Raw genomic sequence first — 71,703 nt, forward strand, 5'->3', positions numbered from 1 at the left:
CCACACTTGAGTTGTTCCCCATTGTATTCTTCTGCTTCCTTTTGGAATACAACGGTATTCCATGAAGCTCGAACGTTCCTTTGTTATGTGTTTTGTGCACCTGAATAAACAATCCATAGAGGATTTACTTCAACAAGCATTGAAGTGCTTGTTACATAGCAAGATGAGGTATAACACAAAGTACATACCTCCTGCTCAGTGCAAGCATGAGAAAAGTGATCGGGCTTTTGAAATTGAAGCAAATCACATGCGATTTCTTTTTGCCGCCTCTGGTCCCCTTGAAACGCTTGGGGGCATTTTTGTTTCTGTTTCCACCCTTATTGCCTTGCCTGGAACGTTGAGGTTGAACATTGTCCTTCTTGTGCATAAATCTTGCACCCTTACTGGTGCTCTCTTCAACAACAAATACCTTAGTTGGATGGGCATCAACCATCATCCAGCTTAAGGTGCTTGGGAGCTTGACTGAATGTCTTGACATCATCAGCATGTGTTAAGAAGATATTCATGTGCTCCCAAGTCTTGTACAATGACCTAATGACTGCAGAGACTTGCTCCTCATCAGTCATTTGTTGCCCACATGCACTTAACTCACTTGTCATGTGGGACATGATGGTTATGTACTGCCTTATGGTATAACCCTAGTGCATCTTATAACCATCAAAAGTCAGTTCGAGCTAGCGGTCTCTGATGGTGAAAGTCCCCCCATACTGGAACTTCATTGCCTCCCACAAAGACTTTTCAGTCTGGTGCTCCTTGAATTAAAACATCAGATCATCCCTCATGGAGCTCAAGATGGTAATCCTAGCTACCCTGTCCTTCCTCTTCCAGGCATTGTAGGTCTCAAGGTCCCTATGATGTTGTGCAATGGTACCTTCCTTAGGTGGGGTCATGGTTTGGTTTATGGTTTCCAGCATGTCCTGCTCTTCAAGGAGATATTGCACCTTTCAATGCCAGAGGTCATAGTTCCTCTCATTCAACTTATCTCCCTTGTTGAGGTCAGCAACGATGCTTTTGGTTGTAGCCATATCAACTAGAGACAATACATGTAAGGATGAGTTCAAATTTTCTAGCATAAAACACAAGCAGCAGCAAATTCACACTAGTATGATCAACTTACGGGATAAACATTTGAACCAAAAGAAATGCTAACAAACATCCAATCAAATCCTCATGCAAATCCACATAGAATTTAATACTACTTTCATTTTGTGCTAGAAGCATGATTTCAACAAATAAAATTGCTTTACTACTCACAAAACTAAAACACAAAGTCATGCACATGTTATGAGGTGGTTCACACAAAACGCTTATACCCAATAGCTACCACTTAGCCCCATTATGCTCTTAATGCTCAAACATCACTTAGAGTGTTGAGCTACAGGTCCAGAAAGTCGAAACACCTTCTAAACCAGATGGACTGTCAAATGGATTATGAGAAGGATCGTCATCTGGCAATTTGTCTAAGGCAATCACCGTCTGAGATGGATCGCCGTCTAGGAGTCCGTCTGCCCTCTGTGACCAAACAGATTTTGAGATGGATCGCCGTCTGGGAGTCTATCTACCCTCTATGACCAAATGGATTCTGAGAGGGATCGCACCGTTTGGGAGTCCGTCTGCTCTCTATGACCAGACAAATCACCGTCTGGGAGTCCGTCTACTCTCTATGACCAGACAAATCACCATCTGGGAGTCCGTCTGCCCTCTGTGACTAGATGGATTTTGAGACAGATCGCATCGTCTGGGAGTCCGTCTGCTCTCTATTACCAAACAAATTCTGAGATGAATCACCATCTGGGAGTCCGTATGAGACAACACACTATTTGAACGAAAACAATTTTCCTCCCTCCAAAAATGAACCCTAACGCCCACACAGGACTGGATTCTTGGATCTCATCATCCCATTCATAAAAAAAAATGCACAAAAATCCAAGAAAATTTTAAAAAAATATATTATTTGAATTAACAGCGTTTACTATGATGGCAGTCCCATTTGGATAAAAAAAATAAAAAATAAAAATAAAAAACGAAAGGAAAATTATACAGGATTCTTCCATTTGGATCCCCCAAATTTTTATTTTTTTAAATCTAGTTCAATGATAATTTAGGGTTCTAATTAAACCTTGGATCCTCCCACTTGGATCCAATCCAAGAAATCAAATAACAAAATTCGAGAGGAACAAAGAAACGTTGGAACCTAACTCTGATGCCAATGTTGGTTCTATATATCTAACATGGGAGATAGCATGACATATTATTTTACAGAGGAGAGGGATAGAATCTTACCTGGATTTTCTATTCCCAAATAAAGAAAGAATGCAATAGAAGAAAAATAAAGATCCACGTACTTGTTCCTCCATAAAATTCATCATTGGCAAACCCTCCTCAATCTTGTGGAAAGAGAAGAAAATCCATAACCCAAATATTGTTGTGGATGAATGGTCGAAGAGTGAGATCGAAGCTAGGAAGAAGAAAAACACCATGAATTTTTCCTTCCATTCCTGCGTTTTCTTGGAGAGAAAGAGAGAACTCCAAAATAAAATCCCATATCTTACTTGTATTTTGAGTGGATCGGTAGTTACCAAAATATATCTTCATATTTTATAACTGCCTAATATCTGAATTTCCACAATAGCCCTTAGGCATATTCAAAATTCCCAACACCCAACTCTCTAGTTCTGTTAACAGTGATTTACAGGTTTGATTATACGGAAGTCAGTTCAGAGAATTCCTTCATTTACTATTTGTTGGTCTCACTGAAAAGCTGGTATGGAAAGCCCAAAATCGCTGGAGAGGGTAGTGTGCCCAAAATTGCTGGAGAAGAATTTACTAAAAGACAATCGTAAAAAGGCAATAAGGAGATTTCTCATGGTTCACATGTTAATGTGATGTGTTACGTTTACAAGTGAAGTTGAAAAGGGTTTACCATACAATATATAGAAGGAGAAAGAATGGAAAAGCCCTTACAAGCTCTACTCAGTGTTGAAAGTTAGAATCCCAAATCTCACAACAGTTTTACAAGAGAATACTAAAACTATAACTTTGACTTCCATCACATTCCTCACAACATTGGTCATTTAGAGACCACAAAATATGTTGGAGGATCAATCTTTGAATTGATTAGAAAATTTTCAGGCACACACAAAAACTCATAAAATATAGTTGGACCCTGTGCATTGGGTGCATGGATGTAATCCAACTTCACGTCTTTGCATGAGGTGCATATTATACATATCCCTCATCCGAACGTGGATTATTTTCATGGAAAAACAAACTAGAAACCTTTAAAAAAACAAAATTACAATTATCATTTGTATATATGTTTCTGTCATCATTAATGAAAGATTGGAGCTAAGGTTGCAACATAATTAGCTTGGCCAGCCAATCAAATGAATCTACTTAGTCCTTGGCCGTATCTACTCTTTAGTCTTGATTCAGGTCAGAAAGATCTAATCTTGACTTTGCCCTCAAGGTCACCAACCATCGTAGTTGGCCTTGACCAAGGTAGGAGAGGGAGATGCATGAGTTGGGTAAGCTGGGAAGAAGAAGGACCAAAAAATAGAAAAGACGGGTTGGGCTAGATCAACCTAGGCTTCGCACAAGTTTTCAATCCCGGGTTGGGCTAGGTCAGACTAGCTTAGCACAAGTTCTCATTCCTAACCTGAATCTGACGAAAGGTCTGAAACTCCAAGAGCCTTGAGCACTCTTAGGGTTAGAATAACTTAATTTCAGGTTCGTTTTGAACATAAATGATGGAAGGTGGGTTTGAGGGGGTTCAACTTCAGTATTGTGTATGGTTAAGATTTTCCCAAGCGGTTGAGGTCAAAATCTCGACCACTATTAAGTATGGTTGAAAAAGTAAAAAAGAAAAAACATGCAAATCGGGTGGTCGAGATTTCACCCTTGACTATCCATTCCATCCGAACCATATGCAACTCAGTGTTGAGCATTAATTGCATAGTACTAAAGCTCCATCAGTTTGAGGTGCCAACGACAAACTTGCATCCTAAAAATGGCACATCTTTTAAACATTTGTAGACTGATGGTTGATGCGTCTCAGTTATAGTTCTGGTTCCGACTAAGCCCCTTCCCACGATCGAGCGATGGTCCCGACCGCGGGCTGGCTCGTATCCGGACAGCCGCCTCCGAGGCTAAGTCGGGCGGTGGAGCGATTAAGATCTCGTGCGGTTACCAGATGATGTTCGATGTATTGATGCTTATCGGGGGCGAATCTTGTTTTCGTGTTTACCTTTTCTGGATTTGGTAAGTTTACCTGACGAGGGCTATTGTTTCTCTTGAAATTGTACTTCCTTGTCATTGGTCCCACTCAATCAACCTTTGAGTTGACCTTCCATCTTAAGTATTGTTGCCATATAAGTCCAACATAAATAATGCCCTGTCTTAGACGGTCGGTAACTGTCCCGACCGAGTGTTATGTTCAGCCCCAGCCCGGGCTTAAACCAGTCGGATAGAAACCTCCCATATCAATGGTGATTCTTCCTAAAGAGTCCATGATGATCCTCTAACACCGATTAAATCTAATAATTAAATCACAAACAGTCAGAAATTAAATTTATTTCTTAGACTTGTGTATTAAATTTGATTCAATGAGATTTTTCACTCAAATTTCTTTTATCAGAACTCTCTGACGCTTTTTATTCCCCTAGACTTTTATCAGAGCTCCCTTCAACACATCCTTCCCCAGCCATAGATAAAAAAAATTGACTACAAACCAAAACCTCAATAAATAAAAGAAGAAAGAGGTCAAGCACCTATGTCTTCTTAATTCTTCTCCTTTATTTTGTCTTATAATTTCATGGAAGAATATATGTGGCCACCATCTCACAGGACCTCTCATCACTAGAACCTTCATGATATTCACGTCACACTGTGGGACGTCTTGTCCTTAGCACTGGGTGTAGAGGCTTATTGGAGCTCATTTTGTGCTAGGTTAGTGCTTCATTATCTACATTTTTTTCCCCTTCTTTTCTTCGTGCTTGCTTATGTGCATGTTGGTGGTTGATCTCCGGATTAATTTTTTTCAGTGTTGGGGCCTTTTTAGTATTAATTCTTATTCTTATATTTTAATATTTTTATTTTATTTTATTTTATGTGTTTGTAAATCTTATTATTGTTTAAAAGAATAGAAAATTTCTAAAATTCATAAATAGACTTTTTGGCTCAACAACCCATTTTATTCTTCTTTGCACAAGTTATTTTAAATTTAAATGCAAATTGAAGGTATAAATAAACATTTATTCTTTTGTATAAAAACCCTATTGTTTTCTCTATTTTTTCACTCCCAAACCTTAACAATCCAATATTAATTTTCATTTTGACATACTAAACTTGTTTTTCATTACATAATTTATAATCGACAAAAGTTATCATGTCAAAAATGAATTTTTATATTTGTTTCTTTTAAAAATGTAAGATAGAGACCGAGAATTGATACCAAAAGGCTCTTAAGTGTCTCATTGTAATTTATGTACCCACAAACCCATTAGTATTTTAAATTAAATCTAAAATTTATTTTAAATTTAATACTAGGTAATCATCTTTAGTAATATTAAAAATTTTGAGGACATCCCAAGATATAATTAGCTAAAAAACATAAATACATTAAAACTGATTGCCACCCCCTAAAAATGTCTTCTTAATTTGCATAATAGTAAACTTCGTTAGCAAATTCTATTAAGTCATAGTTAGAATGAATGGAAAATGGTGGGACAAAAATCCAACATAAGGCATGGGTCCCATACATAGGGTGGTGGGTCATAGCACCATATACACCATTGCAATCCATGGTTCCATACATAGGGTGGGCCATAGCACCATGGGGTTGATATCTTGCACCATTGCAATCCTTAGTTGGAGAAAACTTCACAAGCTTGGAACAATAACAAAAAGAAAAACATATCCCAAAGAACAAGATTTTCCATATAAAATGTAGGAGGATGAGTATCCTCTAATGTGTTCTCTGTTGGGAAACAGTCCCTTCTATGTAAACACAAAGTCATACAGAATGCATGATCATTACATATTTCATAATTGATATCTACAAGTGCTTTTTTATTGACCCAATTATCCATCTTATGCCTTAATAAAGTATCCTCATATGCATTCTGAATAAGTAAAGTAGCTCACCTAATTGTCATCCCACCTTTAAATGCTACTGTTTATAACATTGACTGCTCCATTTCTGCTACTAAGATTAAGAAATCAAGGTGATGAATGTCGAAACTCTTATCCCCAACTTCTAAATCCAATTTGCTATGTGAAAGTGAGTTTGGATTTTGGAAGCATTATGTCCAGTGAGAGCAAACCTTACTGGTTAAAGTCACTTTATGTTTTAAAGTATAATTTTCTTTTTTATAAAGTATTTGAAAACGATCTTTTTGCTTTCACCTCTTTTAGAGGATCTGTTTAGGATAAACTTGTATGAATAACTAGTTGTTTGTAATAGATGATTCATATATTACGCTATCTTATCTCAATAATTTTTGCTAAAAAAACTGTTTTGATATCTTCAATTCATACTTCAATTGTGGTCAATCATGTTCCATGTATCGGACTTATTCTAATACTGCTCTTGGGTTTCTCTTGGGTCTTCATATATTTGAGTTTTTTTACTAAGAATTAGAGAAAGAACATATGGGTAAATTTTATTTTTTTTTGGGTAGATAGCTAGTGCGTTTCCTCCCGTCGGGCTCTCTTGCATGCGTCGGGGCGCCATCTTTGTCAGCCGCCGCTTATATCGTTCTTGGGGTCCCGGGGCCCGCGGGCATGCACCCCCGGTTTCAATACAAAGTTCTCTTCTCTCCTCTTCGGGCTCTCTTTTGCTGTCTTGTGTTCCTTGGGCCTTCTTTCCCTCTGCTCCTCTGCCGCGTCTACCCTTTTGCGGGCTCTTGTCTTGGGGGGCTGTCGGGTTGCGCTTTTGTCTTGTTCGATATCTAGTATGATCTCGAATAGATTGAACTAATTGGAAAGTAATTAATAATCCATGTTATTGGCTTCTTGTGGGGTTTGTTTCACTTTTTCTGTTGTTTTTTATATTTTCCTCCCCTTCGTTGGCTCGTTGGGTGGTGTTTTTGCTGGAAAGACTTTAATTGTTGTGCGTTGGTGGGTTTAAGTGTTATTGTTGAATAGCAATTGAGTCATTTTTATCAAGGGTTTCAATGGTTCAATTTGGGGCAATTTTGGTTTGGGTTTCACTATTTTGGATTGAAAACACCGAGCTTAAATATAGACCATTAGCAAAATTGAGGTTTTGGCATGGTTTCAATTTTGTGCAATTCGGATTCAGGCTAACTAATGCTTTGGATGTACGGTTTGAATTCGGGTTGGATTGGCTTTGGGTCTATAAACCAAACCATTATAATCCCTTTCAAATTAAAAATCATAAGTTTAATTATTCCTAATATATAAGGCTATTCCATTATACTAAAATGCCCTTTACTATTCAAAAATATGAGTCCTTGACTAAAATGTGTTATGACTAAATGTCCTTTAACTATTCACAATATATTTTTTTTTAAACTACAAATTAATTCTTGCTTAATGACAAAAGAAAATTGCTAATTAATATGTAGTTTTTACACACACACACACACACACACACACACATATATATATATATATATATATATATATATATATACACACACACATATTTAAAGGGCATTTTAGTCTAAAACATTTTATAAATAACCTAAAGGGTATTTTGGTCTCCTCCAAGTTTGAAATTTAAAACACTTAACGGCGGCTAATGGTGTTAATCTGGTTGGGATACACAAGTAATATATTACACTAAGGAAACCTAACATTAGTTTATATATGGTCCACTAAAGGAACCCACATGTAAAAATCTTCTCCAACAATTACAAAAACTAAAATTCTTTAAGTAATTATAATGGATTATAAAGCTTTGAGTTTGTGGCTCTTAACCACAAGGTCAGGGGTTCAAACCTCACTCCAGCAACAGTTTATACCTTTTGATGGAGGAGATAGAAGCTCTAGGAAATTCGGAGGTGCCTACGCAAGTCTTCCTGCATTTGAAGCCTTCTGAGGTGCCTGCCAATGGGGACAAGTCTTATGCGGGAGTAGTGGGGAGTTCGTTGTTGCCTGAGATCGATTCCCTCCCTTCTCCTATACAGGCGGGTAAGTTTCGTAGGATTGTAATCCCGCAACAGGAATACGAGCTGCAATGTAATCAATTTCGTTTTTCATTGATTGGGTGAACTAATTTTCACATAACAACCATGGATGAATTGCGAGAGCTAGCTAGGGGTGCTTGGAAATTGTCTCAAGGGGTGATCTTACATTCATTGGGGAAAGGGTTTATCATCGTTCAGTTTTATAGTGAGGTAGATATGATTGAGGTGTGGTGTAGAGGTTTTTGGAATGTTGGAAAGCAATACATCCGTTTCCAGCAATGGAGGCCGGATTTTAATATCCACTCTCCTCAACCAGCGGGTAAGTTGGTCTGGGTTCGTTTCCCTGATTTACCTATTGAGTATTGGCATGAGAAAGTGCTTCTTTCTATAGCAAAATCTGTCGGGAGACTTGTTTCTCTTGATAGACGAACTCGTCATGGCTCTATTGGTCATTATTCTCGAATTTTGGTGGAATTGAAAGTTGATGCTGTTTGAGTGAATGAGGTTCAGATTGAGCGCCTTGAACCAGGAACACTTCGAGTTTTTAGTTTTCTTCAAAAGTTAATTTTGAGGATGGTATTCAGCGGTGCTCACGGTGTAATCGAGAAGGCCACTTGAGTCTTCAGTGTAGGTTTGCTTCAAACGATTCTGTGGGTGGTTTGCAAGTTCAGCCCTCTATCGTTCTTGCAGAAAATCTCCCAACAGATCATCCTATTGTGGATGGGATTCTTACTGACGGTGTGAGAGTGCAAACTCCAAGCTCCCTCCAACATCAGATTCGTGTGGCTCTAAAGGAGGCGGGTTTGGAGGACTCTATTTCATCCAATGAGGGTGCGGCAAATTCATTTTCAAATTTCAATTCCACAAGGTTGGTTCCCTTTGATGTGGTGATCGTGTCTAGCGAGAACTCTTCTCTTGATCTTTTTCTCTCTCTAGAAAGTGATCATTTTCAACTTCAAAAAATTTTAGATAAGGGCAAGAGTTCGATGTTGGTTGGTAATCTTTCAAAGAATGTGGTTACCTCAGCTGGTCCCACGACTAACCAACTTCCACCCAATTCGGCCACTAAGGATATTGGCTCTTCTGAACGGTTTGAAAAGTTTCATGAGAGGCCCTATGGGGCCCTGCTGAATCAGGTTAGAGTGGAAGACTCTTCTACGCAACAAAATTCGGTTACAGTGGAAGACTCTTCTACACAACAAAATTCGATTATATTGGAAGAAGATGCATTGCACGTGAACTCTAGTTTAGAGTTTCAAGTGGGGTCATGCAGGGCCCAACAAAATTTGAATAATTTTGACGCAGCTTCTTTGGCCGTGGACTCTAGTTTTGAAATTCAAAACTCCTTAGATGCGGCAAAGTGTTTTAATTCAATTGGTAAACTTCCTTTGGGGAGTTCACTAGTGGGACCTACAGATAAGCTCGAAAGTGGTTCAGCCAGTCCATTTGAATTTCAAAAAGTTCTTGTTGCAGGTAAGAGTTCTAAGCAAATTGGAAACCCTTCTTTGGGGTGTTCATTGGTGGGACTTAAAGTTGCTAAAATTATTAGAAGTTCAGCCAATGAAGGAACTAGGGAGGATGATTTGGACTGTTGTGGGGCCCATCAGAATTCGGTCAGGCTAGAGAGTTCAGCCAATGATGGAAATTTGCAATTGAAAGTAGTTCTTCCACCTTCGTCTTTGTCTATATCAATGCGGGCTGAAAGTTGTCATCGTCGGAAGCTTGGTCATCCGAAGAGGGCTCACGCAATGAAGAAAATAGTAACAAGAAAAAAGGGTTCTATGGAAGAGGAATTCAAGAAGGTAGATGCAGCTTTAAAGAAAGTATCTACAGTGAATAAGAGTCTCATTGGGAGAGGATAGTGCTGCTATGTAACTATTGCTATGAAGCTTTTCTTTTGGAATATTTGTGGCATTGGTAATGCATCTGGAAGAAGGGCTTTTAAACTTTTGCTAATGATTCATCAACCAGACACTTTTTTTTTGTCTGCTGAACCAAAAGTGGAAGTCAACTAGAAGATTTCACATTGCTATCATGAATCTAATATAGTGGTAGATTTTTTGGCGACTTCAGCAGCTAGGACGGGAACTTCTGAAATTAACATTCCTTGGTCAGCTTCTATCCTTAAAAATCTTGATTTGGATGCATCTAGACGTCCTAGATATCATTTTTTTATGGGTTAGTTGTTGTCAATTATAAGTAGGAACCAGTGAAGAAGGGTGTATTGGGGGCAACTGTTGTTGCGGGTGAGCAAGGTAGGTACTAATTGCTGTATTTATTTTATTTTTCTTCTTTTCGTTATAAAACGACCCTTTTAGCGAAAAGGAAAAAAAAAGCTTTGGGTATTTTTAAGAATTTGGTCCATTCAGTTTGCATTAATAGACCACTAATAGGTTGGACCAAGCCAGCCCAAAACCAATCAATTTTTAAGGTTCTATCCATACCTTACCCAATTAGCTCTAGTTTGATTCAATTCAAACCTTAACATGGTCTGATTTTGTCTCACAATTGACACTTTACGTTCATCTAATGTTTTGCAGGGAATTTACAATTTTTATTTTTAATTTTAAATAATAAAATCATTTTCAACCAAATTCTCTAGTAGCACATTTCAGAGAACTTAATAGGGAAAATAAAAGAAATGAAGTACCAATAAAATAGCTAGTGAATCATTGAGAACTAACATAGCTATTTGAAAAGTGATGAGGGGTAAGAGAAGTGAAAGCATTGGCTCTCTTTGTTATCTATAAAAAGAACTTCCACCACTCCAACCCATTATTTTGTTTTAGAAAATTTGCTTTGTAAAGGAATAAAAAAATGTATGATGGATAAACTTTGGATAAATACAAGTTTAGTGTAAGAAATTGCTATAAAATGTATTAGTGTATTGTCAAATTGTACTTTACTAATGCTCTTTTGAATGGTCCTTGCTTTTTGTTTTAAATATAATTAAGTTAATGGAATTCATACTCACTAGAACTCCCTTTTAAAACCACATTGTCACCTAGACCCGAAGAGGGGAAATAAATTGACATTAACATATACCAAACATCATGCATGTAAAGTTATACATACCTTATGGCTGAGAATCCATCTAGTGTCTATATTAGCATGACCTAAGTGTCATAATTTGTGATCTTACATTTTTATCTTTAAGTAAAATTATATACATGTTTGTTTTTTTTTCTTGAACAAACAAAATATTATATAAAAGCTTCTCAAATAAAAGACTTGGAAGAAAAATGTGTTTCTAGCATAGCAGATGGCAACCTCTTTGTAGAGGCATAAAGTCCAAGGAGGCATGGGTTTGATCCTCCATCCCTACCACACCTTCCCCTTTCCCTCCTCCCCCTCTCCCTGGGCCTATAGACCTCTAGTCATTATGATTAGCTAACAATGGCAAAGCAGAATAACTCAATTGGTAATGACCAACATTTCTTAGTGAAAAGGTTAAAAAAATATTAAAAAAATTTTAAAAAAATCAAAGATCTATTTACAAACCTGAAGGTACAATAACACAAATTTTACATAGTCTTTTACGTGTAACTCACTTAAGTTGAAGTGAAACTCTTATTGCTTCCCTTAACTAGGTTATATTACCTGTAACTCACTTAAGTTGGAGTAAAACTCTCATTACCTCCCTTAAGTGGGTTATATTACATGTAACTCAATACAATATTACATGTAGCATACAACTAACAATTTAAGTTAGTTTCAGTTAAGTCTCAAAATGAAATTATCAAAATACTCTCCTAATATGAATTTACTAAACAATCCTCGTGTCTCATCTTAGCTCCAACTCTTAGGTGCCCTTTCATCCCATCTCCTTCTTACAACTTGCTGAAAATCACTGCCCAAAACATTATCAGATTTTCCAGAAATCACCCACCATGCACTGGTGGATCGTCAGTTCTTATATCTTGGCGAAAGTGTTAAAGATATATTAGTAAAACCCCCTAAGGGTACATCTGTAAAATCAAATGCAAGGTAATGAGTAGTGAAGTTATATATAGTAATTGTATCTTAGAAAATCAGTTAATGAAAAACGATTGTTCTTTACATGGTATCAGAGCCATCTAGGGTTGATTTCTCTCGATTCTTCTCAATCTTTCTTCTTTTTTTTTCCTGCTCGTTTCTTGGTGTTTTCATGGCAAATTTCTCTGCTGCTTCCGTTTTTCCCTATCCCTGTAACCTCAATGTTACTAATTTTGTAACTCTCCGTCTTTCTTCTAAAAATTTTCTGCTTTGGGAGACTCAGATCTTGTCTTTGATTGAAAGTTAAGATGTTCTTGGTTTTGTTAATGGTGAGACTCTTGCTCTAGTACAGTTCTTGAAGGATGCCTTCGATGAGGATGTTGTTAATCCCCTGTATCAAGCATGGCTGCGAACAGATCGACTTATCAAGGCTTGGATCACCAGCACTCTCTCTGAAGGGGTCTTGGGCCTTGCTGTTGTGGTGAAAACATCTGATGATTTGTGGAGGATTCTTTCTGATTCTTTTTCACAAAATTATGATGCTTGTGAGTTTGAGCTTTTGTCAAGGTTGCACTTCTTGAAGAAATCTAACAACACCTCCATGAGTGATTTTTTGCTTCAGTTCAAATCACTTTGTGATCAGTTAGCTTCCATCAACAAACCTGTACCTGATCAAAGAAAAGTTTTCTTGCTTTTGACAAATCTTGGAGCAGCATATGAGTCCTTTGCGACTGCGATGCTCAAGCCTCCAGTCCCCTCATATGCAGATCTCGTTCCCCTATTACGAAGCCATGAGTTGCGTAACAACAGAGGTAATTTTTCTGAAATTCCTGTTGCTCCAAATCCTACCATGGCTTTTGCTGCTCAGACTGTTCAGGGAGTTTTAGAGGAGATCGTTTTGGTACTTCAAGAGGCCATGTAGGTCGTTTCTTTTCTTCTCAAAACAGAGGTTTTGTGCCAACTACTAAGTTTGGCAAAGAAAATCAAGATCAAGGTTCTGCTAATAGTAATGGTTCTTCATCTTTCAAATCTACTGTACGCTGTCAAATTTGCAAAAAATTGGGACATACAGCTTTGAAGTGTTGGGGAAGATTCGATCATTCTTATCAAGCAGAGGATATTCCCAAAGCATTGGCTGTTGTGCAAATTGATTCATCTCAAGATTCTTGTTGGTTTCCTGATTCAAGTGCTATAGATCATGTAACTTCTGATCCAGGTAATCTCTCCTCTCTTAAGGAATTTCAAGGTTCTTCTTCGTTGATGGTTGGTAATGGACAGCGTCTACCAATTTCTTATACTGGTTAAGGGTTGCTACATAGTGGTAATTCTTCTTTGCAATTAAAGGATGTTTTAGTAGTCCCTGATATTAAGAAGAATCTTCTTTCTATTTCCAAGCTGACTACAGATCTTGGCTGCATTGTTGAGTTTACTGATTCTGCATTTTTTGTTAAGGATCCTCGAAATCAAAAGGTTTTGGCATCGGGGACTAAATGTGGTGGTCTATATGTGCTTGAGGGGTTTTCAAAGACAGATGGTGAGGTGTTTTTCTCATCTAGATTATGTGATGTTCCTGAATCTATTTGGCATCAAAGATTGGGTCATCCATATCCTAAGATCACTAGTTTTCTTAAAACCAAAGGGTTGATTCATGTTACTAGTGGATTTAAATATGTATGTGAAAGTTGTCAACATAGTAAGAGTGTTCAGTTGCCTTTTGTTAGCTCTTTTACTCATTCTTCTGCACCACTTGATAGAATACATTGTGATCTTTGGGGAAAATCACCTATCACTAGTGTGCAAAAGTATCAATATTATGTTCTCTTCATTGATGATTTTTCAAGATATTCTTGGTTATATCCCTTGAGACACAAGTCTGAATTCTTTCATTGTTTTTTGAAGTTTAAATCATTAGTTGAAAGACAATTTGATTCTAAAATTAAAGTCTTTCAATCTGATGGGGGAGGGGAATTTTCTCTTGGAGCTTTTGAGACACATCTTGTTGAGTGTGGCATAGTTCATCATCTGTCCTATCTAAAAACTTCAGCCCAAAATGGAATAGTAGAAAGAAAGCATAGACATATTGTTGAGTTAGGTTTGGCTATGTTACATCATGCTTCAGTTCCTCTTCGTTTTTGGGTTGAATCTTTCTTAACTGTTGTATTCTTGATAAACAGACTTCTCTCTTCTGTTCTTGACATGAAAACTCCTCTCAAATTGCTGTTTGGCCAAGATCCTAAGTATTCTGTTTTTCGGGTGTTTGGGAGTGCCTGTTTTCCTTATTTGAGGCCTTATGCAACACATAAGTTTGCCCCTAAGTCTTTACCATGTGTGTTCATGGGATACAGTGATAGACACAAGGGTAATTGGTGTTTTCACAAGCCTATTGGTTGGGTTTACATTTCAAGAAGTGTTGTTTTTGATGAACTTAAATTTCCTTTTAGAGATGTAGCAGCTTTTGTTGTTATGCTTTCTGTTGCTGATTTGGACAAGCTGAATGTGTGCACTTTTGAGGGGTGGGTCTCCTACAATGAATCTAAGAATGTGTCTTCAAGTTTATCAAATTAGGATGCGCAAGGCTGTGTTCTTCAACCGTGGTTTACAGAGGGTGTCTGTTCTGATCATGTTCAACATTTGGATAGTACAATTTTGGGTGTTGCAACTAGTAGTGTTCAGCATGGTTTGCACAAATCTGGAAACAATGATATAGATGCAGCTGGTAGTATTCAGCATGACTTGCAAAATTTTGAATATGGAAATAATGATATAGTTGGTCATGATCAGCATTTTGATAGTACAGCTTTGGGTATTGCAGCTGGTAGTGTTCAGCATGACTTGCAAAATTTTCAATTTGAAACTAATGATGTAATTGGTCATATTTCTGGTGGTTTGTTAAATAATGGACTGGACAATAGCTTGAATGTTTTGAGATTTAATTCTTCAACTTCTAGCCCACAATCATGTTCTCTAGAACTTGCTCAGAATGATGTTTCTCCATTATTTAATGGTTCTAATCTTCCATTGAGTACACTTCCTTCCAACCCATTATTGCAAACTACTGTTTTACCAACTGATAATCTAGTGGTGTCCAACATTGATATGGGTAGTGATGGTTTAAGATCAGCTCATCCTACAAGTACTTCTGGTTTGGTTAGCTCTGTACCTGCAATGAGTGGTTCATCTTATCTACATCCTATGGTCACACGGACTCGTGCTGGTATTAGAAAGCCTAACCCACGATATGTTTTAAGTGCCTCTCAAATACCTCTTGAGCCTTGTAGTGTTACAGTTGCTTTAAAAGATCCAAGTTAGCATGCTGCGATGCAAGAGGAAATGGATGCCCTTGCCCATAATAATACTTGGTCTCTTGTTCCACGGACCTTTGATATGAATATTGTGAGTTGTAAGTGGATTTTTAAAATCAAACCTAAAGCTGATGGTATTCTAGAGAGACTTAAGGCAAGGTTGGTAGCCTGTGGATTTACACAACAAGAAGGTGTGGATTTCTTTGAGACTTTTAGCCCGGTTATTAAACCTGGGTCTATACGGCTGGTTCTTAGTCTTGCAACAATGTTGAAGTGGCCATTACGACAACTTGATGTAAAAAATGCTTTCTTACATGGGTATTTGACTACACTCGTATACATGACCCAACCACCAGGCTTTATTGATGCAACACGTCCTAAAGATGTATGCCGGCTACATTGCTCTTTATATGGCTTACGACAAGCTCCGCGCGCTTGTTTTGACCGGTTCAGTTCTTTTTTATTGGAATTTGGGTTTGCTTGTAGTACATCTGATAGCTCTTTGTTCATCTATCGGGCTAATGGACGTGTGTTATTGCTCCTCCTCTATGTAGACGACATTGTCTTAACTAGCAACGATCATGCTTTTATGATGAGCTTCATCTCTACTTTACGCACTCCTTTTGCAATGAAGGATTTAGGGGAGTTACATTATTTTTTAGGGATTGAGGTTTCTCAGACCACTTCTGGATTGTTCTTATCTCAAAAGAAGTATGCTATGGATATTCTTCGTCGCGCTCATATGGATGACATCAAGCCCATGTCAACCCCAATGGTAAATCGGGCTTCTAGTGTTATTGATTCAACCTCCTTTTCAGATGTTACATTGTTTCGCCGTATTGTGGGTGGTTTACAATATTTGACTATGACACGTCCAGACTTATCTTATGCTGTTAATACGATATGTCAAGCCATGCATTCCCCGTCAGTTACTGATTTTGCTCTCATCAAGAGAAATTTGCGCTATGTTAAGGGTACACTTGATTATGGGCTACGGATACATAAGGAAAGCAGTTTTCAATTATATGGCTATTCAAATGCGGATTGGGCTGGTTGTCCCATCTCCCGTCGATCTACTACTGGATTATGTACTTTCTTGGGCTCTAATTGCATCTCATGGAGTGCAAAGAAACAACCTACTATATATTTCTCGTTCTAACACTGAGGCCGAATATCAGGCCATGGCCTCCACTACTGCAGAACTGACATGGCTTTGTTTTTTACTTCGGGATATTGGTATCCCTCAGCTTGCTCCTACAATTTTATTTTGTGACAATCTCAGCGCCTTACATATGACTGTGAATCCAGTCTTTCATGCTCGAACAAAGCACATTGAGTTGGATTATCATATTGTACGAGAGAAAGTGGCCCTTGGACATTTGATCACTCGTTTTGTCTCTTCTTAGCATCAGCTCGCTGATCTATTCACCAAACCCTTACCCCGTCGTGATCTTGAGGCTTTGTGTATCAAACTGGGCCTTGTCCCTCAATCTAGCTTGAGGGGGGATGTTAAGGATATATTAGTAAAACCCCCTAAGGGTACATTTGTAAAATCACCTACAGGGCAATGGGTAGTGAAGTTATATATAGTAATTGTATCTCAGAAAATCAGTTAATGAAAAACGATTGTTCTTTATAGAAAGTTTAACTAGAGAAGATTTCTAATTGTGACCTCTCTCTCTTTGAAGCTTTGTAAATCTTAATCCATGGTGTTTCAAAACCCTTCTTACTCACTGCGATATAATTCAGTTTTTACCGGAAAACTTGATATCTTTTGATCTTCTTCTGCTTTCTCCTGTGTTCGCCTCAAGTTCTTAGCTTCTACTTTAGTGATTATAGAACTTTAGTATCCAAGGTGAGATTAAAGGATTGTGAAACCCTAGAACTCTTCAAAGTTTCTCGATTTTCTCGCATTACTCTCGTTTTTGTTAATTTTGGGACAAACCATGCCATTCACTGTGTTTTACATTGAGGGACTCTAGAGTCTAGAGATCACAAATGATAATCATTTTATTGATTTAATTTATGAAGATTCATTGATTTACTAAGAGACAATTCATTCTCCAGGATTGAACTAGGTATCTCAAACTAGAACAAGATGCCCACTGTGAATAGCTTCAAGCTAGTTGATGCGGTCACGGAGCTTCAAAATATCAAGGAAGAGACACCCGTTACAAACCCATGATCAGAATCAGAAACAAACTAATTAAAGTCTAAGGCTCTTTTTGGTATCAATTATCATTCTATTATACATATTTAAAAGAAATAGTACAAGAATTTATTATTGGTCAAGAATGAAAAATGGCTTGGTGACACTTGTCGAGAATAAATTATGGGATGAAAATTAAGTTTGGTATGTCAAAATGAAAATTTGTTAGAAAATGATGATGAAAATTAATACAAAAAAATAAACCCTATTAATCTAAATATTAAAAATTAACTAATTATCAAAAAAATACATCAAGCAAAATATTAGCTTAACAATATTCATATAAACTATGAGTCTTGCATGAAAACAATCATATTCACTACAATATCAATATAATGTCTACTAAAATTAAAACTACACCAAAAACTTATAAGAAAATAAGTATCTATGTAATCATCATCTATCCTAATAGGCTTCCTTGATTTGTTTCGCAATTATCTTTCGATATGTTTCCCATCGTAATTTCTCTGTGCAGCCTACCGCATTGGCAATGTCTAAGAACTCATCATCATCACTACCACTACTTTCAAATTCATCATCAATGTCTCCCTTCTCATTTTTCTCAATGTAAAGAATAAGTCTCTAGATTCAAATTCAAATCCACCGTAACTAGCTCTATCCTCGATTGATCTTATCTCAAATCGATCAAGAAGAGTTTGAGTTATAGTTAAAGTATCAACAAGTTGTAGTTCAAATTCAAATATTTGAATTGTAATTCATATAATATTAATATACATCTCCCACTCACTAATCTAAGTGTGGAAGAATTCTCTCTCAAACGAAATTCTAACTTGGTATCAGTTTTTCAGCCTCTGACTGCCGTCTACACGATCCTCAAGACCAACTCCACCACTACCATGGCTTCTTCTCTGATTTCACCAACCAACATTGTTTCTCTCCTACCTGTAAAGCTTGATCGAAGCAACTATCTATGTCGATGGAACCAATCCAGCTCCTCAAACCATACCCAATCCCTCCACCACATCACCCACATCAACCTCCATTCCTAACCCTGCATATTCTCAATGGCACAAGCAAGACCAGATGATCTTATCTTGGATCATATCCTCCCTTTCTGAAAGTGCTCTTTCTCAAATCGTTGGTCTTTCCATTTCCCACATTGCTTGGAATTCCCTTGAACGGACTTATGCCTCCCCATCTCAAACACGCATAATGTAATTGAAATACCAAATTTTGCAAATTAGCAAAGGCCACTGTTCTATGGCCGAATATGTTCATAAGATCAAATCTATTGTTGATCATCTTGCCGCCGCTGCTCACTCAGTTTCTGATGCAGATATTATCCTCACAATGCTTTGTGGCCTAGGCCATGAATATGAATCCTTTGCCACCTCAATTACCTCCCGTCTTGACCCTCTTCCCCTTGATGATTTCATAGGCCTTTTATTGAATCAAGAAATCTCAAAGATCAAACAAGACAACAACTTGACTTGCCTTCATCAAAAGTTAATTTATCCACCAGATCAACACCCCCCCCCACCCACTAACCGAAATCGTGGCCCCTTTCACAACTATGGCAGAGGACGAGCTCGAGGTTATTCCAATCGTGGTCGACATGCATAACATCTTCCACCTCTCCTCTCTACCCCTATGGTTTCTTGTCAGATTTGCAACAAAACTAATCATACAGCGGTGCAATGTTATTTTCGCTATGCACCAGGTGACAATGCCTCCAAGCTGAATTCTTCTCCAAAAGCTTTCTTGGCAGGAACCATGGCTTCATTTGATCCTTCTTGGTACCTTGACTCAGGTGCCACTCATTATGTTATATCCAATGTAGCCCACATGGATACAACAATGCCTTACCGTGGTATTGATCAACTTCACATTGGTAATGGCTCAAGTTTGCATATAATAATATTGGAAATGCTTCTCTATCAATGCCTTCCGAAATTCTTACTTTATCTAAAGTTCTACATGTTCCTTCTATTATTAAAAATTTGCTCTATGTGAGTAAATTTACACGTGATAATGATGTTTATATGGAATTTCATCCAAGTTCGTGCTTTGTGAAGGATCCCAAAACGGAGACTGTTCTACCTCAAGGATCAATTGAAGTTGGCCTCTATCGCTTCCATCCACCATCCGCATCTCCCTCTATTCATCTCAGCGAACGTGTGTCTCAAGAAGTGTGGCATGATCGATTAGGGCATCCGTCAAAAAGAACTTTGGACTCTCTCTTTCACAGTTCTGGCCTGCACCAACCTTCATCTACTTCATCAGTTTTGTGTGTCCCATGCCAGATGGGAAAATCGCATAAATTGCCTTTCAAGTTGAATAAATCAAGGATAGTATCTCCATTCCAATTAATGCACTTTGATATTTGGGGCCCCTCTCCGTCACCATCTACGCAAGGTTATAATTATTATATTTCTTTCTTGGATGATTACAGTAGATTTACATGGATTTTTCCACTTGTGCGTCGTTTTGATGCAATTTTAGTATTCAAGCAATTCTATTATTATGCAGCCATTGTCTTTAATTCCAAGATTCAAGTTTTTCAATCTGATGGTGCCAAGGAATATGAATATTTTGATCATTTTTTTTAAAGAGAATGGTATGTCTCATCAGTATTCATGCCCACACACTTCTAAATAGAATGGGAGAGCGGAACGGAAGCATAAACATATAGTAGAAACATGTCTCGCTCTTATGGCTCGTGGTTCAGTCCCCCTTATTTTCTGGCCAGCCGCCTTTGAAATGGTCATCTTCTTAATTAACATAATGCCTACACCGGTACTTGGGAATAAATCTCCATTTCAAGTGTTATATCACAAAGATCCAGATCTTTTATTTCTCAGAATCTTCGGATGTGCATGTTTTCCTTAGTTACGGCCTTATAACAAAAACAAGCTGCAATATCGCTCCAGGAAATGTATCTTTCTTGGATACAACAACTCACACAAGGGGTATGTATGTTATGATCCAACTCTTGGCCGATCCTACATCTCTAGACATGTAGTTTTTGAGGAAACCAAGTTTCCCTTTGCAACTCAACCTCTTAACCACCCTTCCAGCTCTCACTCCACTCCCACCATAGTTACAGCTAATAATCTCTTTTCAAATTCAAATTTTGAAATCTCCCATCCCACCTGAAATTCCAATTCAAATTCAAATTTTGAATTTTCCCACCCCACCTGATCTTTGAATTCAAATTCAAATTTTGAACTCTCTTTTCCCAGTCGAAATTCAAATTCAAATTTTGAAATTTCAAAAACTCTATTCTCAACCTCTCCCTGCACCCGAAACCTTAGCCCAAAACCCTAGCTCATAACTCACCTGCACCATCCCAACCAACTCAACCTCAACCTTACCATGTGCAAACCTTATCCAAAACGGGTCATCCTAAACCCATCTCTAAACTGAACCTCCTAGTCACCTCTTTTGTTGATAATCCTGAAATAGAACCCACCTCATATACCATTGCCAGTAAAGACCCCAGGTGGAGGATTGCTATGAGTGATGAATTTGATGCTCTCTTACGTAATGGTACTTGGAGTCTAGTTCCTCATCAGCCCCACATGAATTTGATTGGAAATAAATGGGTTTACAGAATCAAATGAAACAGTGATGGCTCTATTTCACGTTATAAGGCTCGTTTGGTCGCCAAGGGATTTCATCAACATGAAGGAATTGATTATTTTGACACTTTTTAGTGTCGTTGTCAAACCTACTACCATACGCTTGATTCTATCGCTAGCAGTTGCCCAAGGATGGACTCTTCACCCATTGGATGTTCAAAATGCATTTTTAAATGGTGAATTATCTGAAGAGGTTTACATGGTTCAACCACAGGGTTTCATTGATCCAGAGAGGCCTACTTAAGTATGTCACTTTCAAAAAGCTTTATATGATTTAAAATAGGCCCCTAGGGCATGGTCTCATCAGCTTGGTAGTTATTTACTCACTTTAGGATTCTCATAGTCCTCATTTGATACGGCAATATATTTTCGTACTTCAGCACATCAAACAATCTATCTTCTTGTATATGTGGACGACATTGTCCTCACTGGATCTAGTTCTTCTGAGGTTAATTCTGTCATTATGGCCATTGGCAAGGAATTTGCCATCAAAGATCTTGGTGACTTAAACTACTTTTTAGGGGTCGAGATCACTCACTCATCTCACGATTTACATCTTTGCCAATCAAAATATTCTTCAGATCTTTTGCGAAGGACCAATATGCATGAAGCAAAATCAGTAGCAACCCCGACCTCCATGACCAAAGCAACCACTGAGGAACGTCCCCTCTATGATGATCCATCCCAATATAGAAGTAGAGTGGGTGCCCTTTAGTATTTGACTCTCACACGCCTTGATATAGCATTTGCTGTCAATAGGGTTTGTCAATATATGCATCGCCCTACAATTGATGATTAGGCGGCAGTTAAGCGAATTCTTCGTTATCTAAAAGAGACCCCATCCCATGGAATTCTATTTTAGCCAACGAATCTTTCTCTCACTACCTTAAGTGATGCAGACTGGGCTGATTCAACTATTGATCCATGATCTACAAGTGGCTATGGTGTCTACTTGGGCCCTAACTTGATCTCTTGGAGTTCCAAGAAACAACCCACTATGGCCTGCTCCTCTATAGAATCTGAGTACAAAGGGGTTGCTAATGCTACAGCTGAGCTGATATGGTTACGTCAGCTACTGCTTGAACTTGGGGTTGTCACTTATACACCAACTCTATACTACGATAATATTGGAGCTACTTACCTAGCTACTAATCCTATCTTTCATGCATGAATCAAACACATTGAAATTGACTATCATTTTTCTCATGAACAAATCGCCACCAAAAATCTTTCAATCCGATTCATTCCCATAGGAGACCAAATCACAGACATTCTCACCAAAGGTTTATCTGCTCCAAGATTCAAATTTTTAAAGTCTAAGCTCATTGTCTGTTGTCAACCAATGACCTTGCAAGGGAGTGTAAAGGATAAGTCTCTGAATTCAAATTCAAATTCAAATCCACCGTAACTAGCTCTATCCTCGATTGATCTTATCTCCAACCGTTCAAGAAGAGTTTTGAGTTATAGTTAAAGTATCAACAAGTTGTAGTTCAAATTCAAATATTTGAATTGTAATTCATATAATATTAATATACATCTCCCACTCACTAATCTGAGTGTGGAAGAATTCTCTCTCAAACGAAATTCTAACTATTAAAAAGCCAATCTGAAGCTACTTGTTCTCTAATAAATTTATTGTAAAGTAGCACAAGCAATAACGATCAAAACTTGGGTTTTGAACTTATATGGTGGCATTGTCTTTAAAATAGGAAAGTGTTTCTTCAATACCCCAAATGACCTCTCTATAATAGTTCTCAATGAAGAATGTGTAAATTAAATAGCTTATCTTGTCCTCGAGGTTAAGCGCCTAAAGTCTTGTTGATGATACCGTACATTCTTCAAAGGAGCCATATAATTGGGTGCATTTGTATATCCAAGATCAACAAGATAGAATTTTCCTACAAGAAAATCAATTAATAAAATGTTAACAAATCAAACAATATATATACCTACATCATAAAAAAATATGAAATGTTACCGGTGGGGAGGACCCACCAACATGTCAACAACCTTCCCAACCCCAATGACCTACAAACAATCACCACTTTTTCTTGCCTCTCGCTTGCCTGTTTGTTCTTTTTCCTCACGCCCTCTTATTATCTTCTTTGTTTTTGTTGTTATTTTTTTTTCTAATATCCCTGCTCCTCTTTGTCTTTCCTTTTTTTTCTTTTTTTTTTTTTTTTTTCTTTTTCCTCTTTTGGTGTTTTGTTTTTTTTCTTCCTCTTTTGTTTTCCCTTTGCTCTCTTTGTCTTCTTTTGTGTGTTTTGTTCTTTCGTTTTTTGTTGTTGTTTTTTGTTCCTCTTTTTTTTTTTTTTTTCCTGGTTTTTTTTTTTTGTGTGTTTTGTTTTTTTGTGTCTTTTTCCTTCTGTCTTCTTCTTGTTCTTTTTTTTTTTTTTTCCCCTTTTCTTTTTGTCTTTTTTGTTTCCTTCCCCCCCCTTTTTTTTTCCTTGTTCTTCGTCTTTTATCTCCTTTTCCCCCTTTTGTTTTGGTTCGCTTCTGTCCCCTTGTGTCTCTCTCTCTGCTCTCTTATTTTTCTCTTCTCTCGCGTGCTTTCCTTCTTTTGCTTGTCTCTTGTTTTCTTCCCCTCCAAGCACTTGTTGTTGCTCCACCTCATTCCAACTTGTGTTATCTGTACTTGTCTGTTGTGTCTATCTTTCTCCCTCTCCCCTTTTTCTCTCGGTGTTGTTTCCTTCTTTGCTCTTCTGGCTCGCTTTTCGTGCTTCCTCTGTGTTACTCTCCTGTCTCTTGGGTCCCCTTCTTTGTTGCTTCTTTTTCTTTTTCTTTGACCTCCTTGGTTCTCTCCTTGGTCATCGTTCGTTTCCCTATCGTAGTCCCATCTTTGATGGTGGTTCATTTTCACTTGTGAAAATGATACCACTCTCATCAACAACAAATCCTTGAAATAATTCTTTAAATTGTTCTTCATATTGTAAGGGTCCGTTCTTGAACTACTTTCCTTGGGCATATCTTTGCAATTTTATTGACATAAAATAATTATCTAAAAATATTTTACATTCTAAATTGAAAATCAAAATTGAATTTTTACCTTCAAATAATCATTCCAATGCTCTTTGCTAGGTGGCTCAACAGTTCCTAAATCGATGTTCCACCCCCACTCACTTGTCTTATTCTTCAAATACAATCACCCATTCCACAATGACTTCAAAACATTCCATTTGTTCTTGAGTTGCATCGAAGTCACTTTCTTCTAACATTTTTTGTTATATTATTGCAATATCCATTGCCAACCTTTGTAAAGTTTGTATTCAATGTTTGTCCATTTCGTGAACATTGAATACCAAGATCGATTAACAATTTTGTCTTTTCTTCTGTCCAACAATATGTTTCTCTTAACCCTTTGATCACTCACCATACCAACTTTAACCCTTCATCAAAACATAATAAAAAGTAACAATATGAAGCCAATATACCACAACTAATCAGCACAAATCAGCATATCATTCATAAAGCCAAAACAACAAGACTTGTGATTTTGGGGTAAACACTAAGACTAATGATAATGAGCTATATATAAAGTGAAAATGGTTATAGAGATTCACAAGAGCATATAAACAAAGGGAATGTCAATTGATAAAAGAAGTAGGGAATTTATTAAATTTGAATAGAGAATGAACGGTCCAAGCATGCTGGCACTTTAAGACTTATGTAGGTGGTTTTGACTTTAGAACAGAAGCCTAGGATCATCTTTGTATAGGCTAGAAGGATTACTAACATCAATGCATTTATATCTTAAACATAATTAATTACATATGCTTTGGACTAAAGCTATGGCGCCGCATACGTATGCTTCTGATGAATGCAAAACTATTACATAGGCTTCTCTTGGTTGCTCTATTATGGGGTTATACAATTCTAGGAAATCATAGTTAATTCTTCCTTCACCTGCATCTCAACCACAACATCCTTATATGAAGTTTGAATTTTAGTAAAGGAGAATCTAATGGGAAACATAAACCCATTAAAAAGGCCTAGTGTTGGGGGCTCATTTAATTTGTTGCAACTCATCAACTACCTACCTTACAATAAGACCAGCAGAGTCTTGGTAACTGGTAAAGCTAACTACACTGTTAAACTTAATTAGAGCGAAACCTCTTCAACAAGAACTAAGTTGGCTATCTCGGAAGTTGAAGGGATATGTGATCATAGACATGCGCAATAAAGAGAAGATTGGATGGAATGGGCTCACCTTGTATCATATGTGGTAAAGCAAGTTTGTAGGATCCAACAAGCAAATGCACCTATTGTGATAGTCTACCCAGATTAGGTCAATAAATCAAAATTTTACCTTCATGTATTAAGAGATCAACACACCTGAAGATTTCCCACGTGGGCTCACAAGACCCAATGAACACAACACAATATATTGTATGATTCTCTTGGTCATCATAATTGTGAAATCCCCCGGATTTCGACCCCTTTAACCCATGGCTTCAAGACCAAGAAAACCGGGCCTCGAATGGACAACAAATGTGGGCCATTCAAGTGGAGCCCGAAGGGTTGGAAATGGAACCAATGTTGGTGGATGACCCTTGTGATGACCCATCAATTATCCTAGAGTTTAAGAGAAGAGGGAAGATTAATCACAATGGTGTAAAAATGGTGATTTTGGAACGTCCGTAGATTGGTGATAGAGAATCCGATTGACATGAATAAGGTATCAAATCGAAGATCGTCGAAAGACCTTTTCAACAAGCCAAAAATCACCAAAATAGGAGTCCATTTGAGAGGTCAACATGGGGCCGGTTGAACGGCTGGTCGACCGCCCCAACCCCCCACCCATTTTCCAGCTTCGGGGCATAATCGGGTTTTTTCATGTTTAAAACCCTATTTTGAGTTTATATCCTCTCATACTTGCATTTTAGAAGGCTAATATGAGGCAAATGCTAAAGGTGTGAAATCCAGCCCTATCCTAACCCTGACCTTGACCCAGAAACCCGGTTGTTTGTAGGTCCGAAAACCCAGAGTAAAGGAAGATGCCAACTATGGGCCATCTCAGTGGAAGACATGGTGTTTGACCCAAAACCCATGGAAGTTGATGATGGAGTTCCATACTTGGAAGTATGTGCTGATTTGGAAAGAAAGCTGCAGTTTGTTGAAGATGAGTCTAGTTGATGGACTTAAAGTATAGTGAGACATGATTCGAATGCATTTTTTTATACTAGGTAAGTCATATGTTGTGTTGGGAGAAGCCCATGAGGTTTGGACTTGAGTTGGGCCTCCAATTCCCTGTCTGGGCCTTACTGACCAGCTTGGACGACTAGTTGGTCGATTGGGCCAATCGACCAAGCATCAACCAACAGGTCCATCAATCCGAGAAAATCCTCTGTTAGTTTAGGGTTTTTCACTTTCTATTAAAGTAAACTTTGTGTTTCTTAGCATCCTCTGCCTCCAAAACTCTCAGAGAACGTGGGAAGACTCTTTCAAAGCTCTCTTTGGTGATTTTGAAAGATCTTTGCAAGATCTGAAGCTTCTCATCTCTGATCTGTCAATCCAAGGTTAGTGATCTCTTTGGTGTTGTGATTTATTCTTCTATAATCTTATTCTTGATTAAGACTAGGAAGAAGATGTTGCATCCTTGCAACCATCTCTTCCATAATCTCCTTCCATTCTTAAGGGTTTATGATCATCATAGTGACCTTAACCCTAACCCTGGTAAATTCTTCTTGAAACCCTAATTCTCCTTTTTGATTCACTTTCTTAACATGATTGGATCTAATTTTCATGATGGAATTGTGAATGACTTCTAATTATTTTCTACTAGGATGAGATCTGATCATTTCTAGTTTTCCCATGGATTCATAGTATATTTTTCATCGAAAACTAGGGTTTTCACCAAATTGGGGAATCATGATTTCGAATTGGAAGGTAGTGTTTTTAATCATTGTTAATGCCTAAACTATACTCCTTTAGTGTTAGAATATTGTTCTAAAGGTTTCCTCCAAGTTTTGTAGAGTTTCGAATCTTGTAGATTGAGTTTCGAATCAAAATCCATGTTTTTGCTTCGTATTGACTCAGTTGGTCAACTGGGTCAGTAGACCAACCAATCGACCAAGCAAGTCAGTAGCTCTGTTTTTCGCTCGATTTGATTCGTTTGCTCTCCAATCTTTTAGGCTTCATTCCTAATGTTGTATCTATGATTGTCTAGAGTTTATTTGCTAGGTTTGGAACCTCTCTCTTTGATCTTTGGATAATCCTTAACGCTACTTGAGGTAAGGACAGTTATCTCCACAGTAACATAGATTGCGTGTATGTTAGTTTCTAATTTAGAAAACTCTTAGATTCGCTACTGATATTGTACTTTCTATTTATGATGTACTACTGTAAGTACAGTAGCACCTTACTTATGTTTTCTTTTTTATTATTCAAGTATATACGCATGCTTATTCATGTATGTTGTTTAATGAATTGATCATGCTTTTACATCGTCTTTTATATGATGATATGTCGGTTATGTATGATGTGACTAATCTGAGAATGTGTTTAAATAGATATGATTTGGGATTGGGAAGTGTCCTTTTGACATTTATGTCCTTGGACATTAGTGGAAATAGTATGGGATGTTTCCAATGATGCCCTCTGACGCTTTCCCGGATTATTGATTGTCATACCTAGGGATGTCTAGCGGTGTTTGGCTAGGATGTCCCCGTTGTGATCTAATTTTGAAGGGTATTGAGACCGAACAACCCGTGGTAGCAATGGGGATTCATGGGCGCTCAAGACTGGTAACCAACCCGTGAGGGGACATGAGAGCTTCCCGTCTATTATTTGTAGATGACCAATAGGGTTGATGAGTCCGTAGTCAGGGACTATGCTGACTCTAGTGTGAAGGATACCAGAAAGGATCGCCAGGGGCGAGGAATGGACGTATCTAGATCTGAGTTGATATGACTAAGTAGATGACATGCATTAGGCTAGGCTTAACCTTGACATGCGCCAGTACTTAGACCAATGGTGATGTGAGAGACCTATACCCCCAGCCATGGATTGTCCCGAGGGATGAAGGACCCACTACCAACCGGCGTTGTGTGATGAGACCCTTCTAAAGAAGTACGGTGCTATGACTTAAAGCATGTCTGCCTATAGAGACCAGCATACATAGAGTTAGATTCATACATTCATTGTCTATTTCATATCTCATTGCATCATGTTATGTTCTGAAATCATGTTATTTATGTTGTTGTGATTTAACTTGCCTTACTGAGTTCATTCGAACTCACTCCTTTTTGTGCAACCTCTTGTGTTAGATTACTCTACAGGTACTGACTACTATGAAGGCCAATATGAAGAAGCACCAGTTGAAGAAGCGTACTACACGCAAAGTGCTAGCTATAATGAAGATCACATTGATGATCCCACGTTTGGTCACGTTGCGTACTACGATTAGACCTAATGTGGAGTGGGAACGTCTGAGTTGGATTGATGAAGTTCATTATTATGAAGACGTTATCTATAAAGTAGAAGACTCTTAGTTTAGTTTGATTTCCATTTTTTTACTTTCCTTTGAGAACAGTTGTATTTCTTTTTAGACTTAAGTGCTACATTTTCGCTATAACTATGGAGTGAGATTCCACATCACTCTACTCCTTTTTTATGTTTACATTTGGTATCATTTTTTCCGCACTCTGTTTATACTGTCATTCATTTCCTTATTTGGATTTCTTATTTATAATATTATACTTTGATTATATTCGTTCATGATTATGTTATTGCTTATGTGGGAGGATGATTTCCTCGATACTTGATCTTCAAGGCTGTGGATCACACACTCGGGTATGCCAGATAGAGTACCGACTGGGTAGATGTGACATAGTGGTATCAGAGCCCAAAGTTCAAGGAAATCCTATCCACAGAAAACAATAACAGAACATTCCTGAGTCATAAATCCAAAAATGACTCAATTACTCTTAAAAGTGAATAATAGAACACTTAAACTAGAAACTTGATTAATGAAGCATAATTGGCGATTTGAATAATACAAAATTTAAATTAAATATCATACCTGATGCATCAAGCTTTAGCATCCTATGCTTGATGCATTGCTCAAATGCTAACTCATCGAATCTTTTTTTCTTTTCTTTTTCTTCCTAAAGGATAGGTTGTAGTTAAACAAGAAAAGAAACTTAAGAAGTAAACATCCATTGTCACAACTACACGTGCCCCCACCTCAACTGGTGGAGTGTCTACATCCAAAGCGGATATCGAATCTAATTAGTTAGTTCTTTCTATTGCACCATTTTCTAAATTTATTTTGATATACAAGGAAGCCATGCTTGCAACTAATTTGATCTTTAGTCATTTGCCATTGATTTTATCGAAAGCTATCAATTTAATCGAATAGTATGATCACGAATTCAAGTTCAAAAAATAGCCTCTCCGTAAACAACGATAAATCACGGCCGTTTTTTCTTTTCTTTTTTTTATCATTGCATACCTTTTGACACACTAGACTAGCTTGAAACATAATAAGAACAAAAAACTAAATATAAAATTCTGATTTCACCAAATATTTCCTCTAGTAGCCAACCTTCTAAGTAGCTAAACTCATTATTCTTTGAACCATTTCAAGAAAACAGGGTTTTCAATTTTTTTATAAATTAATAATGCAGCCCACTATGTTGTGAACTTAGTGGTGTGTCATAGTGGTTGATTATATAATGGAAAAATGTTCACAAACCATATGAAGCCTCCTTTTAGGGTATTAAACAAAGATAATAATGCTCTTTGCCTTGTACATGTTTTCATGCTTGGAGGACACAAAACTAATGGTCAATGTGATCATACTTCTTTATAGTGGGGTAGATTTTTTTTGTCCCCTTTTGCTAAGAAAAGTGAGTTCCTTTATGCACAATTTTTTTATTATGTGCACTAGTTTCATCGAACCAAGTGTTCAAATCTGACCCATTTGATATTCCAACTCTGAAATATTAACTTATTGTTTCAGTGGAACAACTATACAGATGGATATGCACTAGAAACTAATGGGTTTTTTTTTTTTTTCAATTCTCTCTCTTTCTCTTTCTCTTTATAAGTTCAAGGGTCAAGCCCTTTTGCAATGACCCTTTGCCCATCTGTCACTCTTGGGAACGCTTAAGAGCCGGGATCTTAAGCAGTGGCAACATGTGTATAATGGTTATTAACAAACATTTTTTTGTGCCTTCACTAAGAGGGAGACCCTTTTTGTGTTATCTGGTAGAAAGTATCAATTAGCTAGCAGCATCTGGGTAACTCCTGAGAATGATAAAGATTCATTAATTGTTTATGGAGCATTAAGATACATCAACTAGCTTGTATTTTTAAGCTTTCTCAAGCCAGGAGCATCAGATTGATAACTGTAGGAAATCGAGAACCTAAAAACAGTGCAGGAAAACAATAGAAAATTTGAGAATGAGTGAGTGGTACATGCTTAGAAAGTTTTCTTGTGATCCAGTAAGATTGCTTTCATACATGATAATTAAAATGAGTTATTTTTGCTACCAATGGAGAAAGAAAATGTAGATGTACATGTTTCTGGCACATTAGTGACAACTTCCTATGTAAAGACAGTAAGTCCAAAGAAGTTTTGAGTTCGAACTTCTGTCCTTCCACGCCTCCTCCCTTGTTGGGTCTCCGGGGAAGTCAATGGTATACCTTAGTGCTAACACCCTATGTTTATCTTTCAAAAAAGGAAGAAGAGAACGATTGATACATGGCATGGGTACTAGTTTAGTATTCCTTTCTCTACAAATATATTGCTGAGATGACAATATTATACCTATAAATCATCTGATGACAAGTGAAAAATGATCTATCCACAGATCTTAGATTTGCCCATTGCCCAAAACATGGTTCAGGAACAAAGCATGACACAAGTCGAAGAAAACATGTTCTCTATGATAGATAACTTTTCCCACAAAAAAGAAAGAATATAACAAGTATGGGAGCTTCAAAACTAAGGTAAGGACTATCAAAACTCAGCTGATCTCTCTAAGAGAAAGCAAGCGAAGAGATCTAACTCCTCGGATCACTCTCTTAGTTCCTGGAGCTCACATTCTTCTTCAGAGAGGCCTACTCTAGGAATACTCTCACCTTTGTCTTCTGGTGGTTCAATCTCTATGCATACAGTGATAGATATTATCAGGACCAAATGAAAGGTTCAAGCAACAACAGTAGCAGGAACCACTCATTTATAAACATTTTATTAAAATACCTACATTAGCCTGAAAATGAAGAAATATCGTAAGCTTTTATGGTCCTTGTGGCCTTTTATGAACCTTCAAAATCACAGAACTAATGCAAACAACAAAATACAAGACATTGTAATTAACTCTAAAGATATGTATGTATCATGCATTCATGCACTTTGTGTGAGACTACAGAGAAGACAGAAATAATAATTAACATAAATTCTTTTAAGGATGAGTTTCTACCCGTTTTTAGATATGAAATTTAAGAAAAACAAAATATTAAAATGAAAGAGAGAAAGAAATTATCACTTTACGAATGAATTACTTAAACTAGAATTAAAGAGAAGAATAATTTATAAAACAATATGAAAACCCACTTCTCTTGTGTGTTCATTCTCCACAATGTCTTTTTTTCTTCTTCTTCTTTTTCTTTTTGAAAAAGTAATCTAAGGGATTTATAGTGATCCACCTTGGACGGTTGTGCTCCACAAAGAATATACTTAGTTTCTTCCCTTTCTAACACTTTCTAATAGCTAAATGAAAAACTTATAAAAAACTGAGTTCTTTGTGAAACATCATTATGCCTAGAAATCTTGTTTGGATCAAGCATGAGTGCTTCCAATAATATTTGATTGTTGCTTTAGGGCCTGTTTGGTTACTTGAGTCTGTAGATTTCAGAAATTTAGAGATTTCAAATCTATAGATTTCAAATCTATAGAGTCATGGTTCGTAAAATTAACTGTTTGGTTAGTTTGAATTTTTTGAATGAATTTTCTAGATTTATCCTAAAAAAATATTTATTGAATTATGGTTCAAATCTTTAACGCTTTGATAGTATGGATGAAATCTCTGGATTTCACCTCATACCCATAAATCTACAGATTCACGTTTTTAGTGTAAAAATGTGAATCTCTAGATTTCATGAATCTAGAGATTCACACAACCAAACAGGTAAAAATCTCCCATTTGTGAATCCAGAGATTTCAAATCTCTAGATTCGCATAACCAAACAGGCCCTTATTCAATTCAAAGTAGATATTTGAAATCTACTAAGTTCTAATTATAGAACATAATTGAGTTTTAAGAAAAATATAATCACGTACGTACATAATTTGATGTACACAAATATTCGAAGCAACACGTGGGTTATATCAAAGAACGAATAAATCTCAAAAGGAAGTTAAGTTAGAAATTGTATCTGAACATAAATTTTTTATTTCAATGTGGATTCTTATGTCCATATGTGTGGGGATAGGAAGGAATAAGAAAAAGAAGGTGTGAAGCGATGGAAGTTTAAACTCGAGACTTCTTTAGTCTTCTTGTCTCTTCATAGAAAGCTCCCCCACTATAATAGAAGTAAGTTTACTGCTCCTCACACTTACCTTTGTACATGCAAAGATCAAAATTTGATATAGATAAACATATATAAAATTTGAACTATATGAGCTCTAAGGAATATAAGACACAAAACTTTTTCTAAGCATATTAATAAAAAAATTTAGGCTATGTGCTTCACGCATTATATACTTCTTTAAGCTTGTGAGTGGAATAGATAGGAATAAGTCACTTCATTGTCTCATTGATCAAATACTTTTTTGTAGAATATTTCTTTCTTCCTTAAGTAAAAAGCATTTTGGTGTAGTTGACTAAATCATTGGATCAAGATGTACCAAAAAGAGAACAGTGAAGTAGCACTCTTTAGCTACAAAATACTAAAATGACATTTATATTTTCTAAGAAAAACCAATAAGGATCATTGGCATCTCATTGATGCATGCTATTGTTGGGACATCAAATGCCATTGACAAATGAAAAATGAGCTCTCGAGAAATGATACTAAAAAGTGATATCAATTCCAATTTTCACTTTATGAACGTTGTTGTAGGGACAATCATTATTTATGTGTTAAGTATTTTAGGATAGAAGGCATAAAACCTTGAAAGCATATTCCTTAAAAAGGGCAAATTCGTTGTCAAAGATTTTCGTATAAGCAGAGTTCTTACCGCAACAATTTTGTCGGGATCCGAAGATGTCCCAATGCCTTGATCTTAGGCTTTAAATATAATTTAAATCAACCATTGTACCAAGATCGGCACCTATGATTCTTGCGATCAATTTGATGATTAAGTAATTTATCCAAAACACTATTTTTGGCTCAATTCACTGTCTCTCGAGCAAAACTCATGATCGTATAGAACTTCATATTAAAATCTAATAAATAATATTAAAGTATAAAACATATAAATAACTAGAAGGTCCATCTTACCTCAACATAATGAGATAAGCTACATGAATACAAGCAAATACAGTATGGAAAATTAACTAAAGATATGTGAAATGAAGAAGTTTAGACATAAAAGATGACAAGTGTTGGATTAGAAAATGGAATATGACATATTATGGAGTATTTTGTCATCAAGTGGTGCCACCACGCCTTGATTCAACAATAGATTAACACCTAAATTTTGGTGTTTAACTTTAAACACATTGGCCAAAATCACAATTTTTACTGTTAATAAGGAATACTTGACGGTATATTCCATGAATTATGTGGCTTAATGCATTCCAAATCATTGCATAGATCATCATCCATCTATAGGTAGTACTAAGAACAAAAATTTTACAAAAGATTTTCTCACCATATTAAATGAATGGCTTTAGCAAAGTATAATGTTTTACTATTTACAATTTGACAATATATCAATTAATTTGTGTAATAGAGGACCCATGAACAATCAAATTTAATTGAAAACAATATGTTATGAAAAAATGATATATTTTGTGTGACAAGTATATATCACAATACAACTCCTAAATCTTTACCATATGTACCACAATAGAATCCGTTTTTAAAAACGTATCATACCATTTTTTAAATGTCACAAAACAATATAATTTTTATATGTAATTTTAATTTCGATATTATATTTACAACCCTTAATATAATCCTTATAGTTCCATCACTTTCTTTCTCTTTCTCTCTAACATTTATTGAGGAAATGCATCATTTCATCCATGGAAAAGAAAACATAAACCCTAGAGTGGACTAACTTATAGCTGTCTTTTCTTACAGTAGAAGACTTTAACTTATAGCTGTCAAGACAGTTATTCATTTATCAGTTATAGAGTTATATATCAAACAGAATCTTGTTTTCATTTAGATGGATATGGTAGATCAAACAAAATCATTCCTTGATCTTTCAAGGTTATTTTGATAATTAGGTAATTGTAACTGTTCAATTTTATATTGCGCAATGGATTTCCCTACATAAATCTGGCTGGAAGCTTTAGGAAGATGTGAATTGTTTCTATATAAGAACAAAAGTATGCATTACATTATACATCAACCATCTGAGTGGAATCTTTCTACTTTCTCGTTTTGTATAATTTTCAAGATGAAAAGGGATTCCATTCCATCTGCAAAGAGAGATAGAGAGATAGTGCCACAAAACTGCCTCGTGTAAATCTCTGAATATTGCTAATAATCTGAAACTAGCATATTCTCCTGTAGTATCCGTTTCATGCTTTTTTGTATCTCATTGGGATGTGAAAGCACTTAAAGCTTTGGCATTTGAAAAATCAAACCCACAAAATAAAAACATCAAGAGGTTTAAGAAGAAGAGCAGAAGCAGAATAGAGAAGGGAGGAGGAAAGTAGCTTCTGAGGCTTGAGGAAGAGTTTTGACATGGTGGGTTGTTGTGAAAATGGTTTAATGAGTGGGATTTGGGGAGGGATTAAACCTCTCTGAATTCTCTCTTCGTCCCTGCTATTTGGCATAGAGTTCAGAAGTCCAGGAGTTTTCCAGAGAAGAACAAGGAAACACCATCTATTCTAGCTGTGGGTTGAGGAGTTCATATCAGCTCTCTAGGAATTCAAGAGAAGCTTTGTGGGTCTCCTCGACCCCATTGTTTGGTTCTAATTATCTTCGAGAGCGGATACAGGTAAAAGGTGTTTTATATTTTTGCGTTTGGCAATTTCTGTCCTCTATTCTTTAAATGTTCTGTAATTATGTTGATGCCAGAGTTGTAGATTCACTTTTTCCATTGAGTTTTGATAGACTGCCTTGCTTGCATGATTTTTTGGAATTTCCGAAGGAACAATTCTGAATTTCGACACTTGAAGAACTGTGAAGTCTTGCAGCTTAGAGTTAATTCTAGTTTATCGGTATAATACTGTTGGTAGTTGGTTCCAAGGACAGTAATTCATAGTTATCCAAAAAGTCTAAGCAAGTTTATCTTTAAGGTTTTTGCAAACTTCGAAAGAGGTTTTGGACTTCAGATTTCTTACACTGAACAAATTTTGAATTTACTTAGTGGGATGTATTGAACTTTCTTGTTTATGCTTAGCTCAAATTCTATCCAATTTAGTGCTTGGAAAATCATTGGATAATTTGTTGCTGTGTTTTCCTTTTCTTTGATAAGATTGTGGAAGGTTTGTGTAAGTTGGGAGAGCCCAGTTTCTGAGCAGCTTTTATTATATTGTTCTCCTGTATTTGCACACTTCGGTTTTGCTAACAATTTAATTAGCTTCCAAATTTGTGTAGTTTTCACATGTTACTATTATTAATCGAAAAACCATTCCAGATATTTAAGGAAAATAACAAGTGTATCTGACTGCAAGAAAATTTTCCATTAATCCCCTCATTTGGGACTGCAGATTTAAATAACTATCATCACTATTTCCTCTGGTTATGCTGTTTTCTCCTTATTGTCCGACAAACTATTTACTCGTTAACACTAAAAGAAATTTAATATCAATGCATTGAAATTGATTAGTTGTCTGTTGCAACAGGTACTTGGAAGCATTGAATGGATCACTGCAGCTCTTCCAATGTCAGCATGTGGGCTGCTTTTTAAGATGACCTTGTTAATCTCTATTTGTCCAATAGATTGAGTAGATTCTACTGTCAAGTTGCTAGAGGTTCTTCATCAACTGGGTATCTCTGTTTGTGACTTGCACATGTTACCTTCTTCATCTTTATTGTAGAAAGTGACAGTCTGAGAGTGTTCTTCACTAGTTTGAATGAATGCTTTCATAGGGCAAATCTCCTTTGGCATTAGATATATCTTGTAAGATAACTGTCTTTGTTGGGGCAAATCTCCTTTGGCAAGAAGCAGAACCAGATCACTGAGTTTTTGGTACAATCTTTAACAGGCTGGTGGATGGTTCAGATTTAATTCGAAATTGTCAATACCTTTGGGAAAATTTGATGAATATGTGAAAGAATCAGCTCTGCTGGGCAAATCTCCTTTGGCAATACTCACTGCAGGAAGACTTTTATTCAGACATATCCTTTTGTGATAGTAAAAAGATTGAATCAGATCTATCTTTTATTGGACAGATCTCCTTCGGCATCATTCTCTTGGGTGTGTTGCTCCAGTCTCAGGCAAATCTCTTTTGGCAGTTTCTTCACAGAAACTTAAACCCAGATCTTGGGCAAATCTCCTTTGGCAGTTTCTTCTCAGAAACTTAAACCCAGGTCTTGGGCAAATCTCCTTTGGCAGTTTCTTCTCAGAAACTTAAACCCAAATCTTGGGCAAATCTCCTTTGGCAGTTTCTTCTCAGAAACTTAAACCCAGCTCTTGGGCAAATCTCCTTTGGCAGTTACTATTTAGAATTATCTGTCCATCTATTGGGCAAATCTCCTTTGGCACTTCATCCTGGTGGAAATTACTCAACAGTCACAGGTCTTGGTGGATATCCCTTGCAGACATCTGAACACTGACTGTTTGGCATATCTCCCTGGGTAGTTCTGTGGAAACTTGACTCTGGCTGCTTCAAAATATCTCCACCAGCTTATACTCCCTCTACAACTTTCAATCAGATTGTTGGGGCAAATCTCCTTTGGCATTTAGGAAATCTGTAGGTACTTTCTCTGGTGTTACAGTGCTGGCCTCGTTCCTTGGCATCACCTTACATTCAGATCACTCTGAATATTTAGACTACTAAATTCATCTTTGAAAGCTTAAGCTGGAAATCTTGGTCTTGTTTCATTTCCAATTAAGTTCCGCCTACAAGTCATTATCACAGTCGTGGGAGAGAGAATATCTGAGCAACTGGGGTTCAGTTGCTGGCCATCAGAGTTTGTTATTAAGAAACAAGGTACTCTCTCTCTCTCTCTGTTCCCCCCCCCTTTTTTTTGCTTCCTTTAGTGTCTATTTTTATTACTCAGAGTTTTCTGTGGTGATACTTGAATTTGGATTCTGTTAAATTTTTTGAAGAGTTATCTAATTATGTTGTCCTGCTCATAATTGTAATTTTTATCAACTTTGCTCAGGGCCAGGTGTATCAGCTTGCTTATATTATCCCTTTCAGTTAAAACTCCACTGTACTTGAAGAGTCTGATCCTAATCAACTTTACTTTTAAGTCTGACTTGAATTCTATAGATGTGAATGAACTTGCATTGATATCAAACTGATGTTGGCCTTGTTCTATGTGATGTGTGTGTGTGTCTCCGGGTACCTTTGACATTTTTTCTATACTGAAATAAATTTTGTTTGTCTGTCAGGCATCTATAATGATGGATCTCTTCCATAGCGACACAGATTGTGAAAGTTTTGGTTTGAGCAGCGGTAGTGAGGATCAAGATGACATTGATTCTTACAGAGGACAGGCTCAGAGCATTTTCTCAAGCTTGGAGGATAGCATTGGGAAGATTGATGATTTCCTTGCATTTGAGAGAGGCTTTGTACATGGGGATATTGTTTGTTCCATGACAGATCCATCTGGACAGATGGGCCGGGTGGTTGATGTAGATGTTGTTGTGGATTTGGAAAATTTCTTTGGTGAAATTATAAAAGATGTAAACAGCAAGAAGCTTCTAAAGATCCGATCCTTTACTACTGGGGATTATGTAGTTCATGGGCCATGGCTTGGAAAAGTGGGGAGAGTGGTTGATCGTGTCACTGTCTTCTTTGATGATGGCGCAAAATGTGAGGTTACTACTGCAGATTCAGTAAACCTTATACCCATGACTTCCGAATTACTTGAAGATGCACAGTATCCTTACTATCCAGGTCAGCTTGTTCGAGTTAGGGATTCAAGTTCTTTTAAATCAGCAAGATGGTTATGTGGTGTCTGGAAGGAAAATCGAGTTGAAGGAACTGTGTGCCATGTGGAGGCAGGATTGGTATTTGCCAATTGGGTTGCCTATGCTCCCATTAGTAGTGACTCTAATTTGCTTGCTCCACCCTGTCAGCAGGATCCAAGAAACCTAACTTTATTGTCATGTTTTCCATATGCTAATTGGCAGCTGGGTGATTGGTGTTTACTTCCGGTTGAAGTTCAGATGATTGTTAATAAGCATGTCTCTCTTACTTTCTCCTTTCAAGGATGCAAGAAAATAGATGGACAGCAGCAAAGTGTTCCAGATTCTCATTTTGAGGAGACTTATGTAATTGTAAAAAGGAAGAATAAAGTAGATGTACTTTGGCAGGATGGTGGCCTCTCAAGTGGCTTGGATTCACAGTCATTATTCCCAGTGTACAATGTTGGTGATCAAGAGTTTTGGCCTGGACAGTTTGTCCAGGAAAAGGTGACTTATGATGAACAACATGTGTCTGGTTGCCAAAGAGTGGGTGTTGTGAAAAGTGTGGATGCCAAGGAACGAACTGTGAAGGTGAAATGGAGGACACCTGTGGTGAATCAAACTGCCAATCCAGACATGGATTACATGGAGGAGACTGTGAGTGCATATGAATTGATTGAACACCCTGACTACTCTTACTGCTTGGGGGATGTTGTGTTTAGATTGGATAATAACAGATGTGCTGTTCCAACTGATGAAAAGAGTGGAACCAATGACGATTACCTAGGAAGGGAAGCAGGCATGGGTCCTGGCCGGATATTTGGAGAGAGCGCTCCTAAATGTAAGGACAGTTGTCAAGGTCAGCAGGAGGACTCTCATACGTATTATTTATCTTGTATAGGAACTGTTATTGGCTCTAAAGATGGAGCCACAGAGGTGAAATGGGCTACTGGTCATATATCCCAGGTAACAAACTTTTTCTTGTTATCATCTTCTTAGAATTGTTTTTTGTGTATTCTAGAATATGTATGTTCTATTTACCAAAAAAAAAAAAAACAAGAATATGTATGTTCTATGCACAATGATTAGGTTCCTTGAGTTGAATTTGTACTGATAATGTACAATTGTAGGATACCCTTGTGAATTTTCTTGCTGTAGATTAGATCTGGAAAACTCAACTGTTAGGAAGCGCAGAATTAAAAGGATGGTTGCAATTGTTTATCTTTAAACAAAAAAAAAAAAAAAAAAAAAGAGAGTTACAAGCAATATAATAATCCCATCTCACAAAGGCATGTTCATGCCAATTTTTTTTAGAAACTGATTAATTGTTCTCTTGCAAACAATTTTCAGGTTGAGCCTCATGAAATTGTTGGCCTTGATAAATATGAAGAATCAGATGCAAACCCTGTGCACACTGAAGAGAATATTGAGGGTGATTTGAGCCAGGAAATGCCAGGGTATGGGAAGCAATCTTGGAAAGTGAAAGAAAAGGTAAAGGCAGTGCACTACACTCTTATCCCCCCAACCAACCCCCCCCCCCACACACACCCCCAAAAAGAAAAAAATCATGTACAAAACTTCAACATAATAAATTGGATGTAACTTTATTTGCAGGATGTGTTGGAGAATACCCCAGGTTTTGTTGACAAGGAATGCAAGAACGATGTTTGGGATACTGGTGCCTTCTTCCTTCCTCGAGCTGCTATTGGGTTTTTCACAAATGTTGTGGCAAATTTATTTGGTTCCCATGGATCCACTTCTGAGGGTGTGAATAAATATTTTCGTACTCATGAGACTCAGGTGGTTGAACATTGCAAAATGAACACAGAGGAACCACCATCAGTATACAGTATGGAGACATTCCGACTGACAAACCTGGAGCAGAAAGTAGAAGAACAAGAGAATACAAATTTAATTTCATCAGGCAGTGAGAAACAAGGGCTGTTTAAGCCTTTTGATATTGTTTTCGATTGCTCAGACCACCACTTTGCTAATGAATCTGGGGATGGATCATCTCAGGTAAGGAATTTCTTACTTTTTGTTGAACTATATTATATATTGCTACTAGTGGTTTTTGTATGGCGATCTTAAGACTCTTAACTGAAGCATGGATAAAGTAGGGTGGATGCATGAGGTCTGCATATTCTGTAGACAAGCTCTTTAAATATGGACCTGAAAATTCTCTGCTCCAAACAAGAGTACAATGGAAAAAAGCTACTCAGTATAATGCAACCAACCCCATAATCCCATATGATAGGATAGGATAGGATAAGATTTATTGAATATGATGATTTACTCGACAGAACTTGTTATTGTGTGAGATGATGATGTTAACTCTTTTCTTTTTTCTTACTTTTATGCTTTCACAGGCAAAAAGAAGTTGGTTGAAGAGAGTGCAACACGAGTGGACCATTCTGCAAAGAGACCTTCCTGGTATGGCTCTTTCTCCTCTCTGTTTCTTTTAGCATCTTTCTTTCATTAATAGTCTGGGTAGTCCTCCTCTGTACAGAAGGAGAGTTTTGAGTTATTGTACATTTCTGTAAAGTTGCTTCCCCTTTCTTTGTTAATACAAATGACCTTTTGTCCAAAAAAGGGGGGAAAATATAATTTAATTGCACCTAGTTCGGTCTGATAAATGGGGCTTTACCAAATGTAATCTATCCTGAATGAGGAAACACCAGAGTCCCTTTTTGCTGCCAAATGACGTGCTAGATGAGATTCATCTCGTGCATTAAATGGGGCTTTGCTAAAATAGACCTATGGATCCACTGCGATAGGTTGAGAATTACTATTAATTTGCTTTGCGCTAGATCATACTAGTTGATCCTTGTAGCTGACCCCATTTAGTTGGGAACAAGCCTTGTGTTGGTGGTGTAAATAATGTTAGTTATACATCTAGAAAATTTGATTTGTTAAGTGTCCGGATAAGCCAAAATATCTCCATTTCTACATGTTCTCTGCACTGCTAAGCAGCTCTAATGAGAAAGTTGGGAGATTGGATTGTTACACAGTGAGAACACCTAGTAGCAAATTAATCAGGGAAAAGAACACTAGGTTCAGATTTGCTAAATGCCCATCTTTGACTGGACAAAATTACCATCTCTTTCTTGAAATAGATTGCCTACATTTTCAGAATTACATCCTGGTTGGAATGCATCAAGGTATTGCAATTGCTAATGGCATCTGCAAAAGTAGATCACGGCTTGGTTCTTGTATCCACTTTCTTTCTCAACAATTATGCGATGTGAAGTATCTGGATGCAACTAGCCATGTAGGAGCCCTTTTTCTTTTGGCTTTTGCAATGTCTACATGGAAGATGCAACTAGCTATCTGATCAGAGTTCAAAGGATGGCTGCAGTGGCAATAAGACACACACCTTGTTTCATATACATGGTTAACTAATCTGTGATAAGTGGCCAATCATTTTGGTACAAATAAGTAACCAGCTACATAAACAGTGGTGTAACTAATAGTCAGAAGGTACGAAAGTGGTGAGATATATTAAATAGGAGAGAGAACGCTACTGGGTGCATGCCGTGGCTGCTTCCGCACCCTGACACAAGGGCACTTGAAATGACCTCCACAGCCTCATAGAAAGGTGGAAATTCCTGCATTGAGGTGGTCACTCCACATGCCCCTATTTCTAGTTGCATGTGCACAGTGCACACACAGAGGAAGCGTTCTTTTTCCTAATCAGTAAATACAGTTCTCAGCTACAATTATGTAATCTCAGTGTTAGGATATGGAAAAGAAAATTCACATTTGTGAAGACATTATATGTAACTGTTTAGCGTGTTCAGCTAGTAATATTAAGAAATTAAAAGCAGGGGATAAATTAGGAGTGGAACATAGAGATTAGGACTTAAACCCATCAATTCCACTGTTGAATCATTTTTGGATGGAGCATTCCTCATGATATGTTCAAAATGCCAATAGTAACTCAGCCATATCGCAACTAAACGGCGTTAGCTTCATGGATCCTTTTAAATTAAAGTAGGAAAAACAAGGAAAATGAAGAAATGAATAGAGGAAATAGGACATCCAGGAAATATGCTACTGAACTATGTAACGACGTTCTATATTAGCAAAAGTTGTGGGAGTTAGTTGATGGAGATGGAGGCCAACAAACTATGTAAACAAGCTATTTTATAATCTTCCATGTGTAGGAATTGCATGATATTGAACTGGAGTTTCCTAGAAGATGATTGAAATTTACCTTGTGAAGATACAACTAACATCTTTTTGTACCTCAATAGATACAATCTCTGTTCGTGTTTATGAGGAAAGGATTGATCTCTTGAGGGCAGCCATAGTTGGAGCACCTGGAACTCCTTATCATGACGGGCTTTTCTTCTTTGATTTTCTTCTTCCCCCAGACTATCCACATGAACCACCAGTAAGTATGTCAGTTAATATTTGCTGCTTACAGGTGGCATATCATATGAATGTATGTACATACATTCAGTTGACGCATGCTGTACACAATGTCATTTCGAATAATTAATCATGTTGTCTCTCCCAAAATCTTTATGCAGTTGGTGCACTACAATTCTGGTGGTCTTTGCCTCAACCCGAACCTATATGAATCAGGAAAGGTCTGTCTTAGCCTCCTCAATACATGGACAGGCACAGGAACGGAAGTATGGAACCCTGGAAGCTCCAGCATTCTTCAAGTCCTCCTTTCTCTTCAGGCACTTGTTCTCAACGATAAACCTTATTTTAATGAAGCTGGATACGATGAGCAGAAGGGCAAAGCAGAGGGTGAAAAGAATTCTATAACTTACAACGAGAATGCTTTTCTTCTGTCGTGCAAGTCCATGCTATACTTGCTACGAAACCCCCCAAAGGTATCGTAAACGCATCTTCCAGAATCTCCTTGTTGAAGTTTGATGTATCTCAGAGAATATCAGAAGTGACTAACATAAATTGGCTTTCTTGTTTTTATATTGAAGCAGAATTTTGAGGCTTTGGTGGAGGAGCACTTCCGCAAACATGCACACTTGATTCTTCTGGGCTGTAAGGCGTATATGGAAGGTGCTCCAGTTGGCTATGCTTTTGGATGTGGAACTAGTAAACAAGAAACTAAAAAGAGCAGTTCCACTGGTTTCAAAATAATGCTGGCTAAGCTCTTCCCTAAGCTTGTTCAGGGATTTTCTGCTAAGGGAATTGATTGCAGCCAATTCATCGAGATTATGAATGATTGTGTGATTAAGTAAGTAGCATTGATCTACTTAAAAAAACATGGACAAAGTTAATGACCATATATTCTATATATGCTTGAATGCTCAGCAAGGTTTGTATTCTATGACTATGATTGTGTTCTTTCTTGAAGTTTGTTGTATTTACTGAAGAAAAACAGCATAAGCGGATGTGATTGTAAGTGTGTTGTTTGATGGCTTGTTAATAACTTAACCGAAGAGTTAAGACTTCTGTTGAATTTCTGAGTAGCATTAGTTGTTTGAGTACTTGAGATATTGATTGCTGCATGAGTGCTTAGATTGCTAAACAACCAGTTGATAAAGTATATTTCATTGTTATTTTGACTCATGCAAGAGGTTCAGTACATATCATCTCCATGTAGTATGTCTTAGGGTAGGTGTCTGAATTATTTTTGTCTTCTTAGATCCTGTTTACATTGCTAAATCTTACTAGCAGCCCAACCTTACCGTTTTTCCTCATAGAGCCTGCTGGTTTTACCTGTTTCTATGTTCTCTGCATTGGATTCTATTCCGTGCTTAATTTCAGCTTAAACTCAGTAAAAGAAGTAGCTAAATTTCACAAAGATGAAAATTTTATATCTTAAAATTTTCTTTCTAGTTGTATTTTAGTATTTGGAGTTCCTTCAATTAGGGTTATCAATGGGCCGAGTTGGATTGGGTCAGTCTAAACCCAACCTTACCTTAGGGATCTAAACCCTAAACCCAAGCCCTACCCAATCTTACCAAGGTTTGAGAACTCCAAACCCAAACCCTACCCTATGGTTTTCCTGACCTAATTTACTCCGATTGGTTAAGTTAGCCTTGATGTACCCTTACCTGGTCCTAATTTTTAACCCTGAAAATAGAACAATAGGCATGGGTTAGTGGCACCAAGGAGATTTGAATTCTTGATCTCTTAGTTATGAAGTGTTTGATTTTGCAGATGGTGCTTATCCTTGGGGGTGATTAGTGGGATACATTGTTAAATAATATTCAAATTCAATTTAGAGTTTTTGGGTGATTAGTGGGATACGTTGTTAAATAATATTCAAATTCAATTTAGAGTTTTTGGTGCCCACTTAAGTTGGGTTGGGTTGAAATTCTTAACTGCCTACTTAAGTGGGAAACCTTTCAAACTGCCCACACTAAGCTTTTTGGAAAATATCAAGTTACCCACTACTAGATTTTGACCTTTTGACTGTTAAGTTCTCAAATTTTAATTGCTAAAGGACAAGAATAAAAATGATTTTAACACCCCTTCACTCTCACTCACCACCCAATCCTTAAGTGGGTGAAAGGATTGTCCCTTGGCCATCTTCTACCTAAACATTACCTGCTGGAAAACACCTGCTACTCACTCCTTGTTGGGAATCTCTATCTCTGGATGAGATTGGTGGATTTCCTTTCTTTAATAGGTGCAGATAAGGGACTCTGGGTAAGGAAGGGATGATGTTGTGCTTTAATCACTACTTACTAACTGGAGGAAGTTGATGATCGTATTGATGGGCATAATGACGATTTTGTGTTCCTAAGATACTAGAATTCCTTGATGACTCAATGCAAGCTAAAACAAGATTAACATTGATGATGTCAGTGTTGGGAAAAAACACTGAGACCTGACTCCCCTTTCCCACCTGTATATAAGGTCGACAGAAAAAAGTACAAGAACGTACTAGTGAGTTGTGATATGTGAATAGTGTCCATGAGGGAACCATGTGTGTATTGTGTGAAATTATGCCAAAGTAATTACCACAAAGAACATATACACAACAATTACATGGTTCGGCATAGCCTACATCCACGGGCGTAATGAGACTTCTTTACTATGAGAGTGGAAATACAAAACTTGTGCAGTACTAGGATTTAGAACCAAACCCAACCATGTATCCAAAATTGGATACCCCTGTACACCCTCTCTCTACTCAACCCTTGAAGATGTTACTAATCCACTACTCTAACCTTGACTCAACCACAACTCACACACTCTTGAGAGCACCTCTCTGTTTCTCTAGCAATATATTTCACTTGTGGTTGTGTGTTACAAGCAACCCCCCCCCCCACCCCACCCCACCCATTTATAGATGGGGAGAAGGGGGGGGAGGTTGTATCACATTTATTAGGCTAGTGGGTGGTTAAGACTCTCCCACATTTATTGGAGTGGTTGAAACTTTGACAAAGAATCTCATTTTTGTCAATGTTTGAGGCTACTAACAACCTTCCTCCTTAGAGGAGGATCCCAACAGTTATGAAACTTGAGAGAAGTATACTACTACTAGATATGAGGAAACCCCAGTAAAGCAACTTGATCGAATGAACCAAACGACCTTGCAAGAACATCCATCCCTTGCAAACAAGAGAGTTAGATTTGCTTTATGAATCCGGAAGGTAAGATAAGATTCGAAGGAGAAGCTCGTTGGATAAGACAGCGATAAAGTCAATTCTTAAGAAATCTAGGACAACTTTCTTCTCTGGCCTCGATGAAATTTATGGTCTGTGAATCATGTTCCTTTGAGAGAATTGAAAATAACATGCTTGAAACCTTTCTCTCTGAACCATATAATGGCTAGCTCGAAGGTTTGTTTAATAGCTTCTTAGGTTTTAATCCCTACGAATGTGGCATTTAGTGTTAGGGTTGATTTCTTCCTCCAAATGGGTCTGTCCAAAATCAAATGATTTGCTTCCTCTGCCACCTCTCTGCTTTCTCTCTCTCTCTCTCGCTAAATTAGCTAAAAACAATCGAAAACTAAATGCAATCGAGAAGGGAGCGAGGTCTCTGTTTTAATTGCGACGAGAAATTTTTGGCCATTGTTGCAAAAACCGGCAGTTAGTGCTGTTGGAATATGACTAGAAGGGTGGTATTGGCTCAAATGAGAGCATTGAAGTCAAATCACAGACAGTGGATGAGACCACTATAGAGGAAGGCGACACCGTGGCGGAGCTATTGTGCCATTCCATCAGTGGGGTTCAATCTCCTAAGACGATTCGGCTCACAGGGAGTATTAAGGGAAGACCGGTACATGTGTTGCTCGATGGTGGGAGTACGAACAATTTCATGAGATCGAAAATAGCACATCTATTGGGTTGATCATGGAGGTGACCGACAAGGTTAACGTTCTAGTAGGTGATGGCAATCGGTTGAGATGCAATGGTAGGGTTCGACAATTACCCTTGAACCTGCCGGGTGTATGATAATGGTTGAAGCCTACGCCCTACCCATGGTGGGAGCATATTGAGATTCTAGGGGAAGAATGGATGATTCCCTTTGCACCGATGATCTTTGATAGTGGGAAACTCACTGTGGCTTTCCAAGATCAAGGGCAGAATGTCCTCCTCACGAGGGAACCGAGCCAAGGTTCGGCTCAATTGCAATACCAGGAATTGAAGTGGGTTATTGAAGGAACCCATCAAGCGATATTATTTAGATTGGATTTGGAGGAAGTGGGTTTAGGCCCAAAGTCGAGCCCAAAGCAGAATTGAAGGAGCTATTGGATCATTTTGAAGATGCCTTTCAAAACCAATGGTCCTTCCGCCTGAAAGAGCCCAGAGCAGAATTGAAGGAGCTATTGGATCATTTTGAAGATGCCTTTCAAAACCAATGGTCCTTCCGCCTGAAAGAGCCCATGACCATGCTATTCACTTGCACATAGGAAGTCAGCTCTGAATGTGAGACCATATAGGTACCCACATTTTCAGAAAGAGAAATTGAAGAAGCAAGTTACAACTATGCTAGAAAGTGGTATTATCTAGCCCAATAATAGCCCATATTCCTCACCAGTGCTATTCGTGAAGAAGAAGGATAGCGCGTGGCACTTTTGTGTAGACTATTGGGCCCTCAATGAAATTACCGTGAAGTACTACTTTATGATACCTACGTTAGACAAGTTGTTTGATGAATTGCACGATGCATGTTATTTCTAGGATGGACCTTCGATCTGGATACCATCAGATTAAGGTGAGGTAGGAAGATGTTCCTAAGATGGCTTTTAGGACTCAAGCACTTTGAGTTTCTAGTGATGCAATTCTGCCTCACTAACACCCCAACGACATTCCAAACTATGATGAATAGTGAGTTCAAGCCCTTTTTGCGAAGGTATGTCTTAGTATAATTCGATGATTTGTTGATTTATAGCCCAAGTTGGGAAGCCCATATAGGCCATTTGGAGGTGGTCTTAAATACCCTCGGAGCCATAGAGTATATGTAAAACACTCTAAGTTTGTTTTTGGACAGCAAGAGATTGGGTAATCTAGGCCACGTAGTGGGCCATGTGTTGGCAGTAGATCAAGAAAAAATAAAAGCAATTAATGATTGGCCCATACCTAGAAATATAAGAGAGGTAAGAGGGTTCTTGGGCCTAACTAGGTATTATAGTATAGGCACTTTGTTAATAGCTATGCCTAATTAGCTACACCCCTTACCAATCTCTTGAGAAAAGGGGCATATGAATGGACCAAGTTAACTCAACAAGCTTTCAAGAAATTGCTACAGGTACTGACTCAGGCACCAGTAATGACATTATCAGATTTCTCACAATTTTTTTTGGTGGAGACTGACGCATCAGGAGGAGTAGGGGCGGTGTGGTGTTGTCACAGGCCAACCATCCTATAGCATTCTTCAGCCGAAAATTGTCACCTAAGATGCAATCTACCTCAGCGTATATTAGAGAAATGACCGCCATAGTTTTAGCAGTGGTGAAATGGCAACAATACCTCCCGGGAAGGCAGTTCATGATACAAACTGATCAACGTAGTCTCTACGAACTCACCTCGCATACGATCCGACACTTGAGCAACAACATTTCCTCAAGAAGCTGCTAGGGTACAATTTTGAGGAGGTGTGCAGGCCGGGAAGGGAGAATACAGCTATAGATGCCTTGTCACAGCGACAAGAAGGGGGAGGAGAGATGTTTGCTCTAACACGAGTTACACTTGACATTCTGGAAAATCTAAAACAAGAGGTGCTCAACTCGTCAGAGCTTCAAGAGATTTGCACTGGATTAGAAACCGAATCACAAAAATATCAGGGGTACACATGGAGGCAAGGTGTATTGTTGTATCAAAATCACCTGGTGATACCAAAGGCATCTGATATCCGGCGTATATTCTTGGAGGAGTATCATACAGCGCTGCAAGGAGGTCACTCGAGGTTGTGGCTCACCTACAAAAGGCTCTCAGAGAATGTATTCTGGAATGAAATCGGAGGTCAAAGCTTTGGTGGCAGCCTATGAGGTTTGCCAACAAATGAAACCGGAGAATTGAAGCCCCATTGGATTATATTGCAACCAATTCCCGTACCAGAGAGGTTGTGGGAGGAAATATCCATTGATTTTGTCACTGGACTACCACTTTCTAAAGGGCGTTCAGCTGTTTTGGTGATGGTGGATTGGTTATCGAAGTACTAACAATTCTCTACTTTGCCGCCCAACTATACAGGCTACCGAGTTGCAGAAATCTTCTTCAACGAAAGTATGCGCAATCAGTTGGGATTTTTTATTGGGAAAAAGTGATCCTCATGACAGAGAATTACAACGGTTTTAATTGGAATTATATATTCCAGTAGTAAGGTAATGAAAGTATGCGCAATTTCAAACTTCTTATTGTCTCTCATAGTTTCTCTTGTTGTGCTCAACCCTCTAGTGCCTTCTCTGCAACCAAGTGTTTTCAAGTCACGCATCATTTTCAGAGGTTTTCAATGTATTTCTTTGTCAAATATGAAATGAATCAGAGTTCACATCATATGCAGATTGCAGTAATGAAGACTACAATCTTCAGATTCATCCACAGAAGAAGAAAATGGTGATAGAAGAAACCAACAAAGGATATCTCTAGCTCGATCAAGACGATCAAAAGATTCACAACCATGAGGAAGACGACAACTGAGAGTTGAAAGCTAAGGAGAGAAAGGAACTGAATTCGGGTGTGAATGTTGGTAATCAGATTTTTTTTTTTTTTTTTTTTTTTTTCTCACAAGATTGGGTTTTAAGAATCTGGATCTTCACCCCGCCGGGGAGCACAGACGGGTTCTGACCAACACGTGGGCCCGGATTTAAAATTTTTTTTTCCAAGTGTTTTCCCGTGGGCCCCCTTGGGGGGGGGGGCCGCCGGGGGGGGTGGGGGGGGCCGGGTTTTGGGGGTAAAAGTGGGTGTTTAACCATCACCGTTGGATCAGCATCTTACACTTGGCAACCTCTCAACACTCACTGGGCATTCCCTCCATGGAGACGAGCCAAACCCATATACTTAGTGCCCAGTGAGCTTTAAGAAACTGTCACTATAATATTCTAATATTAATAATAAGAACAAATTGCACTGGCACTCCGAAATGGAGTCGTTAAAGCACATACACCCCACTTTATGTTTAAAAAACACAAAGACCTCAAATTTAGATTTTAGTTGAATATATTTATCAAATTTATCACTGAAAACAATTAACTCACTGTTTATTTTCAAAAATCTTCCTATAATAAACAATGTCTGAATGGTTTTCAGTGACAAATTGAATAAATATATCTAATGAAAATCTAATTTTAAGATCTATATGCTTTTTAAATATAAAGTGGAGTGTCAGTGCTTTTAGGCCTCCATTTTGGAATGTTAGTAATAATAATAGTAATAATTCCAAAAGACCAGTGAAAACCCGACTATCTTCATTCAAACCCAATATGGATCCAATCTTTCCACTCTTTTCAAGAACACTTGCAAGGTGTCGTCTTCATCGTTGCAATGACTGCAAGAGATGAGATTTATGTAGAATGGGTTCTTTCTCATTTCAGGGCTTTGTTTTCTTTATTACCTCTCAGTATTTAAAACTCAGACAGGGATGAATGAGTTTGAAAGAAATATTATGAACTTTCTTTGATATTTGGGAAAAAAAGAAGATAGAACAATATAGCAACTGTGAGCTAGACACTACTAGTTTGCATAAAAAGAAAAGATGAAAGAACTATTTTTCAGAAATACTCACTCCTCTGGTGAATCGGATCTATAATAGAAATTTTAATTTACAAGGTTACCTAACAGATAGAAGAAATTAATGAAACTTGGTTTGCGGATTTTATTTGTGATGCCATGGAAAGGAAGTCTTCCTTCACGGAGCAACCAAAAAAAAAGCTTCAAAATCTCCTCTGCGTGTGCTTTTTTCTCTCCCAGCCTCTCCCTCTCCCTCTCCCTCTCCCTTGTATTCTAAGGAGACTGCTTGACAACAGCATATCCACATTGGTTTTTAAAAGGAGGAATAGGGGCAAGGGGAAAGAGTTTTAGGGAGAGAAAAAATCGAAATGAAAAGAGAGAGAGAAAGGGTAACGTATTATTTGTAGCCAGGGAGAAGGAAATTGTACTGGCAGGTTTGATTTATTTTTTTGACAGCATCTATCAATTTCATGACCGACCCAATCACGGCACACAGCATCAGAGAAACATCAAATATTGATACATCATCAAGGTTGCCCCTTCCCGAATTTTCATTGCCGCAACAGTTACAAACGCGCCTCATGTACTAATCCGTATCCAACGGTTTAAATTAAAAGTGCAAGGTGTGTTGGTTAATATGATTTTAGTTTTTTTATAATTAAAGGTTTTCAAATTTCCAAAACGAAGCCCCTCACTCATACCGCATTTTTAAACCTTCTCCATCTTAGATCTAGATAAGGTAGTAGAAAGAGAAACCCAGGGACCATGGCGGCAATGAAGATGAAGGATCATCAACTTTTCTACTTCTTCTTCACTTTTGTCCTGCTCAATCTATAAGTAATGAAACTCCACCTCCATTCTTCATAAATCTATTCCATTCTAAACTTATCTTACCGCTATTGTTGATGGATGAATTGAAGTGATTTTAGTATGCAATTTGTAGGATGATTGCATCTAAACAGTGGACGAGAGCACTGGATTGATCTTCAAGGGAGGGTAGACTCGAACATCGATCTAGCCCTTGTACGATGCAGAAGAAAATTATGTGGAGATCCCCAATTTGGAGCTCTGTGGAGGTTTAATGGAAATTGACCACAACTTGCTTGAGAATTGACTTTACCTCTCAAGAACAATTTTGATAGTTTCTTCTTCATTTAAATTTCCATTTTTTTTGTTACGGGATAAGAGCACTCTTTTACAATCTTTGTTCACAGGAAAAAACACCTCTACAATCTTTATTCAATAGGGCAAGGAACATGCAAAATCAATTATAGTCTACTTGGACTTAGAATTGAAAACAATCAAATACAATAGATGGAAGAATATTACCTAATAAAGGGTGTTACATTTTACCCCTTTGTGTGAGTATTGATGCAATAAGTTGTATGCTCAAATAAAGATTATTTGCACCACCAATGACTTTCCAACAAAAACCTTTAATCACCTCAAGCTTTGCTCCAATGAGCTTACTTAAACACTTTTGTATGTTCTTCAAGGGTGGAGTAAGAGTGAGGCAAAACAAGTGATTTCTTGTAATTTGAAACTTGAAAATATTTGGGGAGTAGATGATCAATTGGCAAGGTTGTTGCTCTTAAATGGAGTGGATTGAACTTATATAGATGGCTTTTAAGTGCCTTAGCTCAACCCCTAATGGATAGAAAACAGGCAAATTTTAGCCTAGACAGATGTTCGTTTTAAAAAAATAGCCATTAAAAATTTAGCCGTTGGAGCATTTTTAACTAGACATAGGTCCATCTGAAAGTCCATCTAGTCAGACGGATCTTCACTTGGGCTTCCACAAATCTCCATCTGAAAATCCATTTGCACGATAGGACTTTAAGGGACTTCAAGGGTTTTCAAGGTCTTCTAACTAACCCTATGTCCTCATACACACTTTTAACATGTTCTAAGTCAATCTATTAATATGATACATTTGGTTTTAATGCAAATGAATGCAATTACTATAAATGTACACGGAGGTGTCCCAAGTCCTATTTGTTTAGTCATATTGCTTGAGATTGAGTTAATGTTTTGAATCTTTTTGTACTCCATTCTTCAAGCTCATCTTGATTTAGACTTCATGCCAATCTTGGATTGGTCTTGGCCTTGACTTGGGCTTGGGTTCCAGCAATGAGTTGGATCTAATCCACTTGTTTTGGACATACATAACTCAATATAGCCATTAGTAATTTATGTTTGTTATCATCAAAGCTAATGAAGGCTAATGTGACAATGCTAACATGATATTTCCCAACAATCTCCTCATTTTTGATGATAACAAACACATGAATGATGAAAAATATGAATAGTCATTAATAACAATTTACTTCTATGCATGTTATCACATGTTTTCCATGAATAACTCAATGAATTATCTAATTTTACACACTTTTTTTGCCGCTTTTGTTATCAACAAGCAATTTAGAGGATATGTTCCCCTCAAATAACTCTACCCCTTAACATACGCTTCCCATAAATGAATGCATAAAAAAATGACAACAACATGCTCTTCCTTAATAGCCTTTTTCAAGATCCTTAATTAATTTGAATAAGACCCAAAATGCACCAATTAAGTTGTCCTTATCCATGTCATTTGTTTCATTCATGCTTCAATTATCATCAATAATGGAATTAAGACTCTATGAAGAATTTACCTCAAAGTCTCTTCTTGTTCTTCCTTCAACTTTACCACTAGAGCCAAGTTGATTCTCTCTTCATCTAATTCCTCATTTTCTTCTTCTTCATCCCTAGGGATGTAGGATGTTTTAGCCATATAGACTCTCTTCTTTTCTTTATTAGGGCACTCGGATTTGATGTGACCTAGTTTCCTACACTTACAACAAGTGACATTTTTATTAGAAGCATAAGTTCTTTCCTTCAAAAGATTTGTTACCTTTGTGTTCCTTAGAGGACTCTCCTTTGTGAGGATGCTTTCCTCTTTTCTTTTTGAGGAGTCTCTTGAACTCTTTGGTAATTGAGTTTATTTCATTATCAATGTTCGAGTCCTCTCCTTCACTCTCACTTTTTTCTTTCACCTTGATGGCACTTTTTAATGCTATGAACTTTTTTCAATCCGTTTGCATATTCGCTTTGACTTTGTTGTCCTCTTCAAGCTCAACGTCATGGGCAAGCAAAGATCCCATGAGCTCATCAATGGTGATTTTTTATAAGTTTTTCACTTCTTGAATTGCAGTCCTGTTGGGTCTCCATGAAGGTGGAAGAGCTCTTAGGATTCTACTTGTCTTATCTTCATTTGTGAAGTCCTTTCCAAGGCTATGCAACTTATTAAAAATGTTAATAAATCTATTGAATAAATAACATTCTCATCATTTAACATTTTCAAGTCTTCATAGTGAAGCATATAAATATCTAAGTTTATCTTTTTTATATGGTCGGTCCCTTCATATGTGACAGCCAACTTATCAAAAATATCCTTAGTATTCTTGCAAATCCCACACTTATTGTAGATTCTTTCATTTAAAGCACATTGCAAAAATATTTTTGCTTTGTGGCTTAATTGAATTTTAGCCTTGTTGCTTGCAGTGTATTCAGCCTTGGGTTTGGGTATCATATTTCTATATTTATTTATCTTAAGAATTTCATTTGGTCCACAAGTGATATTGTGAAATCCCTAAAAATCCTATGTTGATAAACTTTTATCTCAAGTCCACGAACCCGGAGTATTAGTAGAAGGCAGCTATGGACCATTCAAGTTGAGCCTGGAAGTTCGAAAAATTGAGCCTATGTACTTGGATGGACTAGAAGAAGACCCGGCTACTTTAATTGATTTCAAGAGGAGAGAGAAAGTCAATCTAGAAGGCATAAAAGAGAGATTTTGGTATGCATGAAGACCAATGCTAGAGGACTTCAATGCTAAGGTAAAGTGTATCATTGATTAGGAAATGTTTAGAGCATCCTACCCTCCAAAGCCTGTCAAAAATGACTTTTGCATGTTAAAGATATAGGACCGGTTGATTGGGGCGGGTGATTGGTTTGACTAACCACGCCCTACTCAGAAAATGGGCGGTTTGGGTTTTCACTCTTTAAGTCCCTATTTATTTGCGTTCTAACCTAAAAAAACGATGGTTTGAGTTACTTGGAGGGTGAAAGCATGGGAGAGGAGAAGAAGGTGCATTTTGGGGAGGTTTTTGCGCAATTGGAGGTGCCAAAATACAACTCGCAACAGTAATTGCATGTTGAGGTAAGAAAACTCTAAAAACCCCTCTTTCAACCTTTCTTTTTTTGGTATTCTGATGGATTGGTTATTTTAATGATGTCGATGGTAGAATTAGTTTGAATGGAATGGGTATTCCTACTCCCTTTGAAGTCCTAAAACCCCCCCCCCATTTGATTCGGTTTCGAAACAGGCTCGAAATTGAGCATTTTCAGTTCAATGCCATGGGTGGTCTATTGGGGCAAGCTATCTATGACCAACTGGACCCTTTCTGGGCAAGGTGATTTTGGTTCGTTTGATGCGTGGTTTTGTCTCCAACTTAAACCTAATTTAATCTATATTTAACATCTTTGATTTGTGGATTGTTGGACCCTTGGAGATCATTCTTGTTATTGACAAGTGAGGAATACATGATCATGTTTTGCGTATTTGATTTAGTTTATAATTCTTCTTATTACAAATGTTGCATATCTTCTTTTGAATTGTGTGAGACTTTGTACGGATAAAAGGCAATTTGATGTTTATGTTTATTTTACTGTTCAATTCATTCAAATTATAATTGTGAATGTGATGTTCTGGGATTTGGATGATAATGCATTACACGTATATCAACCTGGGGTTGTGGGTTCACCCATTGCCCCTGATGCCTTTGCATTCATTTAGTCATTTACGTGGATTATATGTAGGTGTCTAAATGTATGGTTAGATTACCTTTTTGCGTGCTAATACCCATTCGGCATAGGTATTGAAGCCGAGTGACCCATGATAGCAGTGGTTGCGTCCTGTGGGCGTCTAACAAAAGTATCTAGTCTGCAAGGAGACATAGGCCCACTGCTATCATGCAATGGTAAGGTTGCATATGTGGAGGGTTTGAGCTTGTGGTTGTCCAACAAAGGTAGCCAATCCGTGAAGAGACACGAGAGCATCTGCCAAAGCATATGTATAATACCATAGGGTTACGGAATGTTAATCCAATAGAGGTAACCAGTCCATGAGGAATAACATTCCTAGGTGGAGAAGGATACGAGGACCAACAGGGCACTAGGCATGAGGAAAGGTATCCGGACCACATGTAGTATGAAACGTAATTGACATTGCCTTGGCTAAACTTATCCTTGACACGCGCCAGTACTCATACCAATGGTGTGGTGAGAGAGTGGTGACCTAATCCCCCAACCATGGTGTGATGTGACCGTACCCCTATACAGCAGGATCCCAATAGAGGCAGCCAATCCCTGAGGGATCAGAGTGACAAGACTTCCTAGAGGAGGCATGGTGTTATGCCTTAATGCATGTCCGCCATGGAGACTAGCACTTTTTAGAGTATAAAGGCATACTTGCATAGATACATTACTCCATTTCACTTACATTTATATTTCATAGTTGGTATATGTATTAAATGCACGATATGTGATCTTGTTGACCCCCCTAAGTTCTGTGGAACTCGTTCATAGATGATATATTTTTCTCTAGACTTTTTTACAGGTTATGAGGGCTTCATCATTCCAAAGTATACATCGTCGACTGAGCCGTATGACACCCTGACAGGCGGAGATGTGGAGACCCATGGACACGTGTCCATGTTGGACTACTCATATGGTGTTCAGCCTTTTTATTGCTTTCTTATTATTTTAGAGACGGGGCAGAGTTTGACTAGGATTGTTTAACATTTATTTGTGAAATTGAAGGATTAAACTAAATTCTCTTTGGGCCTGTTTGGTTACATGAATCCAGAGATTTGAAATCTCTGGATTCATGAATCTGAGAATTATACCCGTTTGGTTGTAAAAATCTCTAGATTCATGAAATCTAGAGATTCACCTTTTTACACTAAAAACATGAATATGTAGATTTATGGGTAAGGGGTGAAATCCAGAGATTTCAAAAAAGCAATACATTTGCACATTCATAAAAATCACGTCGATCAAATAGTTTTTTAGGATGAATCCACAAATTTCATTCCACAACCAAACATTTAATTTTATAAATTATGACTCCATAGATTTGAAATCTCTAAATATTTGAAATCTCCAGACTCATGTAACCAAACAGGCCCTTAAACATTTCTTGATAATTTTGAGACTTCTGTTGTTTGACATTAACCTTTCTTTTAAACTCTAATCATAGCTTTGTTTATATTTTTTGGATGACTGTAATAACTTTGATAATTGGTACTTTTTTATTCCTTTGCTCTTTAGATTATGCTATATTGTATTGTGTGGCTATGAATGGGCGGTGAACCTAGATCTTGTAGCGTATCACCCCCACAGGTATTCGGGTTAGCCCAATATCGGCTATGTGGATGTGACAAAAGATGTCCCAAACATCAAAGTCATGTGCACAAACGATGTCCTCCTCTATGAAAGTCATGTTACTATAGAAGTACTCGATCAGGTCTAGGTAAGTTGGTGCGTCCACTGAGAGTATGCTACTCCATCCCAATGCCTCGAACCTCTCAGCAACCTTGAATTTTGATACAACACTTATGTCTATCAATCTACCATACTCAATAGGCCTACATCAAAGATCTCGTCCTGATGCCCTCCCTTGGGCACCATATTACGACTCACAATGTGGGGAATAAATCGAAGGGAAGGAAGCAAGTACCTACCTTATCTAATGTGATCACACTCTAGGTTACAGAGCATAGAAAATGTCACAATGTGCTCAATGTGGCGGATTGAGTTGTCGAACTAAGCATTGGTGCGCTGTATGAGTCGAGAACCTCCCAAGGAGTGAAGTGGAACCTCTCACCAGGACAAGGAAGCAAGAGAGAAGTGAGAAAAATGAGAGGAGAGGTGGGGTGGTTGCTTAAAAGAAAGTGACCACTGCCCACCTTGGATGGTAGACTGATCGAGTCAGGAATCGGCATGACTCAGCTGATTTTGGGCCAAGTCCCGACCGAGTGGAATGTGCAATTGACCACGTGACAGCCGGCCCAACCAACCGGCCACACTTCTGATAAGCGCCTAAGTTCCAAAGAGGGGCCGGTCAATAGTGACCGACCGACCTGACTGATTGGCCCAGTGAATGTTGTTTTGGGCATTTTGATCCTTTGATTGCCTTTGTTTATGTATGAATGGACTTATCACATCCCCCCAACCGGTACCCTATCTGAAACACCCGGAGGTCTGATCCACAAATCCCATGGTCAAGTTTAGGGCGATCATATACCCTCATTGCACAATATCACAATCACGAGCAAATAATAATCAATGTTCAAATATATTAAGAAACAAATCAAAGAATAAATCTTAAAGTATAATCAGAGTGTAGAATAAAATGATACCAATCAGAGAAAGTAACTATAACGTATAGCGGAAAATAACTATATAGATCAAATGCAAAAGAGTAGATCAAAACTCTAAGTAACTTTTATTACAATTTAAATAAAAGTCTAAAAGAATAAAGACTAAGACTATTCTAAATCTTCCATAGGCTCTTCGTCTTCTTCGCTAAGGGTTTATGCACCTACATCTTTGGATTAGCATCTAATTCACGATCCCAACGGCGAACAAGGTGGTGTCTACTGCTATCAATAAGAGCCGTCAAAGTGGTCTATACCGGTGTACGGGTCATACCACTGATCACTAGCTTTTTCCATTGAGTCCGCAACTGCATCAAATAAGGAAGGGTCCTCCATATTGGTGCAGGGGATCTCTTTCGAACCTGCAAGGTTATATAAAAACATATCCCCAGAAAGTTGAGCTCAACAGAACTCAGTAAGCAGTTCAATCACAATAAACAACTACATGCAGTTCATAACAAACATGATGCAATGATATGAGACAATGAATGCAAGTATGCTGGTCTCTACTGGCAGACACACATTAAGATAAAACATCATACTCCTCTGGGTAGGTCTCATTCACTCTTCATTCATGGCTCTGAAGCATGTCTTTTGGGTTCTCCGTAGTAATTGGGTCATGCATCCACTCAGACATTCCATGGTAGGGGTTTAGGTCAACACTATCGTTCACCACCATTAGCATGATGTTTATGTTGTAAATATGTTTAAAACTTTATATAAATATTTGTTTTAATTGTGTCTTTTATCCTTGATTTTATTTAGTCCCACATATGGTTGAGAGGATCTGATTATATGGTTTATATATAGTAAGGGCCCATGTATTATTTTATTATTATATGGTTTATATATATATAAGAAACATACTTGCCCCATTAGCATGCATATAACGAAGCAACCAGCCCCCTTCAACATCTCTCATAACGTGTTCTACGCTGTTGAAAGCTAGATCCACATGAGGTGTGTGATGCATAGCTAAAAAAACGCCAGTCACTATCTGAATGACTAAACAAATACCAGCTAACGGACCGAACCCCCACCAATAACTAATATTGCTCGGGGTTGGATAATCTATCAAATGCTGATTAAGTGTGGAGGATATAGGTTGTTTAAGAAGAGAGAATCGTTGGTTCCTTATAGTCATTTCTCTTTCCTATCGTGACAACTCTTGTTTCCCCACCTTTAGCGTTCTGGGGCCCTAATATAGATAAATATAGTACCCTTTCTTTCTTCCACCTCCGAAGGATGGAGGGGGTATACAGCGAAAGAAGCCCTTTAAGAGTGCGGGGGTCATCCTAGGTTACTGAAGAGTCATCCGACTGCTCAGTGACCGAATCAGCGAGGTTTTTACCGCACATGATGTGCGTGCAGGTCTCGGCCAACCCGACCAAACAGATGTATACCCCCCCCCTCACACTCACATATAGAGTCAATATCTATTTATATATATATATATATATATATATATATATATATATATATATATATTAATATATCTATATGACTTGGGTCGTGGGTCGTGGGTTGTGGGCTTTGATCCGGCAGGGAGTTGAGCTGAAAGGTACCCTCAACAAAGAGAGGTGACCTTACCCTTCACCCACAGCTTTTGGAGCTCTATATAAAGCCATTCTCGAGTTCATTCTAAGACTAAATTTTACTCCTCCTCTTTATGTCTCTCTCTCTCCCTGTTGTTGTTCAGTCAAACAGTGAACATTACCTGATACACCCGAAGTAACATTTATGGGGTGCAACCTTAAAGGTTGGGCTGACTGATCTTGGGGTGAAGACACTGTAGAACTCGTATTGCACAAATCGGGGTGTCTAAATACCTTAAAGAAAGTACATCTGGTATGTTTCAGCTCAATTGACAGTATTTGTGAGAACAAGTGTTCAAGTATAATTTTGCAGATCCATCAACGAAGTTTCAACAGTTTATTGTCCTTGTTCATATTTATTTGATTTAATTATTTAAAATAATGATATAAAATTCTAGTTTAACCGTATACAGTTAAGTATGTGCCGATCAAGAACAAAAATTTTGATGAGGTTTTAGGCAAAACTAGCAATTTTAGTATGTTTATTGGCATCAAATTAAGACAGACATCAAATTTATGCTCAAAATGACAAAATTAACTCCCAAAATAGAGGGTTGAACTTGAAATCTGCCAAAACCACGGCAAAATTTTGCACCTTGACGACCCAAAGATGGAGAGGGTGAAATGACCATCTTACACCATTAAAGATAATAATTATTATCCTATTTGACGTATCTCGCAAGCTGAAATATCGGCCCTCCCCAACAAGGGCTACTGTTTGTACAAGCTTGTCACTTTCGTTTGGACAAAAGTTGACATTAGGATGCAGAAAAAAAAACCTTTATTGAAAAAGACGATGACGTGTTAGAAAATGATTTTCTAAATAATTTTGAATTCTATTCAACCATGAGTGCAACATTTATGGTGCCATTTTAATTCAATCTTAAAACCATGAATGCATCGGATGCTTTATGTTTTCTAATGAATTCCAAAGCAAACTCTTCTCAACCATCCATATGTTGCTATTCCATTGAGACTTGAGAGTCAAATAATGATATTAGCCAATGAAGAGACTGAATAGACACCATTGGCTGTTTCACAATTGTAATAAAGAGACTAATACAAAAGCACCTTTATACTAAAAAAAAAAATAAAAAAAACCAATACAAAAGCTTAGGAAAAATTGGTGATTATATTGAACCAGACCTAACTTTTCTACTTTACTAATCCACTAGGAAAAGTTGAGTTATAATTAGTTACTATAATTGGTGATTATTTATTTATTTATTTATTTTATTTATTTATTTATAACAACGGACGGGCCAAGACTTTAGCCTGACTAGTCGCGAGCCTATACTAGCCCTAAATCAATTTGTCCCCCTTTAGAAGGTCCATTTGAATGCAAATAGAATATGAGAGCTAAATCAATTTGATCAACCTCCTTATGTGTCTAGACATAAAAGAGATAACTTGACAATAATTCCTCTTGATGAAAACGACATAAAAGATTCCCTTTGACACTAGATCTTAGGGCTCATAAATTTTCTTTTCCAAGATACGATTCGGTGTATAACTCTATCTATTCATCGTAACTTAAGAAAACCTCATTCGTTTAAAAAATGGATATAGTTAATTGATTAGAGTGTAAGTTTAGTCTTAGTGGCTCAAATATATCATAGCTTGCCAAGAGTCTAAATACGATTTGAACTCAAAATTTGACACTAAAGGTAGGTAGTAGTAGCCAAGTCAAAATTGTAGACTAGGGCTAGCCCGACTTGACTTAGCTCAATCCTACCACTTTGGAATTTATTTTCGGTAGAAATAGGACAATAATGAAAATATGCCTAGTTTATTATTTAGTAATTAAGGTAAAGATTAGAGAGATAAGATTAAAATTAAATAACAAAACTTGCTAGTTTTTTTTCCTTGCATTAGTCTCAACCCCTTACATTGAAGTCATCATCAATTTTAAAGCAGGAAGTGGAGTTTCATTTGAGAGGTTCTCAAGGGCAAAACCCTAAACAGAGTTAGAACTTGGGAGGAAGGTGGGGTATCAATTATTTTTTGGCTTTAGGATCTCTAGTGGTCAAGAATGACATGCGATGCTGACATGTTTAATGAATAACTTTTAAAGTGTACATTGTACCTGGAACTTTCAAAGCCTGCATCCCTTTCTTTTTTTCTTGGTTTTTTCGATAGGATCTTTTTTTTTACTTAAATTGATAGGTAATGGGGTCGATAGGAAGGTTCCTCAATACATATACAAACAAATATGAAATATCTTTTATCTTCATAATGGAAAAGACCATTTAAGCCTCAATCAGTATCCAAACCATGGTAGCTATAGCCAATGCCTCAACGCAAATTTTGTTGGCTAGCGCGCCAATAAAAAGAAAAATAAACTGGAAAAAGGTGAAAATGCAAAAAACGTGAACGGCAGGATTCGAACCTGCGCGGGCAGAGCCCACATGATTTCTAGTCATGCCCGATAACCACTCCGGCACGTCCACCATTTATGAAAAATTAAAGGATTTATATTTAATAAAAAAAGTTTTTAGCATCAACATCAGCCAACGTTCAGGTCAATCTGTCGTCATCAATCTTTGTCGAGGTGTCATCTTCCCATCTTTCTTACGTTCAACACAAGCTATTGATTTACAGTCACAACAACTATGGGAATAGTTATAATTAGAAGAGAATCTGTGCAACAATATAATAACAACTAATAAGTGTATCTTGATGTGTGCAGGGGTTCCTAATCAACAACTAGGGCTTGTAGGATGGAGCGTGGGAATATCCAAAGACAAACATATACAATATGTCAATTTTGGAAACCGGAAGGCAAAAGGTGTGGTGGAGGCTATGCTTGATGGACTTCAAATAGGAATGTCAACAGCTTCACAATATGGGCTAAGTATAGATGAAATATGGACAAACAATCCAAAAATCGCTCATCTATTACCTAAGCCAACAAAACTAACGTGGCCCCTGGCAGAATTAACAAGTCTTTTGGATTTGGCTAAAACCTCAAAAACAGTTAAATTTGATATTTTCCCAAATAGTTCACTCCAGATGCGTTTTGAATATTATCCAAGACATTATGCTAACATAGCAGTTAGTCAAGAGGATTACTGTAATAACATTATATGTAGTCCTTGTAAGTGTTTTCAGACTTAACCTTTAATATTAAGTTTTCTTCTTTGATTAAAAAAAAACACAAGCTATTGATGGTGCATAATAAAAAAAAATTGCATATGATTCTTTGTCCAAATAGTTATTAGGAAACTATTTAAATCTTTTTAGAGGCTAAATGGATGTGAATTTTGATGGTGCTCTAGTTGTGAACAAGTCTGAATCACATATTGATATGTCTCAAATTTGCTAAGCCCTTAGATCACTGATGAATGAGCTGCAAAACAATCGTCAGATGTGGCCCGACCGCAAGGATCGAGAGACCACCTACGAAGGCTAAGTCAGTTAAGGAACTGATCACAAAGGCTCTGGCTAATTGCAAAGCAAATGTTTGAATACGAATAATGGGAATACGATTCAATTACTTTCTTTGTACGTAGGTTGGGACTTATATAGTTTTTACCTTCTAATATCGTCCATTGAACTCGGTCAAGCCTTCTCTTGGTAGCCGTCGGATATTTACAGTTAGACCTGATCCTGGGGTAATGGATGACTTCCTTTAATCACATGATCCTTTGCTACGGGCGTGATAGTTACTCCAACCTGCACGATCATCCGCTTCAGCGAGAATTAATAACCGCCCCTAGGTGGATTAGATACTCCGAGTTTCCTGGGTGCGTGCTTGTCTTCTGGACGTGCAAGGTTTCTTCCTTAGCACGCTACCCTTAAATCCGGTTCATTCGAACCTTAAACGGTCGGGTCATTCCCAACCGAGATCAAGGGTTGAACCAAGGGTGGACCCGATTTCATCATAATTTTCCCGTATCACATACTTATCAGGGGAGCATTTTTTGACCACAAAAAGAAGAAAGCCATGAGAGACAAAGAGACCCACAATAGCTCCCATGCCTAAATTTTTCTTATTATTATTCTAGTGTGGATCTCACTGTTATAAAATAAAGAAGATATTGAATACAAAGAAGAAATACAAGATCAGTTCAGCTCTTCTATTGAGTTACTCATTACATATTTATAATGGAACTAGCATCTTCTCTGATATGGTAATATCAGAGTTTACAAAGAAATACAATATATAATTCTCACACACAATAAGATAATCTTGATATGGAAGGATAGATTCCCACCCAAGATAGAAGGTGCATAGAAATGGAAATATTGACTGCCAACATTGTGTAATGAGATGGTTGTGATCTTCACCAATATTGCATCCTGAGGTAATTGAGATCTTCAATTGGAAGTACAATCTCTTTGGGGTAATGGACATCCATAATAAATATTATGTATAATACTCTCCCTTGGATGTCCATCAATAGATAATGTACCTCGTTAAAACCTTACTAAGAAAAACCCTGTGGGAAAAAATCTTAGTGAAGGAAAAAGAGTATACATATTTAAATAATACACATTGGTAGCTGCCTCATTAAAAACCTTACCAGGAAAACCTGGTGGGACAAAACATTGGTTAAGGGAAAAAGAGTGCAACATGTATTTTACTCCCCCTGATGATAACATCATTGAGTATCTTTAAGTACGTACATTCCAATATCATATATCAGCTTCTCAAGATTTTAAGTATGCAACTTCTCAGTAGATAAATCAGTCAAATTATCACTTGAACGAGTTTGTTGAACATTGATTTCACAATTTCATTGAAAACCATGAATGAAGAAGAATTTTGGTGAAATATGTTTCGTTTTATCTTCTTTGATATATCATTTATTCAATTGAGCTATGCATGCAACATTATCTTCATATAATATTGTTGAAAATCCTTCTTTTAGTAGAAGACCGCATGCTTCCTAAATGTGTTGTATCATTGATCTTAACCAAATATAAAATAGCTAACATTCACTTGTGAATAAATAGCATGTTTGAGATCTAGTTTTATATAGATCAGATAAATATCATGCATCACATAACAAGTAAGTTAATGTCCACATTCATAAAATAATATAATGTCAATAATTCTTCAAATGTACTGAAATATATGTTTTATAACATTTCAGTGTCTTCGTATTGGAGAAGAGATAAATCTTGCTAATACACTTATAGAAAATGCTACATCCGATTGTGTATTATCAGCAAGGAAAATTAATGTCCCAATTGCACTAAGATATGGTACTTCAAGACCAATAAATTCTCCATTGTTTTCTTGGGGTCGAAATGAATCTTTCTTTATATTGAGCGATCTCACAACCATTGGGGTACTTAATGGATTTACTTTATCTATGAAAAATCGTTTCAAAATATTCTATATATAAGTTGATTGATGAACGAATATTTCATTTGTCAAATGCTCAATTTATAAGTCAAGACAAAACATTGTTTTTTCAAGATTTTCATTTCAACTTTCTTCAAATAATCTACTGCTTTTGGAAATTCTTCAGGAATTCCAATGATATTTAAGTCATCTTCATATACACTTATTAAAATTAGATCTATATCCTTTAATAAAAGCACAATAATAAATTGGATCATTTTTATACTCTTCATTTAGTAAATATCCACTAAAAAGGTTATACCATATATGCCATGATCATCTCTGAAGCTTTATTGAACAAACTTCCTAAGAATTTTTATATGCTTAAGTCATTTTGAATCCTTCAGGGATTTTCATATAAGTTTCATACTCGAGTGAACCATATAAATAAGTTGTAATAATATCCAATAGACGCATGTCAAAATTTTCATATACTGCAAGATTAATAAGATATCTGAAGGTGATTGCATCCACCACAAAAGAACATGCTTCCATGTAATCAATGCCAGGCTTCTGCGAAAATTCTTGTGCCATAATTCATACTTTATATATCACAATTTCATTCTTTTTCTCATTTCATTTTTCGCATGAAAACTCATTTGTACCCCACTGGCTTTATACCTTCAGATATTGAACTACAGGTCTAAAAACTTTAATTTTTCAAGCGAATCCAATACTGCTTAAATTGCGTCTGTACATTTTGGCCAATCATTTCTTCATTATATTCATCAACAAATTTATATTCAAGATCATCGTTTTGTTACATTATTTCAACAACATTATATGCAAAAATTGTTGTTGACAACTTTATATTTTTTGTTCCATTTTTTTTCTGCAATAACATAACTAATCGAGATCTCTTCATTATTTTCAGATAACTAAACATCTTCTGGGGTTTTATAAGAAGTTATGTCTTCAAGATCTTTCTAATCAATTATCTCCATATTATGACCATCTTGATCATTTGATAATTTCCTTTTCTAGGATTTTATCCTTGGAACCGATTGATCTTCCACGTTTTAAACGTGGTTTAATTTCATTTGCACTGATAAATTGTCCTGCTGGGACATCAATTCTAAGTGGAGCATTTGCAGTTGGAATATGAGATTTAGTAACTCTTAGCAGGTCAGTAAATCTGGCAGTTGATTCATAGTATTTATTGCATTATCCTTTGAACTTCAAGTTCACATTGTTTAGTGCGAGGATCTAAAATGAGATAATGATAATGCATTACAATCAATCTCTTTTTCCAACTGTTTATTCTCTCCCCCTCATGTTGGAAAAACTAATTCATCAAAATAATACTCAGCAAATATTACTTTAAAAAAATCTCCTATCATTGGCAAGATATTGAATTTTATAAGGAGATTCATATCCAACATATATTCCCAACTTTATTTGGGAACTTATTTTTGTGTGCTGTGGTGGAGCAATTGGAACATAAAGCGCACATCTAAAAATTTTAAGATGAGAAATATTTTGCTTCTGACCATAAGCCAATTGTAATAGGGAGAATTTATGACAATCTTTTGGCCTGATGCGTATAAATGATATTTTGTTCTCATAAACAATGGTTTAACTCTTAATTTGAGACATTTAATAAATAACTTTACCAAACTATTTTGGATATAAACATGAGCAACAGGCTATTCAACTGTGATCTCAGCTGTTATATAATAATCATAAAGCCTGAGATGTAAATTTACCAGCATTATCAAGACAAATTGTCTTCATTTTATAATCCATAAATTGTACTCTCAATCTAATTATTTGAGCAAACAATCTCGCAAATACCAAATTGTGAGTTCATAATGAACATACATGTGACCATTTTTATAGATGCATCTATTAAAATCATATATTATCTGAATGGTCCACATGATAGGTGAATAGGCCCATATATTTCACCCTCTATACGTTTCAAAAACGTAGAATGTTCAATCTCAACTTTAGTTGGTGAATATTTAATAATAAATTTTTCTTGAGAACAAGCAATACAAGAAAATTCACTTAATTGAAGAATTTTCTTATTCTTCAATAGATGACAAATGAATTTTCAATATAAAAAAATTTTAGCATCATATTTGATCAGGGATGGTTCAACCGGTCATGCCAAATAATAAAACTATCGGAATCAATGTTCACTTGATTTACCCAAGCATGTGTTTCAACTATGCGAATATTCATGTAGTACAAATTGGGAGAAAAATATTTAACACTTATGTAGTGATGTATAGATATTTACTTTTATCATTATTTGTAGTTTCAATCTGATAATCATTTTGGCAAATAGCTTCAAAACTAAATAAATTTCTTTGAGACTTACTACAAAATAATGAATTATTTATAGTCAATTTCATCTCCCAGATAATAATAGATGAGCTCTTCCGGAGCTTCCAATCAATATTGTACTATTGATTATTATATGAACATTGGCTTCCGTATGCAGGGGCGGACCTATGAAGGGGCCGGAGGGGGCCATGGCCCCCCCCGGATTTTTAAAAAATTTATGCATATTCCCTTAATTTCTTTAATTTTTCTGGTTTTTTCTCTTCCCACATGTGAAATGTCACTATTTGGCCCCCCCCAATATTGTGAACAGTTTTTAAAGGTAAAATGATGGGCATAAATGTCAATCCTGGTAAAAAAACTAATTCATCAATCCCTATTTATTCTCTCCTCTCTTCTCTCTCATCTTTTCTTCCTATTTATTCTCTTCTGTTTCTATAAATGTGGGTTAAAGGAAATTGTTGAAAAAAAATCTTATTAGGTATTTAAAAATCAAAATGTTATTTCTAATTAAAAACTAATTATTCAATCCCTATTTATTCTCCTCTCTCCTCTCTCCTCTCTCTTCTTTTTTTCCTATTTATTCTCTTCCCTTTCTATAAGCGTGGCTTAAGAAAATTTGGAAAAAAATATACTCCACAATTAGGTCTCTTTCTCTTTCTCAATTTATTTATTTTTTCATTTTTTGTTATTCTTTTTAATTTGATTTTATCTATAGTTAGTAGGTAACTAACTACCATTGATTTGCATCTCTTACCTAAAAAAAAAATTTGGTTTACATCTCTTACCAAAGAAAATTTTGGTTTGCATCTAACTTTTTAGGATTGAAGTCATGTGTATATTTTTTTTTATATTATTGCTTTAATTGTACCTATATTTTGTCGGGAAAAAATATCATTATTAATAATTTATCATTTTTTCAAATATGTGTGGGCCCCACAAAATATATGTGGTCTATTCTTTAATTTAATAAAATAATTTAGAGTTGTGACCTCAAAAGGAAAGGTTATCTGACTTTCATTTTTCGGCCCCCCCCCACTATTGCATCCTGGGTCCGCCACTGTCCGTATGAACATTGGCTTCCGCATCATCAAATAAGATATATATATATATATATATATATATTCCTAAGAATAGTATGCATCGTAGCATATAAGAGAATATTCACATTCTTCATCAAAATGAAACAAAATAAATCAAAAGATATATAGAAAATCAATAAAAAAATTATAGAAGAAAAATATTAAATTTAAGATAAACTAACATATGAGATGAAATTTGAAGAGAAAATACAAACTAATATAATATTAATTTTATTTTTATTTGAACTCGACTAACATAATCAAATCTTCAACTATTATCTTCAAAGGAGTTTGCATCATCTAGATGGTAGTATCTGTGAGACCATCAAAATCATCCATTTTATAGGCAAAAATTGTTCAAGTATCATGATATTGGAAAATCCAATATATATTCCTAAGAATAGTATGCATCGTAGCATATAAGAGAATATTCACATTCTTCATCAAAATGAAACAAAATAAATCAAAAGATATATAGAAAATCAATAAAAAAATTATAGAAGAAAAATATTAAATTTAAGATAAACTAACATATGAGATGAAATTTGAAGAGAAAATACAAACTAATATAATATTATTTTTATTTTTATTTGAACTCGACTAACATAATCAAATCTTCAACTATTATCTTCAAAGGAGTTTGCATCATCTAGATGATTGGTAGTATCTGTGAGACCATCAAAATCATTCATTTTATAGGCAAAAATTGTTCAAGTATCATGATATTGGAAAATCCAATTTATCTTCACATTATTTTTATTTCTTTTTTTTTTTTTATATAAGGTTCATCCGGGCCAGCTTGCACGCACCACGATTTACATCCTCAAGGAGCTTTTTTTATATTTACGCCTTCAAGTGGGTGCGAACCAAAGACCTCCCCTAGGGAAGTTGGATCTTTAACCGCTTTAACATACCACATTTTGGCGACATTATTTTTATTTCTTTAATTAAGGCTTGACAAAGCTTAATTAAATATTGTGGAGTACGACAGATATATGAGGATAATTATTATCTTCACTCCTTGAAGAGTTATATTAAGAATCTTATTATTCTCTTATTTATTTCCATCATAATGAGGATAATTATTCCGTCTTTTGCCTCATTATCTTCCACAGTTATGACCATAATTATAATTTTGTCTTCTTTCAAGCATATCATGAATTGATACATTCACTTCAGGGAATGGAGCAATACTAATAAGACGAGCTTCATGACTTTTCATTAATAATCAATTATTTTACCCAACTACAAATAAACATGATATAATTCAGAGTATTTTTAAAACTCCTTTTACAATATTGCTATTGTAACAACAAATTTGAAGTTTGAAAATTTGTGGCATATTTTAATCAATAATATTTTCTCCACATAATTTCAATAAAAGAATTAATTTCAAAAACTGCAGAACTGTATTTATTTACAGTTTCAAATCTTGCAACTTCATGTGCATCTGCAGAACTGTATTCATTTACAGTTTCAAATCTTACAACTTTAAATGCATTTGCAGAACTGTGCTCATTTACAGTTTCAGATCTTGCAATTCCAAGTGCATCTGCAGAACTGTACTCATTTATAGTTTTAGATCTTGCAACTTCAAGTGCATCTGCAGAACTGTAATCATTTACAGTTTCAAATCTTACAACTTCAGGTGCATTTAACAATATTTGTGGTGCAATTCTAGCAACCACTATATACAATAAGTAAAACCAATTGTTAAGGCAATCTAATATCTTATTATTTGTTTGATTCTTAGATTTAATAAAGCACATACATTTTATCATGATGCACTTACATTTCAAGATGGACAAGGTAAACTCCATTATTTACAAAAACGCGCAAGGAGATCAATCATTCTTTTCACTTTGGAATATAAATCACAATGATACATAATATGTTGTCTTTCTTCTCAAAACGCAACGCTTTGAGTGAAGTCGTTCACAATTACTTTGAGCAGAATCGTTCTGATAACGTGTTATAAAATAAAGAAGATATTGAATACAAATAAGAAAGACAAGATCAGTTCAGCTCTTCTATTGAATTACTCTTTACATATTTATAATAGAACTAGCATATTCTCTGATATGGTAATATCAGAGTCTACAAAGAAATACAATATATGATTCTCACACACAATAAGATAATCTTGATATTAAATGATAGATTGCTACCCAAGATAGAAGGTGCATAAAATGAAAATATTGACTGCCAATATTTTGTAATAAGATGGTTGTGATCTTCACCAATATTGCATTCTGAGATAATTGAAATCTTCAATTGAAAGTACAATCTCTTTGGGGTAATGGACATCCATAATAAATATTATTTACAACACTCACAACATTTTTTGTAATTTTTTCTCATTGTGGGTCTCATAGTTTTTGTGTTTAAACAATAAAATATAAGGAGAAATGCGAAAGAAAAAGAACAAAAGAGTTTTTTTTATGTATAGTCCTTTTAGTAGAGTATAAATTAATGTTGGGTTCATTTAATATAATAAATTATGCTTAGATCCCATGACAATTAACACCATCTCTAGGGGCGGACACACTAAGGGGCAAGGGCAGCGGAATTTTTAAATTTTTTTTATAATTCATTTAATTTTCACTTTATATATTAATTTTCTTCATTTTATTCAGTTTTTTTTTCTCTTCTTACATGTGAAAATGTCACTATTCCCCCCCCCTCAATATTGAGAACATTTTTTAAAAGTAAAATAATGGTTATAAATGTCATTCATAGTTAAAAACTAACTCCTCAATCTCTATTTATTTTCCTGTTTACCAAAAAATGAAAATCCCTATTTATTCTTCCATCTCTTCTCTCTCACATCTTTTTTTCCTATTTATTCTCTTCTCTTTCTATAAAGGTGGGTTATTTTCGATAGAAATAGGACAATAATATGAAAATATGCCTAGTTTATTATTTAGTGATTAAAGTAAAGATTAGAGAGATAAGATTAAAATTAAATAACAAACCTGTTAGTTCTTTTTCCTTGCATTATTCTCTACCCCTTACATTCAAGTCATCATCAATCTTAAAGCAGGAAGTGGAGTTTCATCTGAGAAATTCTCCAAGGGCAAAACCCTAACCAGAGTTAGAATTTGGGAGGAAGGTGGGGTATCAATTTTTTTTGGCTTTAGGATCTCTAGTGGTCAAAGAATGACATGCAATGCTGACATGTTTAATGAATAACTTTTAATGTGTACATTGCACCTGGAATTATCAAAGCCTGCATTTCTTTCTTTTTCTTGGTTTTTTGGGTAGGATCTTTTTTCTTACTTAAACTGATAGGTAATGGGGTCGATAGGAAGGTTTCCTCAATGCATATACAAACAAATATGAAATA

The 71,703-nt window shown here is 36.6% G+C and overlaps 1 protein-coding gene and 1 non-coding gene across 2 annotated transcripts; one reads left to right on the forward strand and one right to left on the reverse strand.

Moving 5' to 3' along the window:
- The first annotated feature begins 34,748 nt into the window (after positions 1 to 34,748).
- On the forward strand, positions 34,749 to 44,142 carry PHO2 (phosphate 2). Its single transcript, XM_089169512.1, has 9 exons — positions 34,749 to 35,366; positions 36,217 to 37,527; positions 37,935 to 39,419; positions 39,804 to 39,944; positions 40,068 to 40,472; positions 40,823 to 40,886; positions 42,710 to 42,849; positions 42,989 to 43,300; positions 43,409 to 44,142. Exons 3-9 carry the CDS (start codon positions 37,944 to 37,946, stop codon positions 43,667 to 43,669), a joined length of 2,799 nt encoding a protein of 932 aa, XP_089025638.1. The 5' UTR covers positions 34,749 to 35,366; positions 36,217 to 37,527; positions 37,935 to 37,943; the 3' UTR covers positions 43,670 to 44,142.
- Positions 44,143 to 62,001: 17,859 nt separating this feature from the next.
- On the reverse strand, positions 62,002 to 62,083 carry TRNAS-AGA (transfer RNA serine (anticodon AGA)). Its single transcript has one exon. It is a non-coding gene; the product is annotated as a tRNA-Ser (tRNA).
- Between the last annotated feature and the right edge of the window lie 9,620 nt (positions 62,084 to 71,703).

Source organism: Hakea prostrata, chromosome 9 (assembly GCF_041222555.1).
Source record: "Hakea prostrata isolate BN-2017 chromosome 9, UWA_Hpros_2, whole genome shotgun sequence".
NCBI classification, from domain to species: domain Eukaryota; kingdom Viridiplantae; phylum Streptophyta; class Magnoliopsida; order Proteales; family Proteaceae; genus Hakea; species Hakea prostrata.

Bases quoted from the DNA above. Each gene is read 5' to 3' on its own strand.
- PHO2 (XM_089169512.1), top strand. From the start codon at position 37,944: ATGATGGATCTCTTCCATAGCGACACAGATTGTGAAAGTTTTGGTTTG. The intron at 40,473-40,822 runs GTAAGGAATTTC...ATGCTTTCACAG, and splicing joins CTGGGGATGGATCATCTCAG to GCAAAAAGAAGTTGGTTGAA. The intron at 42,850-42,988 runs GTAAGTATGTCA...ATCTTTATGCAG, and splicing joins ACTATCCACATGAACCACCA to TTGGTGCACTACAATTCTGG.